General features: G+C 29.1%; 6 protein-coding genes and 2 long non-coding RNA genes across 12 annotated transcripts in view; 6 read left to right on the top strand and 2 right to left on the bottom strand.

The window, feature by feature from the left end:
- The first annotated feature begins 4,964 nt into the window (after nt 1-4,964).
- On the top strand, nt 4,965-10,019 carry LOC114192981 (WAT1-related protein At1g44800-like). Its single transcript, XM_085665224.1, has 8 exons — nt 4,965-5,116; nt 5,207-5,414; nt 7,407-7,469; nt 8,501-8,617; nt 8,700-8,931; nt 9,107-9,265; nt 9,376-9,527; nt 9,661-10,019. Exons 1-8 carry the CDS (start codon nt 5,041-5,043, stop codon nt 9,878-9,880), a joined length of 1,227 nt encoding a protein of 408 aa, XP_085521350.1. The 5' UTR covers nt 4,965-5,040; the 3' UTR covers nt 9,881-10,019.
- A 680-nt stretch (nt 10,020-10,699) lies between these two features.
- On the top strand, nt 10,700-12,036 carry LOC146884413 (uncharacterized). Its single transcript, XR_014983955.1, has 2 exons — nt 10,700-11,502; nt 11,720-12,036. It is a non-coding gene; the product is annotated as an uncharacterized LOC146884413 (long non-coding RNA).
- An 11,808-nt stretch (nt 12,037-23,844) lies between these two features.
- Nucleotides 23,845-24,342, bottom strand: LOC114194656 (uncharacterized). The gene is made up of 2 exons (XR_003606409.2): nt 24,203-24,342; nt 23,845-24,105 (listed from the first exon to the last, which is right to left on the bottom strand). It is a non-coding gene; the product is annotated as an uncharacterized LOC114194656 (long non-coding RNA).
- A 352-nt stretch (nt 24,343-24,694) lies between these two features.
- Nucleotides 24,695-27,605, top strand: GA3 (GA requiring 3). Its single transcript, XM_028085008.2, has 8 exons — nt 24,695-25,069; nt 25,133-25,293; nt 25,746-25,907; nt 26,015-26,155; nt 26,243-26,497; nt 26,585-26,746; nt 26,831-27,025; nt 27,111-27,605. The coding sequence occupies exons 1-8, from the start codon at nt 24,928-24,930 to the stop codon at nt 27,432-27,434; spliced, it is 1,542 nt and encodes a 513-aa protein (XP_027940809.1). The 5' UTR covers nt 24,695-24,927; the 3' UTR covers nt 27,435-27,605.
- Nucleotides 27,606-37,959: 10,354 nt separating this feature from the next.
- On the top strand, nt 37,960-43,630 carry LOC114195062 (WAT1-related protein At1g43650-like). The gene is made up of 7 exons (XM_085665282.1): nt 37,960-38,168; nt 38,422-38,484; nt 41,260-41,376; nt 41,870-42,098; nt 42,760-42,918; nt 43,169-43,320; nt 43,415-43,630. The coding sequence occupies exons 1-7, from the start codon at nt 37,960-37,962 to the stop codon at nt 43,620-43,622; spliced, it is 1,137 nt and encodes a 378-aa protein (XP_085521408.1). The 3' UTR covers nt 43,623-43,630.
- Nucleotides 43,631-53,569: 9,939 nt separating this feature from the next.
- Nucleotides 53,570-57,437, top strand: LOC114194219 (putative calcium-binding protein At1g02270). Of its 2 annotated transcripts, none has more exons than XM_028084333.2 (10): nt 53,570-53,775; nt 53,891-53,995; nt 54,179-54,284; nt 54,619-54,839; nt 54,930-55,006; nt 55,311-55,419; nt 55,506-55,631; nt 55,854-55,961; nt 56,088-56,195; nt 56,633-57,437. In XM_028084333.2, the coding sequence occupies exons 1-10, from the start codon at nt 53,644-53,646 to the stop codon at nt 56,855-56,857; spliced, it is 1,317 nt and encodes a 438-aa protein (XP_027940134.1). In that variant the 5' UTR covers nt 53,570-53,643; the 3' UTR covers nt 56,858-57,437. The 2 variants fall into 2 exon arrangements, with proteins under 2 accessions (XP_027940134.1, XP_027940133.1); XM_028084332.2 differs by having other exon boundaries at nt 53,571-53,775; nt 56,630-57,437.
- Nucleotides 56,858-60,552, bottom strand: BSM (Mitochondrial transcription termination factor family protein). 3 transcript variants are annotated; one of them, XM_085665626.1, is made up of 4 exons: nt 60,440-60,552; nt 60,244-60,309; nt 58,428-60,129; nt 56,858-57,138 (listed from the first exon to the last, which is right to left on the bottom strand). In XM_085665626.1, exon 3 carries the CDS (start codon nt 60,092-60,094, stop codon nt 58,514-58,516), a length of 1,581 nt encoding a protein of 526 aa, XP_085521752.1. In that variant the 5' UTR covers nt 60,095-60,129; nt 60,244-60,309; nt 60,440-60,552; the 3' UTR covers nt 56,858-57,138; nt 58,428-58,513. The 3 variants fall into 3 exon arrangements, with proteins under 3 accessions (XP_085521752.1, XP_027940131.2, XP_085521753.1); XM_028084330.2 differs by having other exon boundaries at nt 58,416-60,129; XM_085665627.1 differs by lacking the exon at nt 60,244-60,309 and having other exon boundaries at nt 60,440-60,538.
- Nucleotides 60,553-69,746: 9,194 nt separating this feature from the next.
- Nucleotides 69,747-72,089, top strand: part of LOC114194396 (protein NTM1-like 9) — a 3,040-nt gene continuing 697 nt past the window's right edge. Inside the window, exons 1-5 of one of the 2 annotated variants that reach the window (XM_028084585.2) lie at nt 69,747-70,177; nt 70,597-70,874; nt 70,975-71,271; nt 71,380-71,658; nt 71,783-72,089. The exon at nt 71,783-72,089 is cut by the window's right edge and continues 65 nt beyond it. In XM_028084585.2, the coding sequence (XP_027940386.2) occupies nt 69,976-70,177; nt 70,597-70,874; nt 70,975-71,271; nt 71,380-71,658; nt 71,783-72,089 (1,363 nt within the window). In that variant the 5' untranslated portion in view covers nt 69,747-69,975. Of the gene's footprint in view, nt 70,178-70,596; nt 70,875-70,974; nt 71,272-71,376; nt 71,659-71,782 lie in introns of both variants that reach the window. The other variant, XM_028084583.2, reaches the window with a different exon arrangement.

Here is a 72,089-nt window from a genome sequence, read left to right on the forward strand (position 1 = left end):
AATTATTTTATTTAACAACTATTTTAAAATTTATTATATATATTTTAAAAATAAATATTGTTGATGTTATAAAAATTAAAAAATGCGGATACACGGACGCGATAGTGCTGTGTGTTCGCTAGTATTTAGAATGATTTTTAATTTTAAATTTTAATTTTAAGGAATGTGGTAACAAAATAGTTTGTTTTCTTCAACGAATTCAAACACAAATCAAGGAAAACTCTTTTATTTATCTGATAATTTGTTATCATTAGAATTTGACAGATAAAAAATAACACAAACACGAATATTCGAATTGTAGATTGTTATCTTCATCTCTCCTTAGTCAAACACAATGTTCTTCATCTGGGCAACAAGGTATAACATGAACTTCAATAATGTTTGATTAAATATTTATGGTTGAGAATTCGTTCTTATATTTTGAAGGTTCAACGTTGAAGAGATTTTCTAATACTTTCTCCATTTCATTTGATACCTAAAGCATCTTCAAAACATTTAAGCCTGCACTAAGGTAAGTACTCTCTGTCCCTCTCAGTTCATATGTATCATAGTATTTTGTTCATACTATTGAGTTTTATATTTTGTTTTCACACAGAGAAAAATAAATTTTCAACCAAAACAAATAAAAGGTGAAAATGCATAATTTTTTACAAATTTGTTCAACTAGTTTCTAATATATTTTTCCAGGTGAAAATTTGCATAACCCGACTATTAAATAAAAGTAATATTTTTAAACTATTACATATGTAAGTTTCATAGTTTGCTAATGAATTGATAAATTCATGTGTTCCTCTTCAAGGTTCTTTATCTTGAGTTACCTCTCGTTAAGGTTCCTCTTAATTTAGAAATGACTAAATACCTTTTTTTTTTTATCTCACTATTAATTATACAATTATTCAATTTTCTTTTTAACCTTTTTAGTCCAACATTTATTAAAGTGAATAAATGTGATCCCACTATTAAGGTTAACCTCGTTAGAGGATGTATTTTTATTTCAATAAAACAAAAAGTGATCATATTAGTTATTCTGATTCTAAAACTAAAAAAGGTATTAAGTCGTAATTATTGTGCTCCGTACGAGAAAACCAACAGAGTCTTCCTATTATAAGCATATTTAGAAGACATGCCATCTAAGAATCAAGAAAGTGAAATCCTTTCATGGAAAATATTCAAATGTAAGTTAATGCAAGTTTGGCAAAGATGAATTTAACGAAAATAAGGGAGAAAATAAATATATTCACAAAGTTTATATTCGATTTGATGATTAAGTTTCAACGTTTTAAAAGAAATTTATTCGAAATCAAACATTAAAAATATTAAGATTACTATAAAGTTTAAATTTGTGTTTGATTTGAGAATTTTATAATTTCTAAAAAATTGAATACATAGAATTTGAATTGTTATTAATTTTAATCATTTGGACATTGATAACAGTTAATAACGATTCAAATTCTATGTATTCAATTTTTTAGAAATTATAAAATTCTCAAATCAAACACAAATTTAAACTTTATAGTAATCTTAATATTTTTAATGTTTAATTTTAATCATTTGGACATTGATAACAGTTAATAACGATTCAAATGTGTATAAATTGTTGTTGAATTTGAATTTTTTAATTATATTATATATATATATATAATTTTAATTAATAATAAATTTAAAAAATAATATTAATGATGTCAATAAAAAAGCAATTGTTTTAGACATTGACCAAATATAATGTTTATAAACTTTCAGAGAAAAAAATTTGTAGATAACGGTTGAAAAATAAATTTTCCATGGTCATGAAGAAAATATTAATGAGCAAGAAATAATTATTGACATTGTTCAAAAAACTATTTTTGTTTGACATTATCTAAAAATAATTTTAGTTCACGTCAATCGAAAAAATCATTTAACATTCTAGTTGAAAATTTTCGTTCATATTAAAATCACCTGGGTAAGGGTGTTGGTAAAAAAAATCAATTAGCAAAAAATGGTGATATTAAAACAGGATATAAGATCGATCGAAACAGAACCGATTTAATTTAAAACGCGGTTATAATTTTGTAAATATTGGAAAATATTTTAAATTGGTAATAGAGAGAATTGATATAATATATACATATTAGATTGGTTTAAAAAACAACCGATCTAATATATTTTTTGCACTACAAATTGCGAAAATCCTTTCCACTTTTTGAACTTCTCTCTCGCGCCTCCATGATCTTCTCTCTCGCACCTCCATTGCTTCTTCTTCTCTTCCAGACACGATTGACCATTGTCATCGTGTTGTACCACTACCGCATCGTTCTTCACCAAGCTTCTTCTTTTCTTCTATGCCACTCTTCAACAACCCATGCAACAAGTTAGTGTTTTTTTCCCTCATTTCCTCATGCTTAGGGTTTTTGTTTGTGGAGAAAGCTCTCTTTGTAGTTATCTTTCTTGGTGCTTGGTGCTTGGTGTTTGGTGCTTTCCCCATCTCCTTTGCAAATGAAGCAAATTTATGATGTTGCTGCTGTACCGAATGTGCACCATTGGTCCCCATAGTGTTTCGTGAAATCTCTTAGTCAAGTTTGTGGTTGGGGTGGAGAGTTCTCCACGATGGTTAGTTCGTGGTTCGTTGGTGTTGGTTCGTGGTGGTTTGTTGATGGTCTTTGGTAGTTCATCGTTCTCTCCTTTGTTCCTTCGCATGTTCACTTTCGAAAATGTTTTTTTTTTCTTTTTAGTAAGAGATATTTAAATCGGTTGTTTCAGAATCGATTTAATACATCTTTAACATATTACATCAATGTATATTATATTAGTTGTGAAACCGATCTAATATGCCTTCCAAAACCGATTTAATATACCTATTTTGTACCAGTGTTCATCTAGGTAAGAGTATTAAATTTTGGCATTTGGATTGTTATGTAGAAAAAGTCAACCCCAATTATCAATCATGTTTTTTTTGCCTAATTAGTCTAAACCAAACCCATCCAATAATTATTGTAGAGTTAAAGGCAAGAGTTGAATTCCTAGTTAAGATTATTTATTGGTGATTTGTTATTTGGTAAGTGGAAGAAAAGTTTTATAGTTTTAACTGGTCATACTATTTTCTTTCACTTTTGTAAAGAAAATTATCTAGCGAGTGCTTGTTTAGGAAAACTATTTTATCCCATTTACAACTTTCTATTTGAAAATTACAAAGTTAAAATAATAATCTTTTAGTAGTTAGATCAGTAAAATTTATCCCATTGTTTATTAAGAAGATTCCAAACCGATGTGAATTTAAGTTTCATAAAAATAAAAAAAGTTAAATATTATATAAGGAATAAAATCCATAAATATATTATTTTAATAATCCTCGAAAGACTTGTCACGTTGGATCAATACATTCAAAAACTAAATGCTCAATTGGTTCCTTTACCTGCAATCAATTGATTTTTCTGAACCCCAATTCAGTGGTGTCAATGAACTATAATGATGTTGTTTTATAGTAGTGGTCCTCATTTTCACGTGTCGGAGTAAGAACAGTATCGTCGCACCATGATTTAATATGGTAGACTTTTATTATTACCTAATTTGGTGTGGTGTTCATCAACTTACAACTTCAATTTTTAGTTAATGTTTTTTCTTCAGAGATGGTGGATCGGTCTTTAAAGTATCCTAACTGTGAGCTATTCTTGTTAGCACATTAATTGCATCTTCTTTTCATAACTTAGTTAAATTAATTGTGTATTAAGGGGTATAGGTAATAGGCATACACATTAATAAAAAAAATATTTATTTCAAGAATTTGTCCCATCCATATACGGAATTTGTGCCTAGACTTTTATCGGCCTTAATTTGGTAGTGTTGATCAATATAAAAATAAAAAAGTTTTAAATTTATTACCTTAAAATTTTAGATTAAAAGTTTTGTGAAATTCCTTAGGTTGAATTAAATCTCATTTAAATTATCTATTATAAAATGTTGATCTCATCTCATAAGATTCGGTTAAATTTAAAATATATATTTTTACCATATTTCCCTATTATCAGTGTGATATCTTACTCTATTAGAATTAAAACACTTTCACTAACTTCCATACAATTTATGTTTGATTAGAGCTTTTGGTTTTGTGATAAATATTTTGAAAAACATTTTTTTCTTCACAAGTAGACACTAGTTTGGCAGAAACGGGGCATCCAAAAGCAGCACGGAATGTCTTAAACAAATGTCGTGAAAAATTCTTTGAAATGAAGACGGATGTTGTAAAAAATGGAAAAAACTCAATTCAACCATGCATTCTTAATATATACTACGCGTAGAAAATTATTTTTTTCTTAATCTCATCAAATTAGTGTAGCTATATTATTGCATGTATATATTACTCAACTCGTACAAAATTTGCAGTCGAAAGATTTGGAACTGCTAAATTTTAATTACAAAACACCGTATGCATGTCACCTATAATATGAAAGTGTGTTCTTTACATGTTGCCCTAATGAAAAGTTAAACTCTTTACATGAATGCAATTTGGTATGTAATAATAATGGTGTCTAAGAATGTTTAGTTGAGAGTTTTCTCATTTGTGGTCACGTAATAAAGTATTTCGAGTCTCTCTCTAGGTTTAATAAATTCCCTGTTGATGTTCAACGTTTGTGTTAGTTCGACATGAATATATATTTCATGCTGTCATATGTTGTCTAGGTCAAAACAAGTGATCGAGAAACCAAGAATACCACAGAAAAAGCCAAAAACAAGGTGGTTCTGAATCTCAAATAATTCACTGCTTCCTCTACTTTGCATCACTTTTCTTCACGCTGAAACTTTCTCCTAAGTAATTTCCTCAAAACATAGGCACTTCCTTATGTAGAACATATTCTAACACGGCACCAACCTTCAATTACCACACGAAACGTCCCAATCTAACTATTTAGTTAAAGCGTATATATGATCAGTGTTATCATCACGTATCATATATGGCATGTACACACCACAACATGTAATTAACGTTGACAACATGGGAGAAAACCAGTGGCATATGCTGACTGACACGAGGGTTTTCCTAAGATAACAGTTTTTTTTTCTTTCATGTGTGTTGTTGCATATCTGTCGCCATGTTCATTTCCCTTACAAGTTTCCAAACACTTTTTCTTCTGTTCTTTAGGTGTTTCACACTTACAGTTACATGTTGTGTTATGTTATAAAGAGAGAGTTGAGAAGCTTATTTATTGATTTTTGTTTTTGTTTTGTGCAGAGAGAGCAATGAAAAAGAGGGGTTTGAAGCATTGTTTCACGTCATCGCAGGTTGTGTTGAGCATGATAATGGTGCAAGGTTTTGTGACAGGGATGCAGCTTCTTTCAAGGGTGATATTGGTTCAGGGTTCCTTCATCTTTTCACTCATTGCTTATCGTCATATTGTTGCTGCAATTTGTGTTGCACCTTTTGCTCTCTACTTTGAAAGGTACGTTTTTCATTCTATTTCTTACTTCTTCATTATTTTTCTCTTATTATCTATTTATATATATCAACTTTTATTAGCTGGTTTTTTACTTTTTTTGTTTGGCCTAACCTTTTTCTAATGTGGAAAATGATTGAAATGAAGTTTATAAGAGTTCTAAAATAAAACACAAGTGCTTTTGGTTTGAAACTCCCACAAGTCACAACCTACTACTACTACTACTATCTCCTGTTTGCTTCTTCTGAATAATCTTTGTATTAGGGTTTAAGATCTTCTAATGTAGTTCTTTCTCTTCTATTATTTTCCTTCTTCATTCTTTCTATTTTTTTAGAAGATCTCCTATATCACGACTCTTATGAGAAAGCTCTTTCACTAACTAAAATTTGTTAAACGTAGTTATTGTTTTCCTAACATAAATAATAACTTAGTTTTCAAAAAGTTTGGTTAGTTTCATACTCCATAAACTTTTATAGTCATTTTACATTCATTATTTTACCCTTTTTTTTTTTTTTACAAATACAAAAGTCTATTTTTTAAAATAACTGTATTATCCTTGAAAGTTGTTATTAGGTGTAAAAAAAAACATTTTCCTTTTTAAAATGGTGTGTTTCATTTAATTTTCTTTTCTATAAAGAAGAATGACGGTAGTAATTCTAATGATACACCTTGATCATTATAAGAAAATTATTAAATAATAATCAAATTTAAAAATAAAAAATTATTATTATATAGACTAAGATACAGACCATTTTTTAAATTAACTAAAAATTAATGATACCTAAATTAGTCTTTATTCTTAATAAAAAAATTATATTTAATTTCTGAATTAGAGTTTAAATTAATTTCTAATTAGTTACCAAAATCATAAGTAGCTAAAGTCTCTTTAAACAATGATACAAATCAATTTAAACACTAATTTATAAATTAATTATAATTTTTATTAATAATAGTCATTATTTTAGATATTAATATTTTTGTATTTATAAAATAGTATATAATTTAATCAATATAATGTTATTTAATTATTTTTTATAGTAATTGTTTTATAAAAAAATATTAAATAAAAGAAAAGTAAACTTATCTTCTCTGAAATAATACAAATTCCTACTATATATAGTTTTAAAATAACCATCCACAAATGTTAATAAAATGATACTCACTTTTATCTAAATTTTAAATGGACGTGATCTTTCTTATATTTTTAATAAAACTTTATTCATCTCTTTTATCTGATTTAAAAATAATATTCACCGAATCTTAAATGAAAAATTCTGAAAATTTAATGAATTTAATCATATATTTTGTAATTAGTTATTATTTTATTTTAATACTTTTTTCAAAAAAGTATAAATTTATATTTTAATAAATACAGTTTATCACGACAATATAATTTTTATGATAACAGTAACATATAATAATTAAAGATTAATTTTTTTTAATAAAAATCTTTATCTTTTAACATTTTAATTTTTAATTTCTATAACTTTTTATTTAAGTTATAATCAATAAGAGCCATATTTAAGTAAAATAAGAAAGAGGATTTTAATTTATTAAAATATAAACAAAGTGAGTATCATTTATTAAACTTATAAGAGAAATAACTATCTATTTAAAAATTAGAAAAGATGAGCATCATTTTATTAAAAACATAAAAAACATGAATTTCTATTTTAAAATATGGGGAAACATAGATGTCATTTAGTATAACTTCAGAAGAGGTAAATACAATTCTCCTATATAATGACATGTTTATTTATATTGTTTTGAAAAGGATTTAAAACAATTAAAATAATTAATACAAATATTTTATCCGATATAATTTTTTAGTTTTGATTAAATAAATCTTTTGCTTAGGGCCATAAGTCTAACTCATAAATAGACATAAAAAATAAAATAATTTAATATCTTAAACACATACATAAAATTATATTTTCTTAATTGGTTTTTTTAGTGGTTGATGTTTTCTCTTGCAAATGATTTGGGTTGTGAATGCAGAGACCGCACATTGACTTTTACTCCCAAAGTTTGGTTTTGGCTCTTCGTTAACGCATTAATGGGGTATGAATTCTTTACTTACTATTTCCACCCCTATATTTGCTCTTTCCACTCCAAACTTTGTTTGTTTTTATTTACAACAAAAATAGTTTTAAGGAATCGTGTTATGTTCTTATGAATCATATAACTGTGCATGTTATTTTTGGTTTATGTTTTATAAAAAATAATTAGATACATTTAACTATTTCCAGAAATAATTTTTTAAAAACACAGTAAAAATGGAAGATTTTTTTATTTTAAGAATCGATAATTTCCGGAAACAATTTATGAAAACTTGTAACATGAGAAATGCAACATTCGCATGTTCACGTTTCTAGGAATGAACTGTTTAATCAGTAAAATAAACATATTTTGTTCTAGAAATGCATTCTTTCACCCTTGTTTAAAAAAGTTTATGCTAAAAGAGAAAATTGAGGTGAAAAATAATAAAAACCTATTATAAGATTTAGAAATGATAAAACAGGACTTATCTCTTTTATAAAACCGTGTTTGATTTTATTTGGATTAATTAGTAATTTAATCTTGACTTTTGTTCTTATTTATATTTTTTATTTAATTAAGTTTTAATATTTTTCAAATAGAGTCAATTTGTTTTTTGTTAAATTAACGCTATTTAGAAGGTGTTATACGTCAATTTGATATCTTTTATTTTAAAATCTCTTTAGTTTGACATATGACATTTTTTTAGATTTTGATACATGATAAATTTCAAATGAGATTATTGTTAATTTAACGAAAATATCAAATTAACTTTATTTATAAAGATCAATATGAATCATAGACTTAATAAGTAAAATATTGTATAAAGAATATAGCGTATAAATACATATATTATTAAGAAAATAATTTTTTAATAATTAAATTTTGATAACTTTATTTTATAATTTAAAATGATATTTTTTAAGTAACTTTTTATTTTTTTATATTGCAAAACTATTTAAATGATGTCATTTTAGGTTATAAGAGAAAGTTTTCAAAATTATCGTTATCTATATCATTACGATCTTCTTACACTATGATGGCACCAACTACAGAATGACTCTGGCTCAAGGATTATTCTACTATGGGCTGAGAGATACTTCAGCTACATACTCTGTCAACTTTCTCAACATGGTTCCAATATGCACATTCCTTACCTCTGTCATCTGCAGGTACCACTAACATACCACTCTATTTTCTTCAATCTGCCAAATATCAACAACATAACCACCATTAGTTGATGAATCAATGTAGATTCGAGAAATTGGGACTCCACACTTGGGCTGGTAGAACTAAGTGTGCAGGGGCAATTCTGTGCGTTGGTGGAGCATTACTTACCACTCTTTACAAAGGAAAACAATTTTATCTTCATCATCATACTCATCATGCTCAAACCGCTGTTGCAGCACACCCTACCCACATGCTTCAGGGCACTTTCCTCTTGATCTGCAGCTGCTTCTCATACACAGCTTGGTTTCTTGTGCAAGTACATATCTCACACAATTTTAGATTCTGCCTTAATTTTTGTTAAATTTATTTAATGTTTCGAACGGGGTTTAGTGTCATGACTAATCACAGTAATTTCAATAGTTCTGCGAGAAGAAAGGCTTTTACTGTGACTATTTTCCTTCTGAAATTGCTGTATTAAATTCATTAAACAGGTACAATTGCTTAAAGTATTTCCATTGAGGTATTGGGGAACAATGCTATCATGCGTTATAGCAGCAATTCAATCAGGAATCGCAGGTGTCTGCATAGATTCTAGTAAGGCTGCATGGAGATTAGAGTGGAATCTGCAACTGCTCACCATAATCTACTCTGTAATATATTCTTTACAATATTTGAAATCAATGAAACACATGAATGAATGAAGATGAAGCTTAGTTCTTAAATGTGATGAACATTCTGAAGTGATTGTTTATTTGTTTAGGGAGCATTGGCCACTGCTGCTACATTCTGCATATTATCATGGGCTGTTGCAATCAAAGGACCTACTTATCCTCCAATGTTCAATCCCCTCTCTCTTATTTTTGTGGCCTTTTTAGAAGCTTTCATACTTGGACAACCACTAACCTTTGGAACGTATGAATAATATTTCTTAAATGGTTTTACTGCTTCAATTCTGTGTAAAGAGTAGTAACCTTGAACAATGTTGTAGCTTTTGTATGACACATAGAAAACAAAACACTGATGTATATAATGTATGTATACGCAGGTTGTTGGGCATGGTTTTGATCATGGTGGGGTTGTACTCCTTTTTGTGGGGAAAAAGTAATGAGAAAAAGGGCATGACTCAGCAACCAATTGTGGCAGTTGCAGAAGTATCAAATGTCACTGATTTGATTGCTGGCCCAGAATCAACGGCTACAGTAGTGCCAAGTTCTTCACCACTCAATACTATAACTTTAGTATCTGAAACTCCTTACAAAAACTGAAAAAAGAAAAAAATAAACTTCATTTTACCTTTTTACATATGTAGGCCTGATAAATCGATGCTTAATATAAATAAATTTTGTTAGCATCTTATGTCAATTAATTCAAACTTTTATAGACACATATATGTATATATTATCAGAGTTGTCATGAAACATATTAAAGAAGAGACTCTTAAGTTATTCTTCAGAACAGGGTAATCAGGACTGGGCAAAATTAATTTATCTATATAATACTATAATTAATTGCATCATATCATTATGGAAAAAACTAAACTATTTGTAGTAAAATTTGAACTTTGACTCTTTTTTAATTCAGTTTTAAAAATTGAACTTCAACAAATTAACTCCTCTCCTCTCTTTACTTTGAACCCTCTCTTCTCTTTTCTTTTCTACTGCCACCCTAGTCAATTACCTTTGTTTCATTATTAACTTATATTTCTGTTTCCCTATTTCCATTTTTATTATTAATTCACACACAAAATCACTCGCTTCACCATCTCCCAATACACTTTTCTTTACATCTTTCCTATCCTAGGTTTATGTAAAATTCTTTATATAATTTTGCAAACCATTAGAAAATAAGAAAACTTTAAATAATAAATCTATATTTATACATAATACAATTGAAGGTAGCATAAAGTGCAAGTTTTTTCATTAACCACAAAAAGAAGAACACACAAAATTAACTAAAAGTGGAAAGTTTAAACACTTCATTTTTTTGACAAGGGGCAAAGTGCGGCTCTTACACGTGTGATCTCCTTTTTTTGCTTTAAATTCAAAAAGAAAAATTCATCTCATGTGCTAAAATCCTAATTTTTTCACTCTTAACTTTTCTCTCACCCTCTGCCATCTCAAACCCTAAATTTTTTCACTCCCAACTTTTCTCTCATCCTTTGCTGCCTCAAACCCTAATTTTTTCACTCTCAACTTTTCTCTCATCCCCTGCTGTCGCCTCACTCTTCCTCTACGAGCAAATCCTTATTTTTCTTTCTTCGCTAATTTTGGTTTCAAATTTTTTTGTTCGATTTTGTTCTCTTCAACCCTTATTTTAGCGATTTCTTTTTTATGTAAAAGAAGGCTCTTTACCACACCTTTGAAGGTTTGGAAGGTTTGTTCTCTCCAACACTGATTTTGGTTTGTATTTCTAGTTTTCAAAGTTTAATTTTGGCTTGTATTTCTGGGTTTCAAAGTTTATTTCAATCTTTTTCCCTTTAGATCTCATTTTTTTCTATATATTTTTTTAATTTTGATATGACCTACATTTTATGGATTTATGGTTTTCGATCTTTCTCTTTTTCTATGTTTTTGTTTTTTCTTTCGATCTGGCTCACTATATTTTGTTTCCATGGTTTATGAATAGAAACTGATGGTATTAACTGATGAAAAATAAACTCTTTATCGCGCTTTCGAAGGTTTTGTCATCTTCTTTGTACCGTTGATTTTTGTAGTTATATATTTTATATTTATTTTGTTTTTTAATTATTTTTTTCTTTCGATCTACCTCATTATATGTATGTTTCCATGGTTGATGACTAGCAACTGATGTTCGATATTCTTAATTGAGGAAAAAGAGGCTCTTTTCAAAGAACCAATGGTCTTAACTGATGAAAAGGAATTTCATGGTAAGTGGACGACTCGAGATGAAAAAGTAAAAAAATGTTGTTTGAAATTAGTCATTGAGATGGAATTTATTCTCACTAGCAATATAAACTAAAAATACATGCTAAATTTATAATAAGAGATGGCTAATACTATGTTTTGTAAATTGTATTGATTTTCTTTATTCACCTTTGTTTGTAAACCATGGATCTGAAGTTTAGTTTTGTGATGTTGTCTTAGATTCTTAGAAGCAATAAATTTGATATTGAGAAAGTAGAACACTTGTGGACCAACATGGTGCAATGGAGGAAAGAGAATGGTACTAATACGATTATGTATATTTGTGTATTGAATCATTGTTAATGTTATAAACTATATGTGTATGTTAGCATATAGTCTTTGCCCTTGCTAAGAAACTCTATAGGTGGTCTACGCTACTACTCTTGGCATTGTAATACATGCATTCAAACTTTGGAATACATGCATTCAACCTTTGGAATACCTAAAGGTATTAGTTATGAGACACATTTTATCTACTATTTTTAAATTTTGGATTCTTTGGATCTTATGGTCATGGTAGATAAATTTTTTAAAATTTTAGTTTTTGTATGGAAGTTTTTCATTTCTTTCATCTCTTTTGTTTTTAACCTGCATTGGTGGTGATTTTGTGTTGAAATATTTTGTTCTATTTGTCATACTTTCATGTAATTACATCTTTTCACGCTTTGTTGTTTACTCATATTATCAACATTTGTATTTATAGATTCCAATCTTTTGTCGTACTTTGTTGTATTAATTCTGCTCACCAATTATTGTTTATTTTAAAAAAATGTTGGTTGATTGATTAAGTTTTGACATGATTATAACATTGTCAACAACAAATCAAATATATAGCCAATATTCAAGTGTTGTTTATTTGAATCCTTTTGTAACATGATATTAGCCTTTTGTGTTTTGTAATTATTTAACTTTTAAACTTTGCTTGCACACTTTTTTTGTATGGTTTTCTTTTTCTATTTTTTTCAAGATTTCATATGTCATATTGTGTTATTTTCATATTTGGTAGGTTATTTTTATAAGCTTTTACTCATTAAGAAATTAATGCACTTATCATTGTCTATATTCTAAATATGTGTATTTATTTATCAGGATTTGTTGAGCAAGTTTACTAAACAATCAATAATTTTGAGAGTTTTACATACTAATTTGCCAACCACTTCTCTTAAAAGAGATTCTGAAACTATGTTAGAGTCATACAACAATGAGTTATCATTGAAGATGTTGCTAAAAAATATTAAAAAACAAAAGTGAGTTGTGTATTGCAAATGAATTGCCTAAACTTTTGGATTATCAACATTTCTATTTTGTCTTCATTCAGATTATTTTGGAAGATTGATGTTATGGTATTTGTGTTGTTGTTGTTTGTCTAAAGACAAATTATAATCAAAATTTTGGTCTGTAATTGTATTTGACTGTTTTCATTCAGATTATTGTGTTATGGTTGTCTAATGAAAAAGAATTATCTCCATGCAGTAACATTTTTTGTACTATCTAATTATAAAATAATCTCACATAGTTCCTTTTTAGAAGAATTTGAGAAGGGAAGTAAACACTTTTAAGAGACTACAAACTTCTTTGATCCTGACAGAGAACTAGGAGACGAAAGATTTGGAAAATTGTATTTTGGTAAAAAACCTATCATCCTTTTTTATAATTATTAACTCAGCATCAATTTTTTTCCTTAGATATTCATACTTAATTTTGTGCATTTTAGGTTATTTTTCTTTATTACTGTTCTCTTTATGCTCTCAAACTCCCTTGAAGAAATAGCTTAGCAACATAATTCTCCTTCACCCATTTTCTTTAGTTTATTTCGGTTGGCATGTTAAATATTATTGTATTAAGGTACCGGTAGAAGCTGTGAACCAGTACACAATATACATACTTCTAATCATTTCATTCTACAATAGTTTTTTTTTTATTTTAATATTTTTTGTGATACATTGGGTAAAACACTAACATAGTTATTTATAATTTGTCTTAATAGTTTTTCATGAAATTAATTCTATAGGTTTGGCATACTACATATACTTTGCACATAAATTAAACAGCTTTGATACATTGGGTAAAACACTAACATATTTATTTTATAATTTGTCTTAATAGTTTTTCATGAAATTTATTCTACAGGTTTGGCATACTATATATTATTTTTCACATAAATGAAATAGCTTTGACATTGCTTTTGGAAAATTGTTGGCATCAGACTCTAATTTACGTTGAAATATATTTGCTTTTAATAAACTGGATAAATTGGATGATCTATCCAAACCAAGGACAAGAAAGAGCAAGTTGTTTACTTTTTTACTTTCATTCCTATGCTTCAAAGTATAAATTTAATAGTTTTTCTACTTAAGATGGATCAGGTTAATTGTTATAGAAATTAAGTTCAACAATGTGGATCAGGTTAACGAAACTTCTACTAGCTATTTTACGAGGAGAAATAACTAAGAAATTTGCTACTTTTGTGTTGAACTAATAGTCTAATGGTAAATTATTGTAAAGTGTAGATTTTTCTTGCTCTCAACTTTGCCTACCCAATTTTTCATGAACATAACTTCACTCAAAGATGTTGTGTTGGGTTTTCTAAGTTTGGAAGAGAGGCAAAGAGTTGAAAAGAAAATCTGAGAATTTAAAGAACATAAATTTACACTCACATGGTTTGATTTGAGGAAGTCACATAAATTTCATGAGTACAATGTTAAAATCAGTAAGCATTGGACTGTGAAACATCAAAGTAATGTGTATTATGTATGATAAAATTGTATACAAATTTAGTTACATCACACAAAAAATCAGATTATCATGATATTTATTTTTTAATATATTTTATTTTATTTTTAAAATCAATATATGTTTTAAGTTCAGGCACACATTACGAAGATCACAAAATTCAACATGAGATAAAAATTTTCAATGATATTAGATATGGAAGGATTGTCTCTAATAAAGTTAAATTTAAAGGAAATGAATCTACCACCCTATTTTTTTCATGGTATGATAAATTTTAAGTTTTTCTTTTATAATTGTAGTTACTTCTAAGTTTGTAGAACAATTAGTGATTTTATTTTAACATTGATTTTGGTGAAAAAGAAAGTATTTAAATTCTCGCATTAATACTTAATTACATAATTTAATATTTAATTTAATTTTTTAGTACTTTATTTTATATTGTGTACTTTTAAAATATAATATTTTGTTTCAAACACGAAATATTAATATATATAATTTTGAAATGATTTATATATATTTTTGTTAATAAGTATGGAAATATGAAAAGAATTAAAATAAAATAAAAAAGAAACAATAAATAAAAAGGAAGCAATTTTTTATCTGGCTTTACGAATAACATTAATATATAGAGTATGAAAATAATTAATATAATAACATATAAAAATATGAAAATAATTAAAATAAAATAAAAAAGGAAAAATAAATTAAAAGAAGAAATTTCTTATTCGTCTCACCAATAATATTAATATAAATTTCTTTATACAATAAATAATAAATAATAAATATTATTATGTTTTGGTTTTATACAAAATTGTGGTTATAAAATTGAGAAAGTATAATTGTATTAATTTTTAATTAAAAATTTTTGTGATGAATTACCGTTGGATTTTAATTATATTAATTTTTTTATTAGGAAATGAATTTTAATTATATTAATATTTAATTTAATTAGAGAAAAGGTAGTTGTGTGACTTAAAACAAATATAATAATAGACGACAAACTCTCTCTAAAGTTGGATTTTATTTTCCTTACTCCATATTCACTCATGGACAACTATTAATATTTAGTCACACAACTACATTTTACCTAATAAAAATTAAATATTAATATAACTAAAATTTATTTCTCAATAAAAAAATTAATATAATTAAAATCCAACTGTAATACATCACAAAAATTTCAATTAAAAATTAATACAATTATAATTTCTCAATTTTGCAACCACAATTTTGTATAGAACCAAAACATAATAACCTTTAGTATCTATTAATTATAACGTTAGTATTTATTACTTTTTGTATTTATTAATTATAATGCTATTATTTATTATTTATTTTATAAAGAAATTTATATTAATGTTATTTGTGAAGAAGGATAAGAAATTTCTTCTTTTAATTTATTTTTCCCTTTTTATTTATTTTAATTATTTTTATATGTTATTATATTAATTAAAATTAATCTTATACTATTCCAGTTATTTGTTAGTATTACATTCTTTTGTTTTTTTTAATCCAATTTTAAATTTAATAAAGTTATATCGATTTTATATTGCAAATTATAATGGTCTTCTGACCCATGAGATCAATAAAAAGTTTTGTATAAATGTCATAATAGGTGCATATATAAATGTTCAGAGAGTTAAACATTTATATTAGACAAAACAATAATTACTACAATTAGTATGGTTATGATCCTGAATAATCAGAATTATTAAATTCATTTATAAAGATGATAAAATTGATATTTCCTAATTTAAATTATATTTATCATTACTTTTAATATCTATTTTTAACTTTTTAATTTTTTTTTCATTTACTAAAAAAACAAAATTCATTTATCTAAAAAATAACGGGTCAAAATTCTAGTTATAATTAGATAAAAGTATAAATATTTTTTATATGATTTATTATTAGAAATCTTAAAAACAGAAATAGGTCTTTTAAATTTATGTTTATCCATATGTATAGTTAAGAGCGAGGAACAATAGGTATAATTACTGATTTAGTCTTCTAATTTTTTGATTTAGTTTATTTTGGTCTCCTTTATTACTTGTTAGTTCATTCCAATTATTTAGGATGTTCAATTTGATCTTCTCCGTTAATTTCACATTAACAACGTGTCCGTACATGACACGTGTCAAGTATTGAAATTTTTAAAATTTTTAAAATTTTTTCAAAAGTATATAAACTGTCACATGTCAAATAACAGTCATGTCACGTGGTAGGTCACAATCGTGCCATGTGGTAATGGTAGTAGTTGTTTTCAATTTAGTCCTCTATTTAATTTTTTTATTCAATTATGCTCCCTATTCTTTAAAACGGTTCAATTTGGTTCTTTTCTATTTTAGAACAAATTAGTAATTAAGTTTAATTACAACTTATCTATACATTTTAAAATAATTTTTTAAAATGTATACATCAAGTCACACCACCTAAATACTCAAATTATTTTATTTTTTACATTTTTAACCTTGTGACTTTTTACCATTAAATTTGTTTACACTTGTAACAAATAAAATAATTTGAAATATTTAGGTGTATTGATTTGATGTATAAATTAAAAAAAAATTATATTTACATGTATATATAAGTTGTAATTAAGCTTATTTACCAATTTGATCTCAACTTGGAGAGGATAAAATTAGATCATTTTAAATAGAAGGAGACTAAATTGAACCAAAAATTTAAATAGAGGACTAAATTGGAAACAACTACTACCTCTGTCATCTAGCACGACTGTAATATACCACGTGACAGTTTATATATATTTTTAAAAAAATTAAAAATAAAAATAAATTGAAAATTTTACAAATTTACATATGGCATGACGGACAACGTATTAATGTCAACTTAACGAAAATATCCAAATTGAACATTTTTAAATAATTGGAGGATTAAATTGAACCAACAAATGATAAGGATCAAAAATAAACCAAACCAAAAAATTAAAGAACTAAATTGATAATTATACCTATATATATATACATATATATATATATATATATATATATATATATATATATATGTACATATATACATATGTACATATATATATATATATATATATATATGTATGTATATATATATATATAGATAGATAGATATATGTACATATATAGATATATATACATATGTACATATATCTATATATATATATATATATATATATACATATATATACATATATATATATACATATATATACATATATATATATATATATATACATATATATATATATATGTATATATATGTATATATATATATATATATATATATATATATATTTAGATCAGTTTGTTTTGACCTTTTCTGTTGTTCAAAAATAAGTATATTTTTCTAGCTTGCCCCACAGTTAAGCAATTTAAAAACAATTCATAACCAGTTCGGTTCAAAAATATTGCAGTTCGGTTCAAAATTAATGCAGCTCAGTTCAAAAGTAGTGAAGTCCAGTTCAAACATAGTGCAATTTTGTTTAATAATAATGAAGTTTGGTTCAAAAAATAGTGCACTTTGGTTCAAAATTAGTGTAATTTGGTTGAAAAATAGTGCATTCACTTCAAAAATAGTGCAGTTCGACTAAAAAATAGTACAATTCAAAAAAAAAAATCAGTTCATATAGTTTAGTTCATATTTCAGTGCAATGTAGTTCAGTTTCTTATAACAAAAAACAGTTCAATTCAGTTTAGACGAACTATTTTTTGATTTTGTGCAATTTTTAATAGTACAATGCAGTTTAGTCAATTCAGTTTATAATGCATATCTATCTTGAAGTTTTCTTCTTCATAACTTGGAGAAACTTATTTCAATTCACTCTTGTTCAGAGGTTATTACATTTTTCATGAATTAAGAATCTCTCACTCTGGTGAATATAATGATTATGTTAAAACTTCATACAAAGGCTTCACATAAGTACAAGCAAAACATTGTATTTTTTTTTTCCTTTTTGTATTATCTCTCTATTTTCTTGGATTTTTTGTTTTCATCCCTTTCTTTAAACTTCTCACATTTGTATATAGTTGTACTTGAAGATTGAAATATCACCAGTTTCTAGAGCACTTGGATTTTAAATTGTTGTTGAAAATGATGCGATAGGGAGGTAATATTTTCAATGGAAATACATCCATAAATAATAATAATAATAATAATAATAATAATATATCAAAATTTTGAATAAAATCACAATATATTTAATATATATATATATATATATATATATATATATATATATATATATAACATGTAATTTTTCTTTGAATTGTGATAAAATCGCAAACTTTGTTATATAATGTTTCTAAGTTTTGATTTTTAAATTGTGTATATATTAATTTTAGTTTATGAAAAAATATTTTTGTTATTACTTTTAAGAAACGTTTATACTCATGACACAATTTGTCCGAAAGGGTTTTATTGTACATAATTATAGGAAGTTAAATAGAACACAATCTTAATGCAATTTTTTCCTTTAGTACCGCTCTTTGTGTGTGTTTTCCTCTAATAGTGCATTGTAGAAATTTTTATATATCAAAATGAAATGGTTTACTGTTACAACTTAGAATTGGCTTCTTAGATATATGAGTTTTGACTTTGCATTTCAGTTTCACATGTAGTGAAAGCGAGTTCTAACTTGTAATAGTAAATTATATCAATCTAGTAATTAATCTCTATAATTTGAAGAGGAAAAAAAGCACAAACATTTGTCAATTGGGAAAAATTTTCCAATGAATGTAATTCATTGTTCTTATTCATGGAATCAAATCAAATCAGAACCTTTTAGTGTACTATTTTCATATATGTATCATTATCACCCTTTTCTGAACTATTATTCTTTCAATGCATTTGTATACATGTAAAGAATCTCATTTAAATTCATTGAGAGAAAGCAAGACTAATTTAGCAAATAACCAGAAAAATCTCCATGCTTTAAAATTGTTGTGTTAGGTCCTTTAATTAGACCTTTTCAGAAACATTCTTTTATACCTCAACCTTGATTATGCTTTTAACCCATCAGTGAGGCAACACTTAAACTCTTAGATATATGTATGTATAGAAAAATTCTAAACCCTGAATTCAATCATAGACTCCAGTAGTTGTTTCCTATGTAAGACCTAAAATCATTTGATTCTCTACCATCAAATCATGCTAATCCTTGATAAAAAAAAAAAAAAAGGAAAAGTCCAATTAATGATCTAAGTGTGTAGCGTAACTAACTCTTACTTTATATTAATATTTATTTTTTAAATTGTACACGATTGCACGTGATATTTTTATTTGTTTGTTTTTCATTTTTAGTCGTTAATATGTTTTTTAGTCATTAGTCAAAGTAAATGTTTCTAAATTTTAGGAGAGAATGTCTTAATTAATTTTTCTTTTGTTAGTGTAGTGTTATAAATGTATTTCGATATTAGTATTACAATGCAATCTAAAAAATAACTGTTTTTGTTTTGGATATTATAAATTGATAACTGCAAGTAATGGGTACGGATATTTTTTATATTCACATATTAATGAGGTGGATACAGGTATCATAGTATATATATTTGTACTCGCTATATTTTAATTTAAATTAAAAAAACTTAAAAAAAGCATGATTAAAACATTAACACATTAAAATTAAATGGTTATTTTTTATCAATCGGTTTTAAAAAATATTCAATTTTTTTTAAATTGTCATCCAACACTATTTAAATAAGTTATTTGCACTTTGTTTGAAATTTATAAATATTATGCATTGTATTTTTGTTTGAATTTATGACTAAATATATTGTTAGATATTAAAATTTTCTTTTATAAATATCCGCAGATATCCGTAAATACTCGTAGATATTAAAAAAATATGTGGATATCAGCATAACAGATACTCGCACGGATATAAGTATGAATACAAGACAAATATTTATAAAGCGGGTAAGAAAAGGAAGAACTATTATCCGTATGGTATCCGTTCTATTGACATCCTAATCAAATACATCTGCACTAAATATTGGAGTGCATTCTTTTTATTCAAATTTTGTATGCGACTCTCTAACTTTGTTTGTTTCCCGCATTTCTGTTTCCACCTTCTTTTAAGGGAATAAAAAGGAAAAGGTATAATTATTGATTTGGTCCCTAATTTTTTTGTTTAGTTTAATTTGGTTCCCATATTTTTGGTTGATTCAATTTAGTATCCTAATTATTTAGAATAATTCAATTTGGTTCTCTACGTTAGGTTGGAGTTAACACCGTATTTGTACATGACACGTGTCAAGTCATGAAATTTTTTACTTTTTTTTTAGATTTATAATATGTCATGTGTTAGGTTACTGTTGTGCCACGTGGCAGTTTACAATAATGACACGTGGCAGTGGTAAAACTTATTTTTTATTTAGTCTTCTATTTTAAATTTTTGGTTCAATTTAGTACCCTATTCTTTAAAACGATCCAATTTTGTCATTCTCAAATTGAGACCAAATTAGTAAATAAACTTAATTACAACTTATATATACATGTTACAATAATTATTTTTAATATATACATCAAATCACTTCACCTAAATACTCAAATTATTTTATTTTTTACATTTTTACCTTTATAATTTTTTACACTTGAAATTTTTTAAACTTGTAAAAAATAAAATAATTTAAATATTTAGATATAGTGATTTGATATATAAATTCAAAACAATTATTTTAATATGTATATATAAGTTATAATTAAATTTATTTACTAATTTGGTTTTAAATTGTAAGAGACAAAATTGGATCGTTTTAAAGAATTAGGTACTAAATTGAACCAAAAATTTTAATAGAGGACTAAATTAAAAACAAGTTTTAACATACACGTGTCATGACTATAAACTACCACGTGACACGATAGTAATCTGACATGTGACAGATTATAATTTCTTTTTTTTAAAATAAAAATAAAATAAAAATTTTGCAGCTTAATACATATAAATACGGTATTAATTCCAATTTAATAAAAATAACTAAATTAAATCATTTTAAATAATTAAAATAATAAATTAAACTAACCAATAATATAAAAATCAAATTAAAATATACTAAAATATTAAGAGACCAAATAAATAATGGGTTAAAATATATTTTCCTGAATAATTATATATGAACAAAATAAAATAACTCTTTCATTAATTATAAACTCTTTAATAATCCCCTCCCGTGTCAGCTCCCATTCCATTAAAGCAACTTGACTCACTTTTCCACCAAACCCATTACCCAAAAGTATTGACCGAGAAACTCATCTCGAAACCTGTATTTTTATGTGGAAGAAACATTCTGGGATGACTGTTTTCAATATTGGTGTTAAGTTTTATATATATATATATATATATATATATATATATATATATATATATATATATATATATATATATATATATACTTAAATGCATTGGTCAGACTTCTGTATAACTTTTAATTTACTTTTTTTGGTTCCATGTTCTTTCTAGAAGTTCTCCTTTCTATTTGTTGAAGTTCTCTTTTTGATTTATTGGAGTTGCAGCTAGCTTGCTCTTTTCTAGGTTAAATTTATTGAAAACTTTATTTGCAGATTTTTTTAATAAAAAAATATTTTATTGTGATTTTCATATACCTGTGTACTGGAAAAGAATGTCATTCATTATCCCAATATCTGTTTTTTGAAAAACTTATTTCATTACTTCCTTGAACTTTTCAATGTAGTCATTTTCTTTCATTTCATGCTATGTTGTTAAATCAATATGATCCAACCAACTTTACTTTGTCTCTTGTATACCCATAATCTCAATCTTATCCTTCATTATTAATTATTTGATTCTCACTCTTTTAACTTTTCCTCCCAATCCCCTCATATTATATGTATCTCATCAAAACCTATCTTCATGTTCCCTCTTTTATAAAATATATCACATCTATAATTTAACATCGATCATTTATAATGATTTTAGAAAAATATTGTTTCACTACTAAATTTTTGTGATTTTCTCTTACAATTTTAAATATTATTTTTTAAATGATTTTCTATTTTTTATTTTTTTCTTAATATTTTAAAATCATTTAAAAGATATAATTTTATATTATAAGAAATAATTATCAAAGTCAAAATATCATTATTTATAATTTATTTTATTTACTTTTAAATAAATTGAAGTACTTCTTTCAGATGACATTTGATTTGTTACTAAATATATATATATTTTTTTAAATTTTAACAATAGTGTGTGTTTTCTTACAAATGCATGACAAATAAAACAAAGAAGAGAATCTTAAATAATAAGGTAACGGATACGTTATCTTAATTAACGAATCAACTAATTAATTATACATAGATTATGATTTGAAGAAGAAATGTTCTTTCTTAAATATTTTTTTATAACTTATGATTGAATCTATATAATTTATTATTATTATTGATCTACCTGATCTTATTAAAAACGTTCTGTACGTTGACGTATTATATTAAATTAGGATGATGATAAACTATCACAAAGTTAATAATTTGCTTAAACCATGACTACTTATACTAATAAAAAGTCAAGCCACAACTTTTAAAAGGATATTTTTAATTAATAATTAGACTTTTGGACTTTTAGAATAGTGTACAATAATTAACATATTGATAAAAATAATATTAATGTGTAATATTAAATTGTTATTTAGTAAATTTTATTATAATGTATAAGAATATATTAATACATAGTGTTATGTTCCTTTTAGTCTAGGTTAAAGAAAGGTTGGCTCGTATTGAAAACATGATAATATATGGATTATATAAATAATTCATTCATTAGATAATTAAGGTTTTTATTTTATCAATTAATTTTTTTTTGTCGATTAAACAAGAGAAATGAAGTAATTTTATGTTTGTGTTTAAATTAAAATCAAACAATTTATGAATATTTGTTTCGATCCATAAAAAAAGAACAATTTCAAATGGAAATAATTAATGTTAATAAATATTTCTTGCAACAGTATTACGTGACTTTTTAAATGAAGATGTGTATGCTAATTTAATTAATTTTATTTTATTAACAACTCCGCTTTTAAAATATGTATTGATGAATAATACTTTCAATTATTTATTTTATAATATCAATTTTAATAAAAGGAATTTAAAAATGTACTATTCTGAACTGAAATTAAATGAATTCAATTTGAAATTTTTATGAATGAATACAAATTAGCTATTTTTATCTATACATGAGATGAGAAGAGTTACATGAATTTGTTTTGTCGTGTTGTAATTGATGCTGAAGGTGATGGTGATAGAGCAGGAATCTGAGAGGGAAAGATGCTTCTGACATAGCTTCCAAATTCCAAAATTTTCTCAGTTAAAAGGATTCATCAATCCTATCCTTGTGATAAGGACTCCATTGCAATACTTCTTTTTGGTCAGAAAACATGTAATATTTAGTACTATTAAAAAACTTATGTTATTAAATAAGCATGTTAATAGATCCATATGAAATTAGTTCATGAAACTGTTTGGTTTGGATTGTCCATGCTTCGGAAACAAAGTTTAGACACTTGAAAGCACAAAACTAGGATTTTCAGCATTAGATTAGATGAATCACAAATGCTTCAGAAATAAGGTTTGAGGCATGTTCAGAACAAGGATTTATAAATTGGAATCTTTTGTTGGGAGACAGCAGATACAACAAATCCTTGGAAAACGACACGATGCAACAACAAATCCTTCTGAGAAGGACACAATACAACATCTACTTGTGTTCTGTTTGCCTAGCTGTTGAGAGATTGAACCCAGTTTGGTAACAGAAATTCCTGGTTACAGGTTACACTGTGCGACAGAGCTTTGCATTGCGTCCATGGAAGCTAAACACATGCAAAGGGTACCTGCAACCAAACAGCTTAGAAAATAGAGGGGTAGATTAAAAAAAAAGAAAGGCTCAAAAATGCAATGACCATACATAACAATATACTAATTCATTACCCAACATCTAAGGGCAAGGGTCTAGAGACATTGTTGAAAGTAGTTAAGTAAGGTGAAGATGAGAGTGGAAAATGAAGAAGAAAAGATGATAGAGAGACATCATGGTTTTCCATGTCGGGACATAGTCGGTGCTGGAGCTTCGACAGTGAGTGGGGTGGTTCAGACCGACAACGCATTCGTCTTCTTCCACAGTTGTTGATCCACAGATTAGATTAGGAAACAGGGCATGACCATAAATTGGGAAAATACTAGATTTTTGTTCCCTTTCACCATGTTTCAATGGAAAAATCAAGCTTTGGGAAAAGCACTACTCTTTCCCCATTTTTATTTTCCTAGGCACTAATAAAAACATTATGTGGAACTGTTTTTATAATCTTTTTCTTCAAAGCGTAATAACTTTATCCCCTACTTACAAAATATCCTTCATTACTTTACGAGCTTATCGATTCTCGAGTGTGCAGCATATATAAAAAATACATTTTTTTAACATCCGTGATGGCACCTTCAATCCCATCCAATCCAATCCCCTGACCCACTGCACCAACAAAACAAGCATACAGCACTGCATTTTCTTTTGTCCTGTAATTAATGCTGAAGGTGATTACAGGGCAAGAATCTGAGGGGCTTCCAAATTCCAAGATTTTCAAGCATCTCCTTCTCAATAAAAGGATTCATCCACAGGACTCCATTGCAACAAAGAAAACAGAGAACAGTGTTCTTCTACCATGGCCTCCCTCCCCCTTTTGAACCTTCTTCAGACACACTCCTCTGCAGCTTCACTTGCTGTAGCTGCTTCATCTCTTCTATTTCTCTTCCTTTTGCTCCGCCTATTCACTCGCAGACATGCAGGACTTCCCCGAGTACCAGGTATCATCTTTATTTTATTCTGTATTTCATAAGAATGGCATAAGAACTTGGTGAATGTTGCAGCTGTTCCTGGACTACCCCTCGTCGGGAATCTACTGCAGTTGAAGGAGAAGAAACCTTACAAGACCTTCGCACTGATGGCTCAAAAATATGGACCCATCTACTCCATCAGAGCCGGTTCTTCCACTATCATTGTTCTCAACTCAACCAATCTTGCCAAGGAGGTTCGTCTCATCGCCACCCTTTTACGTTTAACCTCTTTTCACTTCACGCATGCATCCTTCTTCAATTCAATCTATACCCTTTTAATTCATCTTCTCTTGGACCCTTTTACCTGCAAATTACAACACCCTTGTCACCTGATTGATTCTCTTATTCACCGCCCTGTGCAGTGGATGATCTCACAAGTTCACAAACTTACCGTGTCTTTCAAAATGATTTTTTTTTTCCATATTGCTATTTTAGATGAATTTATACTGATCCATTTATCGATGGTTGGAAGAATACGATCACAAACAGTTGTAAAATGGGATCCGAGAATGCGATGACTGGTTTTATGGTCGATCCACTGAAGTAACTTTGGTTGGCATGTCTTGAACCGTTTGTTACTACTACACTCCATTTATTTATTCTTGTTTACGGCTAATTGGATTATAAAATGTTATGGTTGTTTCAGGCCATGGTGACCAGGTTTTCGTCGATTTCAACAAGGAAGCTATCAAATGCACTCACCATTCTGACTTCTGATAAACGTATGGTTGCCACAAGCGACTACAATGAATTTCACAAAACGGTCAAAAAACATATTCTTGCAAACGTTTTGGGAGCCGCTGCTCAGGTTGGTTGCTTACCACAAATTCATGGTTTTACATCAGTATTTCAGTAAATAGAACTTCTTTTTTTGTGCGTGGTTTGGTTGCTGAGTGTCTATTTTTCAATGTTCAGAAGCGGCACCGTCTCCACAGAGAAAACTTGGTGGAAAATATTTTGAGCCAGTTTAGTGAACATGTGAAGACCTTCTCTGATTTGGCAGTTGATTTCAGAAATATATTCGCATCTGAACTTTTTATATTAGCACTGAAGCAAGTAAGTATATCCTTCTAAATAAAGATTAAACAGACATTTTATTTTTCTGAGAGTTGAACATTAAAACTGTGCATGCAAAATTTGCAGGCTCTGGGAAGTAATATAGAGTCCATTTATGTGGAGGAGCTCGGGGCTACATTATCAAGAGATGACATATATAGGATTCTAGTGCTTGATATGATGGAGGGAGCCATTGAGGTGGATTGGCGAGATTTCTTTCCATACTTGAGGTGGATTCCTAATAAAAGCGTGGAGAAGAAAATTCAGAATCTGTATTTCCGGAGAGAAGTTGTCATGAGGGCCTTGATGAATGAGCAGAAGAAGAGAGTGGATTCAGGAAAGGTAGGTTTATCTTGAGGACAAGATGAAATGTGTTTGAAAGCTTATGATAGAGTTATCCTAATAATTTGATTGTTTGGGATGTGACAGGTACTGAATTGTTTTTTTGACTACCTAGTAACCGAAGCTAAAGAACTGAGTGAACTTGAAATCTCCATGCTACTCTGGGAGACAATTGTTGAGACATCTGATACTACATTGGTGACAACAGAATGGGCTATGTATGAACTTGCTAAAAACAAAACTCGTCAGGTAATTTGTTTTTCTGTCTCTGGCCGGCTAACCATGTATTGATTGGTACAACTGTAATGGTAGCGTGTGTTTATGTTATGGCAGGCACGTTTATATGCAGAGCTGCAAAATGTATGTGGAGAAGAAAAAGTTGCAGAAGAGCAATTATCTAAGCTACCTTACTTGGGAGCTGTGTTCCATGAAACATTAAGGAAGTATAGTCCAGCACCGATCGTGCCAATAAGATATGCTCATGAAGATACAGAATTGGGAGGATATCATATTCCTGCTGGAAGCCAGGTCTATTTAAAAATTTTCTGAATTCACCATCCTTGTTGTTCTTCTATGATTGCCAGCCATTATTGACAGGGTCATGTGTTAACAGATTGCAATAAATATATATGGATGCAACATGGACAGCGAGAAGTGGGAAAATCCTCATGAGTGGATGCCTGAGAGATTTGTTGATGAGAAATATGACCCTTTGGATTTGTACAAGACCATGGCCTTTGGAGCTGGGAAGAGGGTGTGTGCAGGGTCTCTTCAGGCATCGTTGATAGCTAGCACAGCAATTGGGAGATTTGTTCAGCAATTTGAGTGGGAGCTGGGACAAGGGGAGGAGGAGAATGTGGATACATTGGGCCTTACCACTCACAGACTCCATCCCCTTCTGGTGAAACTCAGGCCAAGAAATCAATATATCAAGTAGTTACATTTGCTGTTGCTGCCTTCTGAAGGGAACCTGAAGAATAAACCACTGAATAAGACTCTTTATGGTGTTTTCTGTTTTTGTGTTTTGTTTTGTTCCTGTCCCAAAGATGTAGTAGAGTATTTTCCAGTAAAAGTTTATCGAAATAAAGGTGGTTTCTTATTTACCATATCCAGCAGAGTATATTTTCTGGTATGGATTACCACTCTTGCTTTTTGTCACTGTTGAATTGAGGGAATTGATAATTCTAGCATAACTATCATCATCGCCAAGTTGAATGAATTATGAATTGATTCTGAGCCGCAAATCAATGTCTGTGTCTAGAAGAACCATTGACTTATCTCAAATGAATCACATCACAGTACTCTCCTATTCATCTACAGTAAATAAACATTGAAGTGCATTCCTTCTTTTATTTGAAAATTTTGTATGTGACTCTCTCGAATGTGGCGATTATAGATGGTTTTTTATCAGTATTATAGAGCTGATGAAAATTCGAAAAACTATAAAGAAAAAGTATTTCGTGATATGAAGCTTCTATATAACTCTAGGAAAGAACTTTTAAGGTTAATGGCCATCATAAGAACGTTTTTCAAGAATCACAACCAGCTGACAAGGAGGTTACTAAATTGCTTATCAGTAAATCAATCATTCACGAAAATGTGGAACAATAATTTTACATGCATGAAAACTGTTATATCTCAAGTGTGGAGGGAATTCAGCTAGTTTTGATGATGTTCTGTTTCAGTATCTGATAGCATAGGACGTTTATTGAGTAGTTTCAGTAGCACAGTTTTTCTCTTTACCTTGGTCCTGTTTTTACTAACCTGACTTTAACTAACCTTATTAACCAGATTCCCTTTTGCTGACCAGTCTACACTAACAATTTGTTAACTAGTTCCAGTTTTTCATTTTTATTTTTAGTTCTTAGTCTTGAATTTCTATTTTGCAGGTACCTATTAGAATTACATAAAGCCACGCTGGTTCTATATTCTTTACTTACCTAGTTTTAATTTTCAGTTTTACTTTAATAGTTTTTCAGTTTAGCTTGATAATCATCGGTAATATTCTAGTACTTTTAAATTCTAGTAATTAATTTCACGTAGTAGTTGTTATCGTTACTTTTAGCATGTAAGAATAGTTAAATAGGATTTTAATTCACTGTTTTCAGTTTCAGCTTTAAATCTGTTCTGTTATATTAAGCTGTCATAGGTTTAAGTGGTATAAATTTTAGTTAGGTGTTGTTTTGTGAATTTGACCATTTCCTTAGCACTCGCTTAGATATAAATATTGCATTTTATAGATCATAGAGTAGAGTTAAATGTAGAAGTAGTTTTAACAACTGCTGTTATTTGTCCTGTTACTGATTTTCATATGCATTTTTACTTTTCTTTGTTGTTTTTAGTCTGTATCTCTGATTTTAATTCTCTTTTGCTGCTTTTTAAACTTGTATGAGTAGTGTGAATTAGGATATCTTTTGTTTTTGATAATTTTGGTAGAATTCAACTCTTCCATTATCTTTCTTTTACTGTTTTTGATGTGCTCAGGTAGATACTCTGCATTTTATCAGATATAGAAGTAGATATTAGTTGCAGGTTTGATTCGTAGTTACTGATGTGAGGATTTTGAGTGCTGATTCGAGGTCTTTATAATCAAATTTTGAAAGTCTTGCTATTCTAACTAAATCACCTTGTTTTTAATTTCTTTTATTCATTACACACTTGTTTGGATAGTCTTTTTACATAATGATCTGGTCTACTGCAGATTTAAATTTTTAGTTAACTCTAGTATAGTGTTTTAGCTTCTATCTAGTCAGATTTTAGTTTTCTTGTTAATTTCCAAATTTGACTTCGATTTTTTATCTTTCTTTTAACATTCAAAAGTTGTCTACACAGTGGTTTAGAAGTCCTAATAATTAGATTAGCACAGTTTTAAGATTTTCCACTTTTGGCCTATTCTAGTGCAATTTTAGGTGTTCAGTAGTCAAATTTTGCTTTTCTTGTTATTTTCAAATTGTGACTTTACTTTTACCTTTCCTTTATTATTTAAAAGTTGTCTAAATAGTCATTTTACAGTTTAAATTAGCAGTTTAATACAGTTTTCATTCTTAGTTGGCACTTTTAGTCTATTCTAGTTTCTATTTTAGGTTTCATATTGAGTTTTAGGTAGTTTTTTGCGGTGAGTTTTTCTTAGCTAGATTTTACCATTCTAAATTTGTTGGGACATTTTCTTTATAATTTCTTAGACTAGTTTAGTGTAGTTTGCAAATTTTGACCATTGTAGTAGAGCTTTTGAGGTTTGAGTAGCGATATTTAGAAGTTGTCTTCGGAATCAGTTTTTGAGTCAATTCTTGGTCATTTGTACTTCATTGCATTTCTTTCATTGATGATTAGGTCGTTAACATGCTTAAACACTTTGTGCACCAGTTTTGACACATTCAACACCGAGAGAGAGATTTGAGCCTTAATTGTTAAATGGTAATTGGTCGAACACACTTTGACCATTTTGAATCTGCTACCATTTAGATTAAGAGACGGAGGATCAATCCTCATTATTAATTTGAGTCTGTTTAAAGCAAAGCATTCGATATTTAAATTATGTTGAATAAGTTCAAAATTAGTCTGAAACGATGTGATTTTGTTGTCTCCAATGGAAATGGAAGATGGGAAGCATGAATTGGCAGAGTCTTGGACAATAAATATCTCTATACCTTGGAACTTACGGTAATCATTTTCGAATTCGATTTTTCTGTTGAGTTTTTTGTGTTGATTTTTACTGAACATTAAAAACACACTTTTTGAAACTTTAAAGATAATTTTAATATATTTAAAAATTTTAAAATTAATAATGATCAATAATGTATTTTGAAAGTACAATAGAAGAACAACAGTAAAAAATTAGTAGAGAATCCAAACTCAGTAATTTTTCTTGCATTCCGTTCACTGCTCTCATTAAGATCCTCGGTAATCATAGTGATAAAGAAATTGATAAACTAAAATATATTAATAATTCTTGCTGACGTCTCAACTGTTTTCAATGTAAAAAAAATGTGGACCTTCTATATTCAAAATTCAAAACTTGTTTTAAACAAGAAAAAGAAAAAAAATATTCAGAGCTATTCACGATATGTTCCTTATGGTAACTGAATTCATAAATTATAGTGAACAAATAATACGAGCTGCTAGATATATTGGTCAAGGTCTCATGATTTCCTTATCTCATGCAAATAGGTTACCCGTAACTATTCAATATCCTTATGAAAAAATAATCTCATCAGAACGTTTTCGCGGTCGAATACATTTTGAATTTGATAAATGCATTGCTTGTGAAGTATGTGTTTGTGTCTGTCCTATAGATCTACCCATTGTTGATTGGAAACTAGAAACTGATATTCAAAAAAAAAGTTGCTTAATTACAATATATATATATATATATATATATATATATATATATATATATATTAGTAATTACTATTTATTAGTACAAATTCTCAAAATTCTAAATCACACATGCATATATTTGCTTAGAATTTATTGCCTTACAAGTTTGGCATTGCGCATTATGCATAATAAATTGCTCCAAGTAAATGGAGTTTTTCGTCATGACAAAATTGGACTTAATTTTCTCTTCGAATAAAAAAAGTCAAATGGTTATTTTTTTTAAAGAGAAAATGGATAATCATATCGAGAACGCACTAATTGATCCTAATTTTCTTTATCCTCAACTGGATGGTGGTTTGTTTTAATACTTAATAGTATGTCTAGTAATCATATAAGAGTCGAAATGATCAAGTGTAATTAAATTTTTTTATTCATTATTTTTTTAGTCACTTTTTTTTACATAAATTAAGGGTTTAAATACTTTTTTCATTCTTTAAATCACTTTTTTACATAAACGGTTGTGATAGTTTGTACAAAAATGTGTCAAGGATGAAAGGAAGAACACAAACTTTAATTTCAATCAACAAGTAATTCATAAAATAATAAAATTAACTTAGTTAAACTGATTAAATGTTTAATCAAGAAATTAAGATGCACATAAGAAACGGAAACGGGGTGTATCTCTTCTTTCCTTTTGAATCTCTTGCCATTTTTTTCCCATGCTTTTTTTTTGCCCATGCTCATAGTGTTTGTAGGTTTTCCATTTTGTTAGTTGTATTAAAAAATATATTCGTGTTCTTGAAACTTTGAGTGATGTGCTTCTGTGTATGATTTTTCATGATAAAGGAAAGATTGATGATGTGTAATGTAATGTCCCATTTAATTAATAAGCATAACCAAAAGAAGTGTCACCCAATTATAATATAACAGTGCAATTCTGGAGTTTAATCATAATTCCTTATTATCCAAGGCACGTCACGATGTCCAAAAAGAAGCAAGTTAAACAGTTTACTGAAATCATAAAGAAATTTAAAGACGGACAAGTATATGGGCCGTAGCCCTAAAGAAAGCCCAAGAAGACTAAGCAGCATAATCATCTCTCCCCTGTTGACCACGGGTACCTCTCGCATCTGCTCCCATCAATAAATTGATGATCATCGGAAAGGTAGAAGAACAACATACAAAGCAATCAACAAGAAAAGGGTAAGCTAGAGCCAACAAGATTTTTATCATGCAAACAAATATACCTTCATAGTCCAATATACATATATCACTCAAGCATGTTATGACCTTTCAATCAATACACTAAGACTCGACTCGACTCATCCGGATACATATAACCTGGTTGGATTCAGCGGATGCTTGCACTTGCGGTGGATACCTCTGATCACCCCCGAGCTGCTCACCCCCGAGCTAAGTGTTACAAGTGTTACAATGAATCAATTCCCTCACACACAAGGTTAGCCCTTAATGAGTTTCAGGCCTCCTGCTACTCTCACCACAGGAGTTAGTCCGCTCTAAGTGAGACTAATTGACTCCTTAGAGTGTCAGGATGCAATCCTTACCTTGAATCCTTACCAAGTTATATAGATAGGGCACCACCATGGACACCCACTAACAAGAGCCATGAAATTACGTCCCGACCACTGAAGCAGGAGGCCTAAGGAATTACACACTGACATGGACCAAACATATTCAAACAGCCGAGTAACATTTCTCTCTCTCTCTCTCTCTCTCTCTCACACACACACACACACACACACACACATATATATATATATATATATATATATATATATATATTATCAACCTTTATAGCCAATTCCTTTCATGTTCCAGGTCAAACCCATTCCAACTCCTCATACTCCATCCATGTATGTAGTATTTCAATTCATCTCATTATCATGCCACTTTCATAACCAATCATTCCATGTTCATCACATGCCAAGAGTCATTCAAGTTCATCATTCATAACTCATACATCCTCCCACACATGCATATTCCTTCCCCTCATACCATCATATAATAATCAAATCAAATGCAAGCCATACATTAAAGAACAAGGAAATCGCCAAACCAAAACGTATTCTTGCTTAGCTCTTCGCTCAGGCTGAAGGGCCTCGCTCAGGCGAGAAGGACTCTCACTCAGGCGAGATCCCTTCGCGTAGGCGAGAGCTCAACACACATAACAGTGACCTTTGCGCATTCTATCTTAGGCGAGACTCCCCTCGCCTGAGCGAGACGCTCGCTCGCTCAAAACTAAGCCAGTCACCTGAGCGACCCTTCGAGGAAAAAGATCTGGGCGAGCCTCTGCTCATCTCGCCTAGGTGAGACAGGCTCGCTTGGGCGAGATTATCAAATCTCGCCACTGTTTTCCTGCGACAGTCACTCATACCAAACCAAATCAACATGCTAAAACATTCCAAGCATTCAGAAAATCATATCAACCAAAGACTCTCAGCACAACAACAAAAACAACAGTAAAAACGAAGTACATGAGTGGGTTCTAGCTTCCCTTACTTGGAAATAAGCTAGCACACGACTCCTAAACCAAAACTAGCGAGCACCACAACTCCAAAGTTAGCACAGAGACAGGAGATTCGTGGAACAGAGGTGAACTGGATCAATAAAGAAAAGTTTCAGTTTGAAACCAAGACAGTAGAGCTAGAATAGGGGAAAACAGTTGGAAGGTTAACTTTCTCGATTCAATAAAGTCCTTTTGGCTCAACGTAAGAGAGGATGTGCAACCATAGCAGAGGTTTGCGGCTGCTCTAGAGAGAAAGGGAGAATTGTTTCTGCAAAGTGCAAGGAGACGAAAGCGTTAGGGCAGACTTAAGGTCTGTTTCCCCTTTGGGCCAGCCCTTAGGCCCAAAAGTTTGGGGCAGCTTTTTTTTTTTAACTTAGGGCAGAAAAACGAATAAGGAATTTAATGGGCCTTACATTTCTGTAAGTAATAAATTGATAATAACTCTTAGAATCGGTATCTTCATATTTGCTAAAAGTATTGATCTAACTTGTACGTGTTAGGTGCTCTTATTTTTCTATCAATCTTAGTGTAGTGACAAAAAAAAAGTTAAATATGTTTTTGTCTTTTAACTTTCGGTGAATTTTGTAATTAATCTATTTTGAAACTTTGGACCAATTTAGTCCTTTATCTCTCAAAATATGTAAATTTAATCCTTTTAATCAAATTTTGTTAGGTTTATTAGATGTTTCGTACATATTTCAAGATTGTATTTGAGTTGTTTATAATATTTGATACATTTTTGCTTTAATGTTAAGTCAAATACTATTATGAAACACGTTTGAAATGTCAAATAAACTTAAAAAAAATTGATTAAAATGACTAAATCCACGTATTTCAAAATATGAAGGACTAAATTGATCCAAAGTTTCGATATGGACTAATTCCAAAATTCACTGAAAGTTAAGAGACAAAAAACATATTTAACAAAAAAATAATGGAAACATTATTGCTCGGAACAAACAATTTCTAAATTTAATTATGAATTTTATATTTTAATGATTTCTCTCTCAAGTTGAAGTTTTTATATTTCCAACACCTGACGTTTGTTTGAGATTTGGGGAATGAAACACACTACTTCGGGCTCACTAGGAGCATGTTGAATATATATATCAACCTCTTTGTTCCTATCCTCTACATACTTAGACAACGCTAATGCTTCCTTATCAACACTCAACAATCTTAGATTGTTTAACAACTTATGTTTTGAACCCTTCCACCAAAGTTTCACATCTCCAACGTCTTTAAACTCCTCCACGATACCTAATGCTTCAAAGAATGCCCAAAAATCTGGATTGATCCTTTTAACAACATGGATTTCACCCCCAATGTATTTCAATCCCCTATTCCTTTCAAACCTACCCATATGATGAAACGTGACTGTGAACCCCATTTCCAGCCCTACATTTCAAATCAATACACAAACCAAACAAATTGAACCACAATCCAACTTTAAAAACAACCAAACCAAAGCAAAGTGAACATTCAACAAAAGAAAATTAGAAACAAAAAACAACTAACCTCACTTCAGAAATGATGATTTCATCGATCAAATCAAACCACTGAGCACCAACTTCTTCGTCGTTGTGTGATTAAAGTTCCTACCTTTCGATTACAGATTGAAATCACTAATTCTCTCTTCGTTCCCCAATGCACGTTTAGTCGTTGGGGTTCTCAGCATAGTCCTTTTCTATTTTTATTAGAACCCTGCATCAGATTGTGTTGTGTAATGGTTAGCTTATACATGGTTAATTACCACATTCCCTAAGACGATTAATAATATTTAACTAAAACGTGCAAAACAGTTTCATCAAAATAAACCTTTAAACGGGATTCTGACGTGACCATCTGTTTGTCAGGTGTCAATTAAAACTAACAGAGTTTAAAATTGAGGACCAGTTCCATAACCGTTGTTAGGGTCCATGGTTCTTGACTAACATAATGGGGCTTACTCCCTCGTAATCCATAATTTTGTAGTAGTTAATGTGCAATTTATATCTCTCTTAGTATTATTATTTTTTCTATAAAAGAAAAATCTTAAATTTAAGACTTTCAACATATATCACTATGTTTAAGTAACCATTAGCTCAAATACTAATCTTTATCAGCTTTGGAACTAAGGAAAATGGTGAGATCTTGGTGAATTCTGGTTACATATGAAAGGAGGAATGGGTGAGAAAAATGACAGTATAATCAAGGAAACGTTTCAACAAAGTTTGTAAGGTGTTTGTGCTCATTATTGGATTCATTTTTTATTTTTTATTTTTGGGATTGGAGGATGGAAAGGAAAATAAACAAAAGGGAAAACATAGTGAAAGTTAAGATTGTGAGATTCTTTGGATTGAATCGGAAATTTTGTGAAAGATTTTATTGATGTAACATGTTAAAAAATTGATAACTGAATAATGTTGTTAATCACCAAAATATTTTTTAGTTAATTTAAATAAAAATAAGTATTGAATAATAATTAAATATGATTTATAAAGTTTTATTTTATAAAATTTTAAATACTGTTAAAAAGTTCTTTAAAATTTATAAATTTGTATTTAAATAAGTAATGGAAAATAATGTAAAAAATAATTCCACAAAGTTTAATTGGTAATTTTAAAATTAACTTGAACGTTATTATCTTACTAATTCTCTTTTGTAACTATAATAACTAATAATTAATGAAGAAAATTTTCTTTTTAAATTATTAAAACGGAGAAGAAGCCAAAGACTAAATTTAAAAAAAAAATAATGATAAACTTTCACTTTGATAAACTTTCACATGGTGTTTCATGTGTGTCTCATGGAAGTGTATGTTTGATTATTATGTGTTGGAATTGGATGGTGTATAGGTTAGAGGAGACTTATCTCTTGAGGTTATTTTAGACAAATTAATTTACAGACAAAGCTGCCAATTTGCTAAAAGTCTAAATATTAAGTTTGATGATTGTTATTTCTTTGACAAGTGTATCAAGTTGTACAAATAATAAAATAGAATATCAAGTAAAGTTTCCTAAAGAATTTACATTTGTTGATTATTTGTATTCGTCAGTCTTGCTCAATTCATGTGAGTTGTCAGGTTGACCTAGCTTGTCTAGGTCATTGGTCTGATATGGTTCGTCTGGATCGTCGAGTCGATTGGACTAGTATGGATTGTCGGGTCAGTCGAACTCGTTTGTGTCGTCGTGCCAATCGGGTTTGCATGTGTCGTTGAGTCGGTTGGGCTCGCCATGATCATCGGTCCTGCCCGACTCGTTTGAGTTGTTGGGACGATTAGACCTATCTTGATCATCGATTTATGTGTCATTATCACCATTTTCCTGAACTATTATTGTTTCAATGCATCTATATACATGTAAAGAATCTCATTTGAATGAGTGAGAAAAAACAAAACTAATTTAGCAAATAACCATAGAATTCTCCTAACTTTAAAATTATTGTGTTAGGTCCTTTAATAACATCTTCCACTACCTCCATTCATAAACATTCTTTTACCTCAACCTTCATTCTGCTTTTAACATATCCGTGAGCCAACACTACAACTCTTAGATATATGTATATATAGAAAAATTCTCGATCCTGAACTTAATCATAGACTTCACTAGGTCTTTCCTATATGTAAGACCTAAAATCATTCGTTCTCTACCACCAAATCATGCTAATCCTCGATAAGAAAAAGGAAAAGTCCCATTAATTATTAAAATGTGTAGCGTAACCAACTCTTGCTCTATATTTTTTGTTCCAACACTTGCCTTTATCGTCTTTCATCAACTTCATGGTTTATTCATATTTTAAACATTCTCTGTTCAAATAATGGTGATACTTCCATGTAGAACAACACTCCAAGTAACTCCCATGTTTTTTTTTCTTCAGTTGGAACAAGCTAGATCCTATTTGAAACTCAGTTGACTCAGACATGTTGAACCTTTCCATGTCAACTCAGATAAACTTTTTACTGCATATCGATATATTCATTTTCATGTGACAGTGATTACAGCACCATCTAACAGTAGGGAAAACCATTTTCACAATATATATAATTTCAGAATTTGGTTCTGTTAGAAAAGTGATAGACTAATTTGTTTATTTATTATATAGAGAGAGAGGTATATCTGAAAGGTTAATTTAAAAAAACATTCTTGCATCCATACCATATAGTACTAAATATTAAAAACATCTAAAAGCAAAGTTATCTTAAAATGTAAATCGGATATATCAGCAATGAAGCAAGCTTAACTGGCAGCAACATCAATGTCGAAAAACAAGTACAAGAAAGACACATATTGTTGTTGATATTATATATAACATATGGGGTACAGCATAACAAGTAACGGTGAGAACACTGAAGAAAGCAGTGACAAGGTGAGAGTTTGACAACAAAAAATAGTTTTCTCTAATGCATGGCATCTGTCACCATATTCATTTACCCTTTACAACTTTCCCATTTATTTCTGCACTTAGACTTTTATACCTTTCGTTCGTGCGGTGTGCATCATGTCTACATAAGGTGTCCAACAAAAACCGTTTCTTTCGTGCATATCCATGTTCATGCTTTTGTCTCTCTTCTGCTAAGAGACAAAGACAGAGAGTTACCACTTGTGTTGTTCTGTTTGTTTTCTTCTCCTTACACACAATGGAGGTAAAGAACATGAAAAGTGTGAAGGAATGGTTCACTTCTTACGAGGTTGTATTGAGCATGTTGGTAGTGCAAGTTGTTATGACTGGGATGCAGTTGCTGTCAAGGGTGATATTGGTTGAAGGAACTTTCATTGGTGCACTTATTGTTTATCGTCACCTTGTTGCTGCTCTTTGTGTTGCTCCCTTTGCATTCTACCTTGAAAGGTATTCTTCTTGATCAACCTCTTACAATTCTTGTTTACATTTTATAAATAGTATTAGCAGAATATAAACATATAAATGTGTTTGATATCTTCAAATATATGAAAATTCAACACGATTACTTGGTGAATGAACAGGTTTCATGTTGGTGTGTTGTAACTGTTCCGATCTTCATTTGTTATCTATTTGATTTTTGATTATTTTAAGTTTCCTCAAACACTTTTTGCTTATTGGTGTTCTTGAATCGGGTTTGCAGAGGTCAACCAAAGAAGTTTAACTGTGAGGTCTGGTTTTGGCTCTTCATCAATGCACTAACAGGGTACATTTACGTTTTTTAATATTATCACGTCATCCTTCAATTGCTAATAAAAAGTCTATTCAAAAATTAGTAAATAAATTGAAAAAAAAAAAAAGAAAGAATGTTTTCGTGAAAGAAATCATAGAAGAATACATTAAAAATTACAGAACATCCTATTTTTCACATTTCATAAACCTCGTCTCCATTACTCCTTATACTATAAAGATTAGGATGACATTATCTTTGACAAAAAAAGAAATCATTTAATAAAATTATCATAAGAGAAGATGATATATAGAGATAAAATAATATCAAATGAAAAAAAAATAATAATATAGAATTTGTTGTGGGTCAAATTGGTAAATTTCACTCTAATATAAATATATTATAAAATTCACTTTTTAACTTTTTATTTACACGTTAATTTTATAAAAAAAACAATTTTAATCGTTATGAAATATAGAGTCTCATTTTAGACTCAAACTCTAGAGTGTTTTATTTAAGATTTAAGAGAGGAGATATTTAAGATTGAAAAAAAAATCTTAAATTTCATATCAGATAACATATTTTATAAAATTCAAATGTTAAAGTTTTGGCATTACCTATTTAAAAAAAAACAATATTTCTATAACATTAATTCTTGGATTAAATATGTCTTTTTCCCTCAAGTTTTAGTGAAATTTGGAATTTGTTTTTCTTTGAAACTTTTGATCAATTTAGTCTTTCATCTTTAGAAATGCGTGAATTTAGTCTTTTTAACCCAATTTTGTTAAGTTTAGTTGACATTTCAAACATGTTTTATGATAATATTTGAGTTAACATTGAGGTGAAGATGTCTGAAACAAGGTAAACAATTCAAATACTATAATGAAATGCGCTCAAATACTATATGAAATGCGCTTAAAATGTTAGATAAACTTAACAAAATTTGGTTAAAATGATTAAATTCACGCATTTATAAAGATGAATGACTAGATTGGTCAAAAATTTTGAAAAAAAAATTAATTCTAAATTTCACAAAAACTCGAGGGACCAAAAACATATTTAACCCTTAATTTTTTTTATCAACAATACAAAATTGTATATATGTTATAGCAGTATTTACATACATACACATATTATTTTGCTTGTTTTTTAAATTATCCTTTTTTGAAAAATAATAAAATCTTGATATATGTGAGATTAAATTTAGTCACATATGCTGAACTGTAATGGAACTCGGTAAATCTCCACCGTCTTCCTTAATATAACCTTTGAAAGCGGTTTACAAATAGAAAAACACATGAACAAGTCATGAAAAAAAGACACATCGAGATAAACATTATCTATTTCCAGCAACATTAACTACTGTCAGACATACGTGAAAGTTTCATACTTAAAACTATGCGGCAAAATATTAACTCTTACTCCAAAATTTATGATTTTATAAGTAAATCTTGCACAAGTTCTGGTTTTTTCTGGTCCTCCTTTACTTTCACTTTGTATGGAACAATTATTAGACCTATGAGTACATAGTTTATTTTCAATGTTTATGAGTAATTAATGTACACCATTGCTGAATACAGATAAAGTAGTATGAGAAAATGAGGTTATCTAATTTATATTAAGTTTTAGTGAGAAGAAAAGTAGGTGGCACTTTTGATTTGAAAATATTGGACTAAAGAAATTTTTGAATGTGAAACTGTACAAATAATCTTCCTTGAGTTTCGGTCCAAAATTCTTCATCCCACTCTTTTAACAAATTTACTCATGTTTATGTTGTGAACAAGCAATAAAAACTAGCCATAGATAGCAAGACCAAAATAAAAATAATAGATGAGTCAGTTCACCCCTAACATTGCATGTTTCAAAAGGTCCTAGTCAAAAGTTTTAACTAAAAGTCTCATTAAAATATATTATTAGTTTGACAAAGAATATGTTAATATAAAGTTAGTCTTCATTCTTCCATCATGTTTTAGAAGTACCCATTTATAGTATTTGCTTAAACTATTCCCTTCATCTCAAATTGATTTTGACATACAGAAATAATAATAATAATAATAATAATAATAATAATAATTAAACTTTTTAATATTTTTTTACTTACTATGTTTCAAGGAATTGATTTTGAATTGGAAAGGAATGAAGCAAATAAAAGAGTTTCCATTATTTCCTATCTTTCAACAACCAATGCATCAAAAACATTTATACTTAATCATCTTTTATGCAAAATGCATATAATTTATAGACACGACTTCACATGAGTTAAGTCGATCATTTGTTCTTTAGCATGTTAAAAAAAAATGCATGAATTTCAAATATTAACTATTTCTTGAACCCTTGAAACAATCATTTTTGTTTCGATGTTATTAAATGTTCTTCTAGTACTGCTAGCGTGAACTACATTATGCACAAGAAGTAGTGTTTTGTATTTTTAAATGTTTATTGCCTGTTAGTAATAATTAATAATCCTAATATGCACGAAAAAAATCAAATAACTTTTATGAAAAACTTATTGTGTTCACAGTTCATTTGTAAAAACAAAGACGTACGTGTCATAATTTTTCTTATTTCCTCATTGCGAAGTTCTAACATAAATATATTTCTATTCTTCTTAACTAAGAAAGGTGAGTTTATCTTTCAATTTTCAGTTAAATTACAAATTGCAATATATATTAATACTTGAAAATATTTTGATGAAACTTTAATAATTTAAAATTTACTTAAATTTGTCATTATCAAAGATACATATATTAAGTATCTCCACTAACTTTTTGTGGTTCAGATTAATTTCTAACATAACAACGTAAATTACAGGATGACAATGGCTCAAGGATTGTTTTATTATGGTCTGCGAGACACTTCTGCTACTTACTCTATCACTTTTCTCAACTTAGTTCCTATAATCACATTCTTTACCTCTATCTTACTCAGGTATTTGGAAACACTGGTTTAACAAAATAATTTTTTTTTTCATTCTCATCCTTTATTTTCTGACGTGGTTTAATATAAACTATTGATTCTTTTTAAAAATAAATACTGGTGTATTAATCATTGATTCATACCAAAACACGCCAGAAAATAAAGAATAAAATTCAAAAAATAGAAATCATGGTATCATTATCCTAAAATTAATTCTAACTAGTTTCTTACCATACCAGTTAAGCAATTAATAAAATATTATTACACTCTAATAAAAATATCACTTCCAAATTCCTTTTTTAAACTCTAATACACTAAAAAAGATGTTTGTTAGGAACTGAAATATTGATTAACTTAATTTACTGTTAGTATCATAACAATTCTTTTTACATAACAAATATATGTAAATAAACTAAACTAGCATTCTTAATGCGAGAGTCTAAATCAATTACTTTTATATTTGAGTCCTGAAATTACCTTTTGTATGAATAAATTTTTGATGCAGAATGGAGAAAGTGAAGTGGGAAACATGGGTTGGTAAAGCTAAGTGTGTTGGGTCAATTGTGTGTGTTGGAGGAGCATTAGTTACGAGTGTTTACAAAGGGAAGGAATTTTTTGTTGGACACCACATTCATCGTACTCATCAATCTGCACCACACAAAACCCACATGCTATATGGTTCTATCTTTCTTATTTGCAGCTGCTTCTCATGCACCGCCTGGTTTATTGCACAAGTAAGTTCCTTTCTTATAGGCAAATGCTTTAGTGTCCCTTAAACAAAACCTATTTTGGTCACCTTCCACCTAATCTATTGATAGCATGCCACGTCTAATAGTCATAAAATCTCCGATCTTATCACCAACTTCACAATTTCTATAGTGGTTTATCCATCTAGTGGTTTATCCATCTCGATCTTCCATTTTTCCTTTTTCCATCAGAGGTGGAAGATAAGATGAATTTAGAGGATATATATATATATAGGTGTAAACTTCATTTTACCGGTCAGTTTTATAGGAATAAGTTAATATGGTATCAAAGCTTATCCTAGTAAGACATATGTTTTATGAGCATATAGCATATCATTCCACCCCTTATTGGTCCATTCATTATTGTCTAGATCTACGCACGAAATATATATACCTTGGTATGAGGGAAATGTGTTGGAAGTTTCACATCGATCATAAGATCAATTTAGAGTATATATGTAGATTAAAACCTCACTTTACAAACCAATTTTGTAAAGTTGAGTTAAACTTAAAATACATTTCTTCAAGTTTTGAAGTAAATTTAAAGATACGGATAATCATTCACTTTATATATATATATATATATATATATATATATATATATATATAATGGGATTATATTAATTTCCATCTTGAAAATGTGCATAAGGTGAAGTTGTTTAAAGTATTTCCATTGAAATACTGGGGAACAATGGTATCATGCATTCTGGCAGCAATTCAAGCAGCAGCAGTGGGTGTTTGGTTAGATTCCAGTAAAGCTGCTTGGAGATTAGAGTGGAATCTACAACTCATCACTATAGTCTACTCGGTAAGATGTTTTATACATACCTCCCTACACTTCAAAAATTACCAAAATTCATATTCAATAAATAATTATTTGTGTATATAAATATATTTGAATGCTAGTTATAATCTTTCTTATATATAACGTACTTGATATGAATATATTCTGAGAAATGATTAGTGATTAACCAAATCTGAAAAGTATTATTAATTTGAGTAAAGAAGAGAAAGAAACAGTATTATTTTACAGAGGTTGGATTTATTTATGTATACAGGGTGCACTGGCTACTGCTGCTACGTTCTGCATTATATCTTGGGCAATAACAATCCAAGGACCTACTTATCCTCCAATGTTCAATCCTCTCTCTCTTATTTTTGTGGCCTTTTCAGAAGCTCTCATTCTTGGACAACCATTAGGACTTGGAACGTACCAACATTTTTCTCTCCTTATTCTATATCTTCATTTTCAATGTTTGTTATTCCATGAATCTTACCATTGCTAATTCAAAATCTGTGTGTAGGTTGGGTGGCATGGTTTTGATCATAACGGGATTATACTTCTTTCTGTGGGGCAAAAACAATGACACACACAAAAATGTTGCAGCTGCAGAAGGATCAACCATGATGATTGATGGGCTCACTGCAACCCAATCAACATCCGCAGTATTACCAAGTGCTTCACCCACCGATTCTGTGCTTCTTGAAATTGAAAATACTGAGAATAGTTGATGATGTTAACGTTAAGATGTTGTGTCTGCAAGTTCAAAATAAGTTGCTGGGCAAACAACTGCATTTCTCATAAATACACTACATATAAAAAAAGCTAAATTGTGAAGGTTTTAATTTCGTTTAGCGGGGTTTTTACCCTTCATAAAATATTTTACAGGGGTTTTTCAAACCTCCACAAATAAATTCCCCACAAGTTATTTGTGGAGGTTTTCTACAACTCCTGATACCAGGTTTATATTGTGGAAGTTTTTTAATTGAAGGTTATAACCTCTTCTATTCATGACTATTATTCTGTGGAGATTTAAAACCTCCTTTATTTCCATAAACCTATTTGATTCCAAAATTCTTGTTTTTCATTTTTTTTTTGTGGGGGTTAATACCCTCCTCGATTCGAGGATTATAAAACCTGTTTCATTTGTATTATTTAATTTATGGATTTATTACTGTATTTTTCTTGCGTTATTCAAATCTCATAAAAAACAATATTTCGTTTGTAATTAGAATTTCCTAGTATACTTGACAATGTATGCCACCATTTGAAGTACTTATATTTTTATATCAACAATATTTTTTTGTAAACTCCAATCAAATACTTCAACCAAAGTGCTCAAATATATATCATTAGACTTTTTGATTCTCAAAATCAACATATTAACATAAAATCAATTTAAATTGAAATAATTACAACTTAATCCATACTTACTCAAAGTTCATAATACACTAAAATAGTTTCATCCTATAAAACATCATCAACACCCTAAATGTTGCTACCACTAGATGATCCTCTTGTACCCATAGAAGACTCAGGCTCATTTGCATCACTGGTTTGCTGAAATTATAAAAGATAAATATTAGTTGCAAGAAGGACATCAATCTCAAATCATAAAATCAACATGCATATACTAAAATAGTTTATTATTAGATCATTGACCTGCACAAAAATCATGATTATTTGGTATCAATGATTTGAGGAGGCTTGTTAGCTCTCCTAAATCGCTTCCGAAGCTGAAGAGAGAAACAGAGAAATCACCATTTCACAATTCAAGCATCAAGTAGAGAACAATTAAATTTAATTTAATTTCAGAAAAGAAAAATAAAATAAAAAACTTGATTAAGATTGAGTATGGTGGATTCTCTTTTGTAATAATCATTCCTATCATTATGCAGAACCTGAAAATTACTACTCACAAATTACTAATAATATTGCAAATTCAAAATAAAATAAAAAAATCCTACTCACTTGACATTCTCATGCTTTGAATCATAACGAAACCTTACTAGCCATGGGTAATGTTTCACTGAACGACGTCTTTCTATCTGAAATCGCACCAAAGAAATGAGAGCAAAGAAGCACGAATTTTATGGTATACTAGATTGAAACTTTAAACACTAAAACACTATGCAATAATTTTAATGAATTTTTATAATACAAATTTAATATAGTTTAAAAGAAAATAAAAATTGTAACTCGATAAAAATTATGAAAAGGTATATAAAAACTGATAGTTTTTAAAATTGATCCACTCAACCTATTGAATAATTTGAATGTTTAATTAATTTGTTTGTGAAGTTATATACATCGATACTTTAATCTTTAACTATTATTTTTATAATAAAATCTTAAGAATTTGATGAACACTTTGATTCCACTATTATACAAAATAAATTAAGTCAATTCATTGTAATTGTAATATGATAAATATATAAAATAAATTATAAAAAAAAATCGTAGTTGAGTCAACCCACCAATATATGATGAATCAGATCGGATTGTAAAATCTTTTACTCACAATGAGAGAAATAAATTTTACGGGTCTTTTTTAACTCATCCTATAATGAACTAATCCGTATAAATCAAATCAGGTTTACTCACTCTAACATACTTCATTTCAAGTAAATTTTAGGGTGAATTAGTTTCATGTTTGAAAAAACAATATGATGAGAGCGACCCAACACACAATGCGAGTAAAAGTAGAAAAGATGTATAGTAGCAATAATTTGGCATAGTAAATGCACATCAAAGAGACATTAATGGAAGATGAGGTCAACTATTCTTAAATGTGTAACAGGTGATGGCAAGCTTGTGGTCATAGTAGGGTTCAGTGCAGTGACGAGGAAAACTTTGTTGGTTTCTGTGTTTGTCTCTCTACTACTTCGAACAAAAAAAAAACATTTCTTTCAACAAATTAATGGTTGAATATTCTTATTTTTAATTACTATAAAATTCTTCAGTAGAGTCTATTTTAAATAGTTAACTTTCAGCTTATGTAATCTGAAAATTACTCTTTTAGAATTATATAATTTAGAAATCGTTTTTTATTTTCAAATTGCAAATCTAAAAAGAAAAAAAATAGGAAGTTTTTTTTCTTATACGGGGGATGTAAGTGTATAAATTAAATAAATATATAAAGATGACAATCATGTATTATTGATTATGTATAAAATATTACGAGATGTGTTTTATACGTAAGGAAGGTAACGGGTGGATCAAACATAGAGATGCCTACTTGTTATCCAACCCGCAAAAAACAAAATTCAACTGTTATCCATTCATTTACTCGTCGACTACTCCACAATATTTTTCAAAACCTGCATGTATTTGTATGTATCCGTGAATACCCACATACCTCCAAATATTTAAAAAAGATATATATATTTTTTAAAATTTTAAATAAAATTATAAAATATAATATAAATTGTATTCTATTTTTAATTAAATTTAACCTAATAAAATATAAAATAAATTTTAATTTTAATTAAATTTAACTTAACAAAATATAAATTAAATTTTAATTTTAATTTTTTTTGCATATAAGGAATACTCGCAGGTACGAGTAGTATGGTACCGCATCCGACTCATTTATAAATAGGTATTAAAATACCCGCTACCTACTGGTACTAACTATCCACCTTTAATTTTATCCGCAAATACATACAGACACGAATATTTTTGTCATCCCAAATTATACGTACATACAAAACTAACTCTAAAGATCACAAACAAATGTTATACATATATACAAAACTAACTCCAAAAACCACAAGGAAATGAGTTTAAAACATGCGTTTATACACTAAGCAAGAAGATCTCAACGTCATTTTTTATTTTTGAATTACATAAGTGTGAAATTGAAAAGTTTCTTTATATGGGGTGGAGGAAGAAACTTTTGGTGGTGCAGGTGGAAACCTCCGGAGAAGTACGGGTTCTCTGGGCTTTAACTACCAAAGGGTATGTAAGCACCAAGTACAAATAATTATGTACCAATGGAATTTTTTAAAAAAGACTTTTTAAAAATATATTTTTTGTAAACATACAAAAACTTAAATGTATTATTTTATTAAGAAAAATATTTGTTTTAAAATAAACACAAACATATTCACACTATTTTCCAAAGCATATGCCATCCATTACATTTAACTTTAATCAAGAATCTTATATCTATATTCTTCACAATTGTTCTTTTGCGACTCAACTGTGTTTGACTCTTCCCTATTTTCCAAAAACAAACTGCTTATTGGATTTCACTCTCTCATCGGAAAGTTTAAAATTTCTCTTCATCTTTTTCGTGCATAAAGAAATGTAGTCTTCTTATATTTAATTTCTCATATTTTTATTCATATATTTAAAAAATAATAATTTTCATAGTTTTAATTGCTCAATTTTTTTTATCTATGTAGCGTTAACGATTTATCTCCTATGTTTAAAGAGACATTTACTATCCAGCATGTGTTCCAAATGTGTAGTAAATTTCTTCGACTTCCAGGATCTTAATTTACACACTTGACAAAGTTAAAATATTTATTAAATATAATCATTTATGTTTTAATACATACATTAAAAGTGTTCAGATCTTATTCCATATTTATGACATAATTTATAATCATTGTATTTATCAATATATTTTTTATATATTTATCATGCATTTTCACAAATACTTTTTACTATTTTTCAATTATAATTATGAAACAAGATAAATCCTCTAAGCGGAATTGAATACACTAAGTGGATTCAAACATAAATTTCATCTCTTTCCACCCTAATTTTTAAATTTATTGGACAGGTTTTAATCCACTAAGCAAGTAAATTTGGGAAGATTTCATTGAGAACATACCTATCTATTGAGCGAATTTTAGTTAGAGATTAATGTTGGATCTCTAGATGGAATCCACTAAGAGATAATTATGAAGAACTTACAATTTTGCATAATTAATGTTAGGCACCATTTATTGAGGGTAGGCTCTAACATCTACCAAGAGCATTGCAGGGAAGAAGGATATGAAATGGTAATTTTATTCTTCCATCATTTTTGTTATATTATATATCATGATTTATGATTTTCTTATGTTTTATAGGAAGGAGTAAGAGCTTGGTTGCAAAGTTAATACGAGAGAAGTTAGGGTAGCAACACATAAACATGTTAAAGGAGAATTTGTGAATGATGGAGCAAGAGAGATTGGATTAAGCATACGTTTTCTAAAGACAAATACCGAATCAAATCAATTATTACCTTCATTGATAACATTTTGTATTATTTGTAAGAAAAAATTCAAGCATATGAGACAAATATATCTTTCCTTTCAAAATATATATCAATTGAAGATTCACTAGCTCATGCTTTAGGAAGTCAAGAACATTGTGGTCGTGTCCAAGGAACAAGATTGGGACCTTGCCCTTCTTGCATGTTTGCATATACTAGGAATTTTCATTTTAGGACATCTTCATCTTGTCTTTCTTATTCAGAATTGTAAAATCATGTTATTGAACATTCATTTTCATATGTAGCAATATGGTGTTGTTTGCTTTGGATTGTCAACCAAGATTGGAAATGTTGTTGTGTTGAATCTTATTGGACACTATTATCATGTTTTATAATTGTTTTGAAGTTATTCTTTGACTTTAAAAGTAGGAGTAATAAATGTAGCATAATTTTTGTTGATAAATTGAGTGTTTTATAATGTTTGTGTTTTTTTATGATTTTCATAATAGATTATGTTCTAATATAGGTCACTTCATTAAAGTCACAATTGGATGAACAAAATAAATGAAATGAAGAACGTGACAAAAGACTTGATGCAATGATGAACTTATTTTCTCAAAATAATCAAGGTCAATTTTCTCTTGAGTTAACTATGTTCAATCTTCACCAGTAATGTTTAAGATTGCATAACTTCTTTTATTTTCAGAGTTTACCTTTCTAATTATGATTCATATTTATGTTGCAAATTTCTTATCAAGGAAGTGTGTTAACTAATACAACAAATTCTCGACAAGAGAAAAATCATATGTGATAGTTGAAGAATATAATATAATGTGGAAGTTATTTGAATCATTTTGTACTTTGAGAACAATTTGCAATACTTCATGATAGTTTTTGCATGTTTTTTATAATTAATATTGCATTTGAATATGAAATTTAATGTGTGTACTTCTTATACTTTGATATACATTTAGTTTTTTACAGAGGTTTTCAATCATATGGTTATTTATGAAAGTTCTAAAAATAATTATTTTATAAAAGTTATGAAACTCATGGTATTTTATAGAAGTTTCAAAATCCATAGTAGTTAACTTGGGATATTAAAGCCATATAACTTAACATAGGTTTTAAGATCTCTGTTCAATGCAAGAGAATAAAAAACATCAACTATTAACTAACTTTTCTAGAGTTCATAAAAATCCCGATGAACACATCTTCAATAATGATTTAGCAAAAAAAATCAAAATCTCAAATAAATAGCTCAACAAAAGTTTTAACTTTAAATAATATAAAAACAAATATCCATTAAAACTATTTTTTTCTTTTTAGTGAAAGAAGAAAGAAATAAAGTAAAAATAACAAATAGATAAAATCATGAATCTTAATTATAGTTGAGTGAATATATATATATATATATATATATATATATATATATAAAACCTGAAATTTATATATATATATATATATATATATATATATATATATATATATATTTGTTATGTATTATGAAATTGACTAAGTTAGTATAACAAAATTCACACCGGGTCAAATCACTAAAAATCTGGTTGTAATTTACAAACATAAAAGAAATTCATATCGGTGTTCACAGTCGGACCTTTCACTTGAAAGACGGGCCATGACCCCCAATTATTTTTTCATATTTATATATTTTAATATTTAATTTTAAATATATTTTTTAAAAATTTGATATTTTTAATATATTTTATAATTTTATATTCTAAATTTTTTTCTACACCTATATTTATATATAGGAAAATTCCTTTATTTTCATATTTTTAATTTTATCTTTTAAATATTTTTGAAATTAAAATAATTATTTCATTAATATTATCTTTTAAGTAATTAATTGTTTAATTTAATCATTTTTAAACTTAATCATTATAAATGAAAATTAATTTAAAATTATGAAAATTAATTTAAAATTATAAAAATTATTTGTATTTAATTCTATAATTATAATAATAACAATAATTTTTATTTTTTTATTTTTATTATCATAAAAAAAATACAATATTTTTACTAATTATAAAAAATTTGAATATTATTTTTTTAATTTCTATTTTCGTTCAAAAATATTAATTTAGTGTCTATATAATTAAATGCTATATACTATTATATGTAAGACTTAATTTCTAATATGGAATTTAATCGATCTCGAACTTTTTAAGACCTGCGTTAATTTTTTTGGTAGACACCTCTAATGTAAAAGATATGGTAAGAAAGGAATATAAGAATATAATGCCCTAATTTTGGAATTTGAACTTTTTAGATTGAATTTTTAGCCATTGAACATAGTTTCTAACTTGGTCATACAGATATGTCTTTAAGATATAATAGAAAAATATAAGACATATCTATGGTCGAATCCTTAATCATATCAGAAGACAGACATTGATTTCTTCCCTCATCTTTCTAACTTTCGGCCAACAGGGTTGCTTCCACTTTCCAGCATCCACAATTTATTCTCTTCCCACTATTCTCTTTTTATTTTCTGATAAAAAAAAAAAAGTCTTTTGTGCTAATTTTTTGCTACGATTACGCATTTATAGAGCAACTATTGCACGTTCATATAAAAGAAATATATATTTGGAACGTTGAAATGAGTCTATTTGAATTCAATTTTAGTGATTAAAATGGAATATAAGTTAAAGTATTAAGTAACAGGCATCAAATGACTTTTTTGTAATAAAATATTTACTTTTATGCCTTGGTACTTATGCTTATTTTTATCATATATAATTAGTATATAATCCTAAGCGGCATGAGAATTGTTTGGTATGTAGAAGATAATACCAAAACATTTAGTTATTGGTATTCTATAAAATTAATCAAGACGAGAAACACCAAACGACTCTCAGATTAAGGAGAATTATATCACTTTAGAATGTCCTAATCATGATTTTGAGGAACAGGTTAAAGATAATTAAGTTATAATTTTCTTATGAGTGTGATCAAAATTATAAATTTATCAACATAAAGAAGCTCTATGCCTAAATTTTGAAGTATAATTAAACTTTGGACTATTTAATTGAGTTGACAAAAAACAAATTATTAAGCTAAGTGCTGCCAATTGCACTTTTATTTATTTAAGATACTCTTACAAAGGGAAGTCAACACATAATTGATGGTAGTCCACTCTTTTCCTTTTTATTTTTCCTTTTTCACTCTCTCCCTAGTTCAAGATATCCACACACATTCATTGATAATTTCTTGCATTGTCATAAAGATCCTAATTCATTGCATCTATTTGTTCAAGAGTACATGAATAAATTAAAATGATTATAGTTTTAAAATTGTTATATATGTTGTATTAAACATAAGGGATAGAGTTCTTATAAGAGAAATGTAACTCACTAATGGAAATTTGGTAAATTATGATACATGATTTACATATCAATATAAAGAATTAGACATTAAAAAAGTTTTATGAAAAATAATAGTAGATTTAGTGGGAATTAAAAGTAGTACTAGTATACATTAAAGACCGCTTAACGAGAAGTCATGTGGAATTTAGAGTCTCGTAACTATAAAAATAATGTACTTGTATTGTAGTAAGAAATATGTGAATTTTGTAACATCAATTTAAATAGAATAATTCTACTAAATAAAACATCGCATAATTATAATGTAAATAGAGCATAAGACAAAAGTATAAAAGGATTCATTGTTACAGTCATCCAAAAATATACCGAAAAGAAAGCCAAAGGCACTACACAATGTCATAAACAGAATTTAAAATGGAACAGTTGTCCAAAAGGTTGCTCTTAGAGCAAGGAATTTACAAAATAACAATACAAAATTGTATCCCCATTAAGCAGGAAAACGACAAGACCAAGCCTAGACAGCTGCATCTCCATCACCTAAACGATCATTAGGAGTTTCCACACCTGCTCACACCAATTAATGGGTGATCATTGAAAAAAGAAAAAGCCAAACAAAACACATAACACAGATAGAAGGGTAAACTAGAGTAAAATATTTTTAACATGTTATGGAGCACGTAGATGATAAAACAGGTTATAAACAAGCAAAGCAATAGGCACCCAAAACATGGGAAAGCAAACAGTCAGACTCTTTGACTCAATTATCTGGATTATGCGCTTGATATAGAATTCTAAAGAAAGTATGCACCTGTGCTGGTTTCTAAACTCTGCAGAGTCTAGACACAAGGGGTTATCATCCAACCACGCACAAGGTTAATACCATTTTGTCTCAAGCTCAAACACCTCCCAAGACTAGGACTTCCTGCCACTCTCACCACATAATTCATTCTACTCTACGTGAGTGTGAACGATTATTAGAGTTCAGGATACCTTCCTTTATCTAGACATCTCCTATATCAATACATACACTAACCACACCATCACCAAGAGTTTTATATGAAACTCGTTTACCAACAACATTCCACATGTCATCTCAGCATTGTAATCTCATTTCATACATGAAACATACATGTTCAACATTATTTGTCATGCCATTAACGAGTAAAACAACCAACAATAACAGAGAACAATTAATAAAACACATTCCTACACCTATCTCGCTCAAGCGATAGAATGCTCTCGCTTAAGTAGGCATTTTTGTCTCAGCGAGAGCTCGATCAATGAGCATTGTAGGTCTCTGCAAGTTCTCGCTTAAGTGAGACCTTCTCATCTGAGCGAGATTACTCTTCGCTCCAAATTTTGATAAAAGAATTAAGTTTTTTCTTAAAAACCAGTTATGGAGTTATGAGTTGTAAGAACTCAAATTTCATCTTATCGAAGTAATTTAAGAAATTTGTAAGAATCATATTCTTGGGCTGCAATAAAAGAACTTTTATATTGAGATGACATAAATATTCACTTCATACTAATTGTATGAAATACACAATCAATTTAACCTCTCTTACCCCTTTAGTGAAGGTACTCAATTTAACCTCTCTTACCCCTTTAGTGAAGGTACTGTCACTATGTTATAATAAAATAAACAATAATATTAACAACAAAATAAATAATATTTAAAAAAATCAAAAAATTATTTTTTCATCTGCAACTTTTCCACTAAAAACTTTTATTGTGTTATTCTATTTTCCGGACATTTTTCTTCTTTTCCTTTCTCATCAATTACTTGTTTTCTTTCTCCCTTTATCTGTTTTTCTTTCTGTCAAATTCACCCTTAAACAAAGTCAAAAGTAAAGAGTGAAATTAATTTATGTGCAATGATGCGTAAAAGAACATGGGTTCGTGCATCACTATCAACTGCAACAGAAAAATGTTGAACTTGTTTATACCTCCCAGAAAAAGGACAAAAAATGGTTTTGGGACACACATAATAGTAACTATAATTTTTATTTTTTTTATTCAAAGGACACTTTATGTGAATGGCTCCTGTTCATAGCATCCTTTTAAAGTTGGCACTTGGTGGGGGTATGAAAGAGATTGTGCGAATATATTTCTTATTGTATATATAGATAGTAGCATTGCTTTACCAGATTTGTACTTTAACTAAGAACTGAGAAAAGTCACCATAGGAGTTGTGAGAAGATGGGAAGAATTTCAAGGACCACGAGTTACGCAATTGCCTCTTCAATGCAAGATAACCAACACCAACCACCTTTCATTACATGCACCACTTTTAACATTCTTGCACCAATATACAAGCGTCTCAACCATGAGGTTCTTCTTTTGTGTTATGTGTTTCACATGTTTGCATTGATCATTTTCTTAAATGGGGTGCTCTAAATTTGGATGCTTGTTTTCACTGATCTGTGTTTTGGTGGGGTGAAAACAGGATCAGAATTGCCGTGAAAGTGACTTCAAAGCATGTTGGTTGGCCAGGAATCAAAGGATATTGGATTGGTTGTTGTATGAGAGATCTTCCATTATCTGTCTTCAGGTTTGCATGATCAATGAAATAGATTGGACCTGGAATTGACCATTATAGTTTATGATAAAATACGTGTATGTATGTATATATATGAGGTCTCAAGTTCAAATCTTCTTGCTGAAAACTGTTTTTTTTTCCTCTGTCATGGAATGATTTTGTGGGGTGGTGGTGCTGCTGATGATATTTGTGCAGGAATTTTGGATTGGAAACAAAGAGCTTGTTGATTTGTATGACAAGAGACTTGGTGATACTGGTTATATTAATTTCAAGCTTGCAAGGACCAACAATCGTGGTGATGGTAAACAACATTCTCCCTCAATTGGAAAATACATTGTTGAACTCTTCTGGGACTTTTTTGAATAAACTTTCATAAACACTTATGCAGAAGAAAGTAAAAGAATAAAATGAAAGTTTCTCACAATTTAGAAGTTTCACTTTAGTAGAAGTTGTTCCACTTAATTCCTTCAAACGCTTGAACAAAAATTGATTATCAGTGTTTGTATGGAAGTTTATTCAAACAGGGTCTTTATAGATGTAAATTCTGATGATGTTTTCATACTTAATTTTCCATACGCATGGTTGAATTTGTGCACAAGCACAAATGTTCACATGGCTTCCTTTTGAGTGTTCAGGTCTTCTGATAGCAGTGCAAAAGGAATATTTCACAGTTGTTAACTATAAAGAGTTGCACTTTAATGATTGTAGTGATCGAGTAGCTCAACTGTTACACGTTGAGTTAGCTTTTCCCTTTTCACAGTGTCAAAACAGTGATGTTAGGCACGAAATTCTGATTGTCAACACTCACCTACTGTTTCCTCATGATCCCAGTCTTTGCCTTGTACGACTGCATCAAGTATGTGAGCATTTAGTTTTGGTATTTAAACACCACTTTTTGTTACCTTTGGCATCTCATTTTGTACTTCAAAATTTTGCTTTTGTGCAGGTCTACAAGTTACTTCAATATATCCAATCTTATCAGAATGAGCACCAACTTAAGCCTCTGCCAATCATATTATGCGGGTAAACATATCACTCACTTTGTGAATTTAGTGTGTTTGGATTATCAATGAAAAAAATTATTTTTGTTAACATTGTTGATTTTGAAATAAGACAATCTGTAAAGTTATTCAACTTGTTTAGAATCAACTTTAGTCCTAGAATCAATTCTTTGATGAAAAGAAAAAAAGTTACTTAAAATCATTAAGTGGTATTAACTAGCGTTTAGGAAGAAGAATGTATCCTAAAATCAAATACCCACTTCATATTTTTGTTAATTAGTGATAATTACTTTAAAAGTTTTATTAGGATGGTTTTAATTTCCCAGTGACTGGAATGGAAGCAAACGGGGACATGTTTACAAGTTCCTGAGATCTCAGGGGTTTGTATCATCATATGATGTTGCACATCATTACACTGATGCTGATGCTCACAAGGTCATAACCAATAACATTACTTTCAGAATTTTCAGCTGGATAACATTCTACATCACCCACATTAGTTTTACCTTTTCTCTATGCAGTGGGTTAGCCACCACAATCATCTTGGAAACATATGTGCTGTTGATTTTATATGGCTTCTTAACCCTGACAAATATCAAAAACTACTTCAAACAAGTTGGAGTGAAGCACTATTTAGCATGTTTAAGGTAATTGTTTGGATCATTTTATATTACATTGTGTTCTTATTTCACTGCTTTTACCTCTGGACCTTCTGTAGACCTACCATAAAGAATTTAGAATTTAAATTTTGGGTGGACAGGAGGTTTTAACTGAAAGTTGTTCTTTAATCAAGACCAAACTACCATCATGCTATGAATGTAGTTGTGCATAAGAATGCTGTCACTGACAATAAACTTCACCTTTTTCAGTATCTATTGCGAAGAGATTCACTGACAGAGAGAGATGCATTTGCTTTTCTAAAGGTTGACAATGAAGATTGTATTACCTATTCTAGTTTCTGTGCAGCACTTATACAGGTATGCAGTGGTATATCCATTATAATTACATGACTAGATGAATACTTCTACATTTCAGATAGTGCTTTGTGCTTGTATGAGAAGTGACATCTTAATAGAGTTTTTTGGGTTTTCCATTTTCTGCAGCTTAATTTAATTGGTCATTGTCATGGGTTAAGTGTTGAAGAGACAAAGGACTTGTGGGTTCAAGCAGATATAAATGGAAATGGTGTTATTGATTATAAAGGATTTCTGGTAAAGTAGTTCAGACTAAATTATATATATGTTATTTGAATTTCTTACAATAAGTGCCACTTGAAATCTAAATGTTTTTTTTCTCCTTAGAGCATTGAAAATACTAATGCATTGAAAGTACTAATGCATTGATCACAAGGATATACTTACAATCATTTTTATTGCTGCCATGTCATTAGACAAACCATGTAAAGCGTGGAGTTCTGTCATGTGTGTAATTCAGATTAACCTTTTATAACAAGTGTAATTGGTAAAGAAGCATTATTGATCCAACCTGTCGGCTTTCACAAACAAATATAGTGAAGTAAAATTTTGGTCCTGTCATAGTTTTGTCTCATTATGTAAGTTATATAGATGTTCTTAGAGTTAGACTTTTTTATTCTTCACCAAAAACTTTGTTGGCTAAATCATGGTCTACTTTTATGCTGTTGCAGCAGCAAATCTGGAATCCAACAGGATCAGATCAAAGAGATGACAAAAATGGGCAACATGATGATGAAACAGATGGTAGTGAAACAATTGGTTTTAATGTAAAAAATGCAGTTCTTTTCCCTCCAGAGGTGGAAAAAGGTAGATGGCCTGAAGACTACTCTCTCTCTGATCATGCAACACTCACTGTAGTGTTCTCACCCATAAGAATGCTATGCCACACCACAAAATAATTTCCAGACAATAATACTTGGGAGCATTCTAGCTTAGAACTTGGTAGCAAAGCTTCATTACATAAATAACACAAAGCAATGAGTGGAATGATGAAACTGACAAGGGAACATAATGGAAATTACTGCTCCATCATTGAGCAGAAGTGATTTCATATGATAGAACAAGCAAAGTAAAAGGGCAATGTGAAGCTGTACCACTTAACATTCTCATACACACCATAGACTAATGATTTGAAGTAGCAAGGTCCATCTCATCACTCAGTTTGTTATTCCCCAGTTAACTGAAATAAAGAAAAGATTCAATCAATTGGCAGCAAGAAGAATCACAGTAATCTGTATCGGGGTTACTTGGTGAGGTGGTGCAACATGTAGAGCTTCTTGAGATAGTGAAGACGTTAGAAAAAATGTGAACAGATTCTCTATGTAACAAATTAAAATTGTGCATACCATGGACATGTAATGTAACCAAAGGAATTGCATGCACATTCTAGGCAATGGCAGCAAAAAGATTTTAATACAAAATAAAATGCTTTGCAAAATAATAGTATCAAGATCTATGTATACAGAACCATTAAACCAAGCAGATTGCATCTACCCTTGAAATTTTGGCAGCCTGGTTTAGTTTAAATTTCAAAAACCTTGATGTAGAACTTGCTAGCTGCTCTAAATATATTAGTTTAGCACGAAAAATGTCAAACAGTTAAGGGATTGTGTGATTTGTTTTGTTTTAGTTTTGGAATGACGACAAATTTGTTAAGAGGTGATTGGAATGTTAACTGTTTTTATGTAAATTGATGTGTTAAATTAATAATTACAAAAAGAATTAAATTAGTATTACTCTATTTCATTTTTTACTTAATTACCTTTTTGGTGTTTTTATTTTTTTTATTTCATTTAATTTTGGTTTCACTTAAAAAACATGGTTCAATTAAGTTTTTTAATTTAAAAAAATATTTATTTGTACTAATTGTAAAAAATGATAAAGTTGCTTTTAAAAAGAATAATCTTGTTTTAAAACTTACAATTTATTGTGCAACTTATTTATATTCTAAAAAAATACTTTTAAATTATATTATCAAATTTTGAAAAATAAAAATATCCATCCCTTTATTATTCCTAGTCGAAATATACTTGCTACCATGAAGGAAACGCATGCAGATGAATTAACAAACCTGCAACGAAAATAAATAAATAAATAAATAAAAAATAAAAACCATGAATCAATTTCTTAGAAAACTAAGTACAACTCCTCAATAATTTAGGATATGGTTCCAAACACTAAATAGAACTCCTATTTATTTATGAACCAGTTTCTAAATAATATGCAGATAATTCACTCATTTGAGGTTCTATGGCATCACCACATGCCAAAAATATGAAATGGTCTTCGTCCTTTTCATAAATTTTTCATTTTTTAAAGTGTAAACATGTACAAACTACAAAGAGAAATAAGTAGGAGGAAAGTCTAAAATCATTTGAATACAAGATTCAATATCATATCACAAAGATACTAAAAATTAGTATACAGAACACTTGAAAATACTTCATATGTACTTACATAATAATTTACCTTTCCAATAGTTCAGCATTGTGACTTTTAGATAAAGATCATCCAACAGAATAGCAAAATTATCCTAGTTATTTGAGTAAATCATTCTACTCATCATCTTCGTCACTGTCATAGTCAAAATCTGACTCATCATCACTCCTTGGTTGTGTTAGTGAATCCATGTCAAATGATGATTCCATTTCCATTTCCATTTCTTCCATGTCAATAGTGTCATAGTCCATTCGTTGCTCAAATTTCTCATTAGAACAATTAAGCATCCATGACAAAGAACACTTTAACCCTTTCTTGGCAACCCTCACATGCCTAGGCTTTATAGTTGACTCCAAAGCATAAGTGAAGAATGCAGGGAATGTAACCAAATCTTCCAAAGGCCTTTTCATCTTCACTTGGAAGTAATCAAAGCTAAGTTTCATAATGTCAATGTTTAAAGCGAGTAATTGAGGGCATGCAACAATCATCTTCCTTATCTGAGGCAATGAAAAGCCACAATCCTTAAGAAAATCAACATGCTTCAGCATAGGTCCCCTAATGAGGCTAACTACCTGTGGCATCTTCTCAACAACTCGGGCAAAGTCCTTTGCATCCAATTCAAGCACCGAATTCAGTATACTTCTCTGATTGAAAAGCTTTGAATTTAAGTCAGTTCCAATGATGTCAGGGTACTGAGCAATTATAGAAGGAAGTGATGTTCGTCTAACATTAAAATCTTCAAGGGATTTAACGTTTGGTTTCACCTTCTCATTCAGCCCAAATCCAAGAATATAAGGTCGTTGCTCTATCAATCTAGCAATAGCTAACCTTGGAATCCCCAAACTTTCCAGATACTCCACAAAAGGCTTAATGATTCTACCAACTCGCATACCCAAAATCTCTGGATATTTAGTTAAGACACCTCCAATTTGTCTTCTTCCTACACCAATTCCAATCAAATAAGCAACCGATGTGCTCATGGTTCCCTCAAGTTTGAAGCCAAGCACTTCAGGGTACCTCTCAAGAACACGAGGAATATCCTCAGTCTTGATATCCATCCCCTTAAGATAATTCACTACCGGCATAAGATCCACAACAACACTAGCATGGAGAACTTGTGGGTATCTCTGCAAGAACAACGTAATGGAGGCTTTCCTCACTCCCAATTTACCAAGATAGTCAAGCACAGGAATCATGTTCTTCTTGACGCTGCACCCAAGAACAAGTGGATAGTTGTTGATGTCTTCAATTGTTAGCCCCAAACTATGAAGAAAATCTATGCGCTCCCTCATAACATCAACAGTCACAGGAAGTTCAAGACCATCAAGTTCATCAGGAACAATGCCAATTGTCTTCAAGAACTCATAAACCTTTTCCCTCAGTGCAGCCTTCTCTTTCTTCATTTCTGATAAACTAGGACGGCTATATATCGACGAGGAACCTCCCCGCCGACGATTCATTCGACCGGACTCCGATTCAGGCGACGGCGAATACACCGAACCAGAACTAAATGTCCTATCACTAACAGAATACTGAAGTTTCGTAATCAACTCCATTCTCTTAATGCAATCTCGTGATAACCGTAGAGCTAGGGTAGCACTCAGCTTACAATGACCAAATGTTAGAATAGGCATTTCCGATTGGCCAATCAAAAAACTGGGTTTTGCTATGCTACCAGAAAAGTTTATTGCTTTCATATTTTCAAGGTCCAATCACTACCATTGAATTGAATCTACAGAAAAAGAAAAAGAAAAAAAAAGTAATCACCCACTTGGTTGAGCAATTGTTGAACATATTTGAAACGGGAACAAAATTACAAACTTTAACAAATGAGAAAAATTAATACCAAAACCAAAAGAACCCCAGAAGTTCAATGCTTGGGGTATATAACCTTTGAAGCCTTTAAAGGATTCTGCCGCATAAACACCCACAAAAAAAAATGGAGAAAAATCATAAACTTTGTCATGGTTGATTAAGGAAATCGTAACAACAGTAATGTGAGGGATAGGGTGGAAGAGATTGAGAGATAGAGATGGACTTACAGTGATTGGAAAGTGACGAAGCTGTGCAGAAGTTTCACTTACGAACTGAGGGAGCGAGAAAGGATAACAAAAACTATAAAGGGTTTATAGGATCTATGCGGCTGTGCCTGTTTCGTCTGAAGAATGTACCATTTTTTTATTCGTTATTTTTGTTAAAATTTAGAACAAATTTTTAATTTTTTTTATTTTTTTATTACGATTAATATATATTTGTTTCCTTAAAAAAAATTAATATTAAATTTTAATCATTTAAAAAATTATCTTATTTTTTATTGATATTATTTTAAACTGTTTATTTCTTTTCTAAAATAAAGTCTTGTGTAAATCAATTACCTATTAACATTATTATGCATGCGATTTCTTAATTATGTTGCCTTATATTAGTTTTAATTTTATATTCGTTTACATAATGTAAAGAATCAAATGTATTAAACGTTTACAGTTTAGTATGGTGTTTAGATAGATAATTTTAATGAAATAATTTATTTTAATATAAATTTTGAAATAGTGTATGTTGTTTGGGCAAGGAATTTTAAATTTTTTTATATAAAAGTAATTAGATTATTTAATTTAGATAGTTTTAAATTGTATTTAAAAGATACTAAATTGAAATTTTTGATATTTTTAAATTTATGTATTTTCTTTTTTTTCATATTATCTTCTCCATTTGATTTTGAGCGGGTTTTATGACTTTAACTAGAATTAACACATTGTTGTTTTAGTTGAGATATGTGTCATAATCTTCTTTTTTTTCTTCTTTAAATATTGGTGAATATTATTTTTTGAACTAAAGTCAGTCATGTTTATTTTTTAGCCGACATTATCAAAGTTATTTTACTCTTAATATATGCTAGAGTTATTCTTCGATCAATGTTAGTCAAAGTTTTCTTTTGTCATTGTTTTTTTTATGTTAAACACATTTTTATTTTTATTTAGATTAATTAGATCTATTCTCATTTGATCTCATTCGAGATTATTTGTCTATCAATATCAATTAAAATTATTTTCTAAATAATGTAGGTCAAGGTTATTTCTCAACGAAGTAAGAATTTCTTTTTTTTTAATCAATGTTGATTATACTACGTTTCAATTGATCTCACTTAGGTAATTAAAGAGTTTAAAACTCATAATGATATTTCGCCACTTGATTTAACTATTTATGGCATTGGTCATCGATAAGTTTGGAAATAATTTCATTACTAAAAGAATTTATATTTTTTATAAAATTTGTTTTGAATTTTTTTTTTAGAAAAATACTTATAAATTTTATTATGAAAAAATTACAAGAAATTATTGTCAATTTTTTTTCAAAATATTTTTTATAAAACACTTTTTACAACAAATTTTGTAGAAAATACTTACGAATTTTATAATTTTGTAAAAAATAATTATCCACGAAGGAATTGTTTGCCAATTAAGATTCTTAGAAAAAATTAAAAAAAAAAGTATTTTCTTACAAATTTTTTTAACAAATTTGTAAGAAAAATCCTATGTAATATGAGAATTTTTAATAGTGTTTGTTGCACATCAAATTTAGAACTTTCTTGATTATACTTTTGGATATGACACATGATTGACTTTTGTTCATTTCTCCTAGTAAGGTAGTGACATCTTTAGGGCATCGATGCCTTACAACATGCACCCTATCTTAATATCTCATTCAACAACCATGATTTGTTTTCTTTCAAATATTGTCTTAACAAGGTTTTAAATGGATAACGCATGTGCTCCCTTCAAGATAGGGTTCATATATTTAGCTAGATTGGTTATCATATGTCAACACACAATGCCTCCATCATATGCTTGAGTCTACTTGATATAATATTGAGGGGATCAATATAACTTTGGGTTTTTTTATAATTTTTATTATGGTTTTAATTAAGAGGTTGAATAGTCACATGAAAAGATAAAAGGCTATAAGATGGTGAGTCCTTTATGTTCTCATGGTGAGAAATAATGATGCATCCATGGGAAAAAAAAGATAGCATTACTGGACATTAAAAGACTACTTAGTAAGACTTTATGTGGTATTGAGAGTCTTTTTATAGTTTTACCTATAAAAATAATGTACTTGTAATGTAATGACAAATATACGAGTTATAAGAATCAATTTTGACCTTATCGAGGTAATTTGTAGCGATCAACATGTTTTATCACTCACCTCCACATCTTTCTTGAGTGTGACATAATATCCTTCTCCAAATTTGATATCAGAATGCCCTCCCTTCCCCTAATTTTTCTCATTAGTTAGTATTAGAGTTTCTACTCATGATATTTAGTGAGTTATTTCTTTCACTTTCATTTTTTTAATATTTTTGGACTAATGGCACAAACTAGTTTTAAAGTTGCTCCTCAACTTAATGCATGTCACAAATTGTTTATTGATGATTTCGTTTAACAAATGGAGATAAAATTAAAATAGAAACTTGAGGAGAAAGGAAAGAAAGAAAAGAAAGAGCATATATATGGAGATAAAGAAAAAATGTTAAATGAGTGTTGGAAAAGACATGTTCTAAATGTGATAGGAGATAGAGAGATGGAGAAAAGGAAAAAAAGAAAATTAGAAAAAAAAAGAAAATTAGTGCATAAAAATAAATGGAAAAGAAGGAGTTGGTAGAAAAAAAATGGAAGAGAAAGAGTTGAGAGAAAAAGAAATAGAAGAAAATGAGTTGAGAGAAAAAGAAATGAAAGAGAAGGAATTAAGAGAAAAGGAGATGAAAAAGAAGGAGTTGAGGGAAAAGAAAATTGATGAAAAACATAGAAGGAAAGAGAAAAGGCGAAATAAACAAAAAAAAAAAGTGATTGGCAAAAAAGGAGGAAAAAAATAATATAATAAATATATTTGTTATGATCATGAAAATATTGTTGTTTTGTCCATCCAATAATGTGAGGAAGAGCTTTTCATCAGGTGTCTTGATGACACATCATTTGGTAGCAATCAATAATGGTGTTTACATGGATTCTAGTTTTGAAATGCAAAACCAAAAAAATGATGATCTTTTATGAGTATTATATTTTCTTAGAGGAAATATACTTATGACATTCAAGAATGAGTGTTCATGAAAAAGGAGGGGATCATATGATCTTGAGGAAGTCAACATAATTTTGTGTTTTGTTTGCAATTTTTATTTTGCTTTTAGTTAATAGGTTGAATAGTCGCATGGGAAGAAAATAGGCTACAAGAAAGTGAATCATTTATGTCCTCATGGTGGGAAATTATTGGTGCAATGTGGCTCTAAATGTGGCTCTAGAAGGGGGTAAATAGAGCATGTAAATAAATTCAAATACTATGTGCACAAACAAACAAACTTTTCAAAGTAAAAAGTAGGGATAGAGAAAATGCACACAAGAAACTTATATTGGTTCACCTCTACCTTACACTACGTCTAGTCTCTTAAGCAACCTGCTTAAGACATTTCATTAATCAACACATTTGATTAGTAAGTATCACCTTCTTCAGGTTACAAGAGATTCAACATCTCCAGGTACACAAGTACAAACCTTTCCAGGCTACACTGAGTGTCAACCTCTCCAGGTATCTTTCTCAATCTTTCCTAAGATCAATGTCATATACTCCCACCGAATAGGTGATCATCGTAAAAGAAAGAGATGAACAAACACAAGAAAACACAAAGCACACAAAACAAATGACTTTAAACTCAATTATCCGGATACATTTCCTTGACATATAATTCACTAGAGGTGTGCAATGTGATGGTTCATAAACTCTACAAAGTTTAGTCTTAAGGGTTTATCACCCAACCACACACAAGTTTAATCCCTTTAGCGCCTAAGATCCAAACAAGTCCAAAGACTAGGATCTCTTGTGACTCTCATTACATAACTCATTTTACTCTATTTGAGTGTGAATGATTATTAGAGTTCAAGCTACCTCCTTATTAGCATCTCCTAGATCTGCCTAGAGCTTAAATGCTCCCAGACCTGCACAATGAAGCTAGCGCTTAGCGCCTGTCTACTATTGCTTAAATGCACTCTATGATGAGAGAAGTTGGACCTATTTAATGATCAATTTGATACCCCTCTCTCAAATATCAAAAGATCAATCCAAACAAGTACAACCATTCTAACATGCAACTTTCAACCAAATCATATAAGATCACCTCAACAATACACATCAAACTAGATTTATTAAAACATTCAATTAATCTAACAATAATATGCATCCATAAAATAGAAAAAGCACCACAAAAGCAAGTCACGACTAGTTTCCTTTGCCTGCTAAAACTGTTCAACAAGCTCAGAGATGCCCAAACACATTTAGTTTCACAAGATGTTCTATTTATACCTAGGAACAACACAAGAACGGTCATGACATACCCTTTATGATCATTGATCAGCAAAACCTAATACTTATGACTAAAATAAACATACAAGTGGAAGAAGACTCACAAACAACAAAAAACCAAAATAGACCAAGAAAAAAGGTTGAAAATCAACTTACGCGAATGAAGAAACTAATTGGTACAAATTGAAGAACTCACCGCGATAATCAATCCTACGACCTCGATTTTTCAATCAGACGAACAGAGAATAATAATCCTTAGACAAGTCAACAAATTCTAAAAAAATTATTTATAAAAAAATGATATGTTTTAAAATAATAAAAATTATTTATAACAAAATTATTTCTATTAAAATATTTTAATATTAAAATAATTGAGTCTTATTATTTTTAAACTACTCTCATTATTAATCTGTAAGTCTTTACAATATATAATGTAAATACATTTTCCAAACTAAAACAGAACAAATTAACTGTGAATCTCATCGCTAGTTAAATTAAAAAATCCCTTGAATTTGTTCTAACTAAATGTATTTCAACATTATTAAAAAAATAAAATTTTATCTAAAAAGCTAATATCTCTTCACGTACGCATCAAGAGGGTCAAATTCTTGATAAAGCTATAACACAAGTTGTGGTATATTCCTGTTGCCCATAGACATTGAAGTCCAAATTTAAAGATTGTCAACTTTTTATTCATAAATTTTATATTAGTTTGTTGCCAACTATTCAAAGTTTAACTTTTAACATGTTATATAATATTAAGATTTCATTCTTCAATCAACATGATTTTATTATTTTATTCAACTTTAAAAATATTTTCAATTTTTCTATATAATCGTAGAACAGCTTCCACTTTTATTGCTTCATTTCTTTTTACTGTTTTTTCAGTAGGATTTCGTACATATGATTAAAGCCATGTTCCAACATTTATGATAACATAAATTATAGGATAAGGTCTTTGTCTTAAAAAATACCAAAATATTATTTGTACATGTGTATGTGTAAGTCATCTCGCGCTTTTCCTATGTATATGTGTAAGTCCTCTCTCCTATGACATACGTGATAACGTTTCATATATAGTGAACACTCATATTATTTTATTTTATTTAGATATAATTTTAAACTGTTAATTTGTGTACTCAGTCTGAAAACAAGATTAATTATAACATAATATTATAAACACTGGTTTAATAATATTTTTATAAATTGAATTGTTAAATTTTAGTAAGGACTTATTATGGATAATTTATATTTTATGGTATGCAAAGAAGTACCTTTCTATTTTTTTTTTCATAATTGTTAGAATATTAATGTTGGTTTTTAATATTTTGGTCTTAGAAATATATATATTCTAATGGATTTCAACTCGTGAGTTCATCATGAGTTTGAACTGGGTTGAATATTTTTTAAAAGTGGGTTGAATTGAACTTGTCTCACTTACTTAATCTTTGGGTACGGATTAAACGGGTTCAAACCAGGTTGAATGTGGACTGATCTACCTAACTCACCAACATTTTTTTACAATTTTTTAAAATATTTTTTTTTCAAACTGTATAGGTTAATAATTTCATAATATAAATGTTATAAAATGTTGCTCAATAATATTTAAATAATTTGAATGTTTTATTAATTTATTTGTCAAATTATATACATTGATACTTTAATCTTTAACTATTATTTTTTATAATAATATCTTGAGAATTGTGTATTATAAAAAATAAATTAAGTCAATTCACTCTTATTACAATAAATATATAAAATAAACTATAAAAAGAAAGAAATATTCATAAGTGAGTCAATTCATTAACCTTCCAACTATGGTGGATCACACTGAGTTGCAAAAATTCTAACTCATCATTATGAGTTAAGTAAACTGATCTTCTTTTAGTTCGACCCATAATGAATTAATGAATTGAATTTACGGATTTACTTACTTATATATATATATATATATATATATATATATATATATATATATATATATATATATAATTATCATATGTGTGTTCTGAAGAATTAGATTGAAGTTATATTAATGTACTCTTATATAAATTGTATCTTTAAATTAGATTATAATAAAAAAGTATCTGATTTAATAATTTTAATTGAACTATATTAGATGTAATTAAATAAGAGCAAGTAGATCATATTATATAAAAATCTAGTATCTTAAATAAGTTCACATTTTTACAATGACGATTCTAGAATTTGAAGAGAAACTTTATCTTAAATATTTTATAATTACAGTAATCTTAATTCATGGCTGAAGTTATTTATTTAGAATTATATAAAGGAGATTGTTTTTTTCACGTTTTTGCTTTCCCATGTACTATTTAATCTTATATAAAAATTATTATTTATTTTCTTTTAAATAACTGTGAAAACTTATTCTCTCTCATTCAGTTCCATTTATTTTTTATAAGTTCAAAATTTACTGTTCTATAGTATCTATTTGTTCTCTTCCTTAATTTTTTTATTCTAAAATTATCAAATAATATATCAAATTTAAATAAAAAGTATATAATAAATAAATTGTATATATATATATATATATTTTTATATATACTAAAAGTAGTAAAAAAATATTATAATGATTAAATTTAATTCAATAAATAAAATAACGTAATAAATATACGAATACACAAAATCATAAGCGTCTGTGTTTGCAGTGATTCGAATAATACAAATGCCATTCAAACTAAAAAAGCTATACATTAGAACGGAGAGACATATTATACTTATTTACACAAGTTAATAATATGTTATATATGTTTTATATATTCCAATATATTAGAGTATGATTGAAGATTATAAATGTGTTTACTAAAGTAATTCACTTATATATTTGAATATTTTTAATTATTTTTTTATTATATTTATTTTTGTTGAGTTTTTAAATTTTTTATATCTTTTATTTCAGTCTTTATTATTTAAATTTTCTGTTAATTAAATGATATAAATTTTATTGATTTTTTTTTCCATTTCATTTATTTTTACATGTTAAAATTATTATTTTTTTAAAATCAAATAATATTAAGATTAATGTAAAACGACAAATAAGAACATGTTATTGTATAATAAGAAATCAACCTTTTATAACTTCCACGTTTTCACTTTTTACAACTAAGGGATTATCACGATCATCATTAATGGAGAAGCCATTAATCATATTTTATTATACAATAACTATCGATAAAAATAACAAAAATTATTTATCATTTTATATTAATCATAATATCACCTTGTATTAACCAAAACATATTACATTTCTTAACATGTAAATATATAAAGGGTTAAATATGTTTTTGTCTATTAATTTTCAGTGAATTTTGGAATTAGTTCATTTTGAAATTTTAGACCAATTTAATTCTTCATCTTTAGAAATACGTAGATTTAGTCCTTTTCATCAAATTTTATTAGATTTATTTGATATTTCGTATGTATTTTAAGATTATATTTGAGTTGTTTATACTGTTTGACACATTTTTGCTTTAATGTTAAGTCAAATACTATTATGAAACATGCTTGAAATGTCAAATAAACTTAACAAAATTTGATTAAAAGAACTAAATCCACGTATTTCGAAAGATGAAAGATTAACTTGGTCCAAAATTTTGAAATAGACTAATTCCAAAATTTACTAAAAGTTAAGAGACCAAAATTATATTTAATCCATATATAAATAATCAAGACGAAAACTAAGATAATAATCACATACTCAATTAAGAAAAAAAAGTTAAACACTAAATATTCAATTAAAAATATAAAATTATAAATATTTAGTAAATCAAAAATTTAATAAAGACTCAATTAAAAGTATCCAAATTTATAAAAAATTAAAACTTAATGAAACTTTCTAAAAATTAAATTTAAATAATCACTTAATTCTAGTTTTGGTTAATGTTTTTAATTTAGGCTTAGTTTATGATTTGTTTTCGATGTGGTTCTAAATTTTCGTAAATTTTATTTAATTAATTTTATTTTCTTAATTTCGTCAAGATCGTTAATATAAGAGTGTATAGGGTAGACTATTACGTAGACTGTATAAGATGGATTGGTATGTGTACGTAACTTAAAAATTATCAATTTTCCAATATGTTTAACAAAGTGTTTCAAAACCATTTGTAAGTAAACTTATATTGTATAGTTTGAAGTGTACTTCAATGTTGAATGAAATAGTTAATGCTATCAAGTTGAGTAATTTTCACTATGAGAGATGTGATTCACAAAACCCTTTTACAGTTTGAAGTTTACTATTTCTATCCCAAGAGAATCCAATCTGAACATTTATTGAAAATGAAAATTAAAAAAAAAAAAAGAGAGAAAAGAAACGAAAAGCATCAATCACTTTACTCTTTATTGAGCCATCCACCACAGACCATTAGTGATAACCATAAAGGTAACACTATATAAATATATATAAAATAAATTGTGGAAAATAAAAACAAAATCTTCAATATAATACGCTGCTATGTCATAAGCAGAAAGTAACAAGAACACAGTTCAAAGATAATCTCTACCCTAAAAGGAAGAAGAAAAAAAGCAACAATATTTCCACACTCTAACAAAGCTGCAACTTGAGATAAAGAAACCAAAAAAATCTAGATTAATATAATAAATTGTTTATGCCATAAAGAACATAATTAATATAAAAAATAAAGTTAATATAATTTTTTTTTCTTGAATGAAGAGAGGTGAAAAAGTAATAAAAAGAAACGGTGACGTGGGTGTTAGTGGACGTTGTCGTTTTGTGTATACTACAAGTCTTTCTTCAATCCAAAAACTTGAAACGCCTCTTCCACTTGTTCACACTACTGCTGCTAAGTAACTCTCGTTTCCTTAATCACCAAGACAACTATAGCCACCGATGAATGCCACGTGTCGTCATCTCGTTCGGTACTTCTTTTCCCACCAACTACCATTTCCGGTTTTACCCTCACTCGCCACTCTCACGGCTTCGACAACTACGTTGTATTCAGCGCATATACGAGGAATTTATATTCACACACAATAATATGTAACAAAAATAACTCACCCGTCATCCACCTTCACTTTCCGAGCAACTTCCTTTACCTTTCACGACGGAAAACTCAAAAAAGCTCCTAAATTCCCCAGAATCCCTACGATTCTCACTTCATTTTCTTTCACCTTATTTATCTCCAAGTTTTCTCCTTTCTCCTCTTTTTCTCTCTCTTTGCCTTCTGGGCCTTCTCTAAACTTGCTTCACCTCATGGGTGCCGTCGTGGAGTGTTACCCGCCGCCGCGTACGGCGGTGCTGTCTCTCAATACGCTGCCGCTGGGCTTCCGTTTTCGTCCCACCGATGAAGAGCTCATTGATTACTACCTGCGCTCGAAGATCAACGGAAACGGGGACGATGTTTGGGTTATCCGTGAGATTGATGTCTGCAAATGGGAGCCTTGGGATTTGCCTGGTATTTTCTTTTCCTTATTCTGTCTGGAAATCTTAGTTGGGGTTTTGTGAAATTGGGAAAGTTTTAGTTTTTTTGCTTTACTGGTATTTTTGTGCTGTTGATGGGTTAGTTCTTTCTTTTTATGATGCTTCTTTTGAACTAAAATTAAGTACTGCTTTTGTTGTTCTGTAATCATCGTCAGCATTTTATCTTGTTGATTAGAAGAGGGTTTAAGGATGAAGTGTGGATTTTAATTGGAGATCAAATTTCTACGGTAGTGTATTTAAGCTTGGTTCTAATTTTGAGGAAGAAAGGTTGTTTTGAAGTGTTAGATATGGAATTAGTGGTAAACATTGATGTGGAAAGTGGCTATGGTGTTTGATTTGCTTATATTGTTCGTGGTTGTTGGGTTTTGTCGGGGTGGGGTTTGTTTGCTGTAGATTTGTCAGTGGTACGGAACAAGGATCCAGAGTGGTTCTTCTTCTGTCCGCAGGATCGGAAGTATCCCAATGGGCACAGGTTGAACCGAGCTACGAACCATGGGTATTGGAAAGCAACGGGGAAGGATCGAAAGATTAAGTCTGGTTCTGCTTTGATCGGAATGAAGAAGACTCTTGTTTTCTACACGGGTCGTGCACCGAAGGGGAAGAGGACCAATTGGGTTATGCATGAGTACAGGCCTACCCTGAAGGAGCTCGATGGTACCAATCCTGGACAGGTCTACTCTTATCTCCTACTTTTGTTGTTTCCTATTTTTGCTTTTCATCTTTGTTATCATGTTGCTGACATTTTAATCTGGTTGATTTGATTAATCCCAGAATCCATATGTCCTCTGTCGGTTATTCAAGAAACATGATGAGAGTCTTGAAGGTTCAAATGGTGAGGATGTGGAGCGGACTGCTTCGACCCCTATGACTGCCAATCACTCTCCAGATGAAATACAATCTGATTCATCTCTGGATCCAGCATCTTCCTCGCAGATCACTGAGGGTGAAAAGCCGCTAACAGTTATCCATGAGAACTCTGAGGAAGCAATATCCAACATTGTAACTCCACTTGACTCCCATAGTGATGGATGTGGTGCACAAAATCAAATTGTAAAACCAGCTGTAGAGGTTAGAGTTTTTTTTCATCTATTGTTTCTTCCTTTCCCTTGATTTCACTCAAAACTTTGAATTTGTTGGTTTACTAACTATACTCGATGATGTTTACAACTGCAGCAGGATCAGGCATTTAACTTTGAGGATTTTTATGACCCAACAAAGCAGCAATTATTAGATGACAAATTATTCTCCCCAGTCCATGCTCATTTCCCACCAGAAATTTACTACCAATCTGAACTTCAGTATGGTACAAATGACAATATGTCCGATTTTTTCGACTCGGTTAACTGGGACGCCATCTCCTATGATACTAGCAGTCTTGAGCTAGGTTCATCCTTCCTCAATGTCAAGGACAATGGATCTGGCAGTGACTCAGATGTGGAAATGGCCAATATGACGGTGAGTAATAGTAATAGTAATAACTCCGATTGCTTTTTAGTTATTCTAGATTGCTGCAATCAAAATTTCTTGTTTAGTGTTCAAACACCCAATGGCAACTCTAACCCGTTTTTTGCTGCTGCAGAATCTGCAGGCATTACATGGTTATCCTAAGGAGGAAGTTGAGCAGAAGAGCAGCAATGTAGGATTATTTCAGAACATTCCTCAGATGGTTTTCTCAAACGATGGTTCTATGGGCCAGGTGGATGATCCGATCAAGAATATTGGCCAACCAAGAGACTTTGATACGTTTGTTAATGGTGATACTGGAATCAGAATAAGACCTCGTCAAGGACGAAATGAACAGCCAAACATGAATGGAATGGTACTACAATCACAAGGCAATGCACCGAGGAGAATAAGATTACATGTCGACCGACAGTTTGCTTCCG

Source organism: Vigna unguiculata, chromosome 8 (assembly GCF_037176805.1).
Source record: "Vigna unguiculata cultivar grain cowpea cultivar isolate G323 ecotype 2 chromosome 8, ASM3717680v1, whole genome shotgun sequence".
Taxonomy (NCBI): domain Eukaryota; kingdom Viridiplantae; phylum Streptophyta; class Magnoliopsida; order Fabales; family Fabaceae; genus Vigna; species Vigna unguiculata.

What these genes read in the sequence shown, in the direction of transcription:
- GA3 (XM_028085008.2), top strand. Translation starts at nt 24,928, where the DNA reads ATGGCCTCCCTCCCCCTTTTGAACCTTCTTCAGACACACTCCTCTGCA. An exon ending in TTTTGGGAGCCGCTGCTCAG is followed by an intron (nt 25,908 to 26,014) that starts GTTGGTTGCTTA and finishes TTCAATGTTCAG; the next exon opens with AAGCGGCACCGTCTCCACAG. An exon ending in TTATATTAGCACTGAAGCAA is followed by an intron (nt 26,156 to 26,242) that starts GTAAGTATATCC and finishes CAAAATTTGCAG; the next exon opens with GCTCTGGGAAGTAATATAGA.
- LOC114194219 (XM_028084332.2), top strand. Translation starts at nt 53,644, where the DNA reads ATGGGAAGAATTTCAAGGACCACGAGTTACGCAATTGCCTCTTCAATG. An exon ending in GACCAACAATCGTGGTGATG is followed by an intron (nt 54,285 to 54,618) that starts GTAAACAACATT and finishes TTGAGTGTTCAG; the next exon opens with GTCTTCTGATAGCAGTGCAA. An exon ending in CTGCCAATCATATTATGCGG is followed by an intron (nt 55,007 to 55,310) that starts GTAAACATATCA and finishes TTAATTTCCCAG; the next exon opens with TGACTGGAATGGAAGCAAAC.
- LOC114192981 (XM_085665224.1), top strand. Translation starts at nt 5,041, where the DNA reads ATGTGTGTTGTTGCATATCTGTCGCCATGTTCATTTCCCTTACAAGTT. An exon ending in CTTTTTCTTCTGTTCTTTAG is followed by an intron (nt 5,117 to 5,206) that starts GTGTTTCACACT and finishes TGTTTTGTGCAG; the next exon opens with AGAGAGCAATGAAAAAGAGG. An exon ending in TTTGCTCTCTACTTTGAAAG is followed by an intron (nt 5,415 to 7,406) that starts GTACGTTTTTCA and finishes TTGTGAATGCAG; the next exon opens with AGACCGCACATTGACTTTTA.
- LOC114195062 (XM_085665282.1), top strand. Translation starts at nt 37,960, where the DNA reads ATGGAGGTAAAGAACATGAAAAGTGTGAAGGAATGGTTCACTTCTTAC. An exon ending in TTTGCATTCTACCTTGAAAG is followed by an intron (nt 38,169 to 38,421) that starts GTATTCTTCTTG and finishes TCGGGTTTGCAG; the next exon opens with AGGTCAACCAAAGAAGTTTA. An exon ending in TCATCACTATAGTCTACTCG is followed by an intron (nt 42,919 to 43,168) that starts GTAAGATGTTTT and finishes TTATGTATACAG; the next exon opens with GGTGCACTGGCTACTGCTGC.
- BSM (XM_085665626.1), bottom strand. Translation starts at nt 60,094, where the DNA reads ATGAAAGCAATAAACTTTTCTGGTAGCATAGCAAAACCCAGTTTTTTG.